A 60,948-nucleotide genomic window follows, 5' to 3' on the forward strand; every position below is an offset into this window, starting at 1 on the left:
TTTATTATTCCTGTAAGCTAATGAATCAAAGTCTGGTTTACAAATCCAAATTTCTTCGCAACTTTTTTTTTTCAATACATCCAAAATTGTTGATTAATACTAAATTTCATTTGTTTTTATACAATATAGCTTCGACCGAACCCATTAGAGGAGTAAATGATCTTTACCTATTCTGCATGCTATTTTAAGATTGGTCACTTCAGTTTGAAATATGAGACAAGCATCAAGCAATGGACAGATAATTGGTTGGTTGATCTGGCACTATTCAATGTATTGTTTAGTTTTGTCAATAATGATTTATATAAAACACATGTCTATAAAGAGTGTAAGGGTTACAAACAAATGTTACTAAAGTGTATAAAGTACTGGTAAATATTATTTTAATCCATGCTGGAGGCCATTCTGCAGTCTGTGAGAAATTGGCTTCTGTTCAAGAACCTCAAAGACTTTGATTTTTGGCACACTGCAGCAATTATTCACCTTACCAATAGACATTTGGAGGCATATCATATTTTCTTTTCTCGAGAACAATTACTCCTTTTAATCTTTGTACTTCATTGTCTTCAGAAGTTCAAGAAAGGAAGCCCCACTTATTGTAGAAGGAGGTATTGTCGGCTAATTAGCTCAAGACTCTGATCCATTTTATGTAATGTAGCACAATTATGTGACAGGGGACAGGCTGAGGGAATGGTATACAGCTTCCCATAGGTTTCCGCTGGCGATAAGAAAGATAAACATGTTGCCTGCTCCACAGAAGCGCTGTGCAGTTTCCTGGTGGCCATTTTAATGGAAGGAGATTTTGCCTGAGTCTTCAGTTTTCAGACAATGATCTGTGTGATGTGGGAAGTTGTGTGTACAAAGTGAGGAAGCCCCCCACACTGAGGTGTTGTATCCCCTCTGTTTCCTGAAGCTGGGGATTATCTAAAAGTGCATTCCACCCGTGCCAAACTTTGGTGGAGTTTGTATATGCTTTTACTCCTCATTCCAGATCAAGAGGAGTTGTTGTTTTCGCGAGACGTTCAGTTATCTGAGAGGATTGGGCTTGTTTTCCTTTTTTTTAGTTAATAAATGTCCTTGGTTTAAAAAAAAAAAACCCCCACTGAATGTGTGAATAAAGTGTGACTGGGTTTGTTGGTGTGCAAACTTTACAAAATTGGCACAATATTAGATCTCAGCAGTTACTAACAGAAATGCTGGAAGGAAAATGTTTAGAATATTCTGTCCCTGATTTTAATGGTGTTGTTGATGCATTTCAGAAAAAAAAATAGATAAACCTTTTTCACCTCAATCCTCAGCGCAAGAAAAAGCAATGCGTTGCAGCTCTATTATTTGCCCATCATATCCTCTGATGACCATTTCTCGGCTTACTTTTTTTTCCCCGTCTAACTAGATCAACGGTTGTCATTCAGAAGTGGAATGATATTTGGCCTTGGAAATGAATTAGCTCAGGGAGGGTCATTCAGGAGTAGAACTATGCAAGATGGTACATCGGGATAAGGATTCAAAAACAGAACCATACGAGAGTACAGGGTTCGAGAGAGCCAGAATTTTTTTTCGTTTTAATTCTGTCTGTCTTTTTAGTCTCCCTTTTCCTTCCTACAGAAATAGCAAATGCTTTATAAAAATCATCTGTTTGATTCTTCCTGAATTATTATTGCCCATGATATGCTGTAGGAATTAATCTCACGGTGCCTGTGATTCGTTAGAGCTGTCCGTTCCTATTTAATTCTCAATATTTTGCATGGCAGATTGCTGGAAGTGTGACTGGAAACATTCGCAGTGAGGTGAACTGGGGAGTGAATGAACAGGTCAAGTAACTGTCTACCTCCTTGATCAAATTGAGAGATTTTCAAATGCACCGTGCAAGTATTGAGAAATGCGTGTCAATCAGAGTTGGTGTCTAATTAGCTTCACCATGAAAAACAAAATTTAAAAAGTAAGATTGGTTGAGAGAAAATATAGCTAGAGAAAATAGAGGTAGTAAAAGTAATATTGAAAGGTATTAAATTTTAGATTTTTTAAAAATCCGACGGCATTTTCAATTTACGAAAATAGGCGTTATCTTTGTAATGGTTATTTTTAAAGGCAGGGAAGTTATTTGACAGTAACTAACAATGAACTCATCATTAAAATAATCTCTGGCAGCTACTGACAGGTTTAGTTAAATAAGCACAAACTTTTAAATGACTCTTGTGCCACTTGGGACCAGCTCTAACTTTCTGCAGAGAGCTTGGTTTATATCCATAACACAAGTTAGATGAAAGTTGTTTCCTGCGTTCGAATGGTGAGCAAAACACTGACAGGTCGTCCCGTGAGACTAGCGGCAGTGTTTGCACAATTCTGCAGGCAACTTTAAATAAGGTCCATGCTAATTACCCTACAGACTTGCTCTCCCTCCCTGAATGTGGGAGGAATCCGGAGCACCCGGAGAAGACCCACTTGGTTTACAGGGAGAACATACAAACTCTGTTCAGACAGCGCCCGAGGTCAGGATCGTACCCAGGTCTGTGGCACCGTCACGTAGCAACTCCACTGTGCCGACCTTCAGCTAACAAAATAATTCTTAGCTGCATAAAAATGTTAATTATATAATGCGCTTTATTCACTTTTACCTCTGGGTACAGCTTGGTCTCAACACTTCCACATAATTATTTCTCGAACCTCAATAACTAAGAACAGAAAGGGCTTTCTTCACACAGAGAGTGGTGAGTCTGTGGAATTCTCTGCCACAGAAGGTAGTTGAGGCCAGTTCATTGGCTATGTTTAAGAGGGAGTTAGATGTGGCCCTTATGGCTAAAGGGATCAGGGGGTATGGAGAGAAGACAGGTACATGTTACTGAGCTTGATGATCAGCCATGATCATATTGAATGGCGGTGCAGGCTCGAAGGGCCGAATGGCCTACTCCTGCGCCTATTTTCTATGTTTCTATGTTTCTATAGATATTCTGCTCTGGCCGCTATGCTTTGGTTGTGAAGTCAGACATTGACAATGACATTCGCCATTGGGTCAACTATGCTGCTAGCTGAATCTGTGCTACACCTTGGTCTCTGCTTTGAATTCAACAGTTCTGCGCAGACCTCTGCAGTGACGAGAAGCCCGTGCACTGGCACTGCAGTCCTTGCATTTAAACTAATGCCAGAAACAACAGTGCAAGTAACAGTGCAGTCCCTTTGAAACAGCGCACGTCAGGCAATCCCATTGAAGCAACCAAGACACAAGGAAGTAGACCTCTCGTTTGATTTGTTAGTTGGTTTAAATCCGTTTAATTGTTTCAAAATGTTGAACTTTTAATGTTATATTTAATGTTTTCCAGGTGTTTTTCCAATATTAAAGGCATTCGCGAAAATTGAAAATCAGTGGCAGCTTTGACTCAATGATTCTGGCTCGCCATGCTCTTCTCTGAATGGCAATTAATGAATTTTCTAATTTCAGATATCCCACATTCCTTGTTTTGTCCTTTCCCACACATTCACTTCCTCACCAAACTATGTTTACCTCCCCCATCATCCCATCTAATGCCTCCATCCTCTTACGCACCTCTCCCTCGGCTCATACTCCTACATACTGGTCATTTCTGCTCCTTCCTCGTTGTCCTGATGCAGTGCCTTGACCCGAAACATCAACTTACATATTTTGCCTCCGCAGGTACTGCTTCACCCACTACGTTCTTCCGGGGTTTAGTTTAGTTTAGTTTAGAGATACAGTGCGGAAACAGGCCCTTCAGCCCACCGAGTCTCCGCCAAACAGCGATCCTCGTACACTAGCATTATCCGACACATTTGGGACAATTCACAATTAGTGCCAAAGCCAATTAACCTACAAACCTGTCCGTCTTTGGAATGTGGGAGCTCCCGGAGAAATCCCACATGGTCACATTAGTTTCTGGCATTAGTTATTGAGGTTCGAGACAGCGCACATAGTGAGGATCGAAACGGGTCCCTGGCGCTGTAAGGCAGCAATTCTACTGCTGCACCACTGTGCCACTTTGTTCTGGTTTTGATGAGTGTGGCTAGCCGCCTATGGAAGCCCTGGGTTGCATCAGGCAGCACTTGGCCATGCCCATACACTCGGAGCTGGCATCCCAGGGGAAGACAGCATCAGGACTACTTTGTAGAGGCAAAAATATGCCCTGAATTATAATCGTAACCAAAACATGAACCTTATTTACAGTTGACAATAGAACTAACACAGATTCCATCACCATCTTCTGTCTTTAAAAAATATATAATTCTTTATCTTCCAGTACAATCACGAGCATGTCATATAATTTGTTTTCTGCAATATACCTTTACAGTGTTCTGCTCTTCATCGAATATGCTACATGTAGCCTCTAGTGTTTGCTTACATTTGTACTGTAAATGCCATGTAGAAGATATATGTGAGCACACCCAATGTGTCAGAGAAAGTCATATAAAAAATACATATGGGAGAACTGAGATTAAATATATATATATATAGCTGTGATGTATTTCTTTTTTCTTTACTATTAGATTTGAAAATGGATTAAATAAAGGTTTTTCCCATTGGCACTATAAAATTACCTGTGCGGAGCATTTGTTATATAATAATAGTAATAATAATTTAAAGTTGCTATTAATAATACTAATGGTTTGGTCTAATTGCTAACTGATACATGTTGTATCCAGTGTGTTGAGGTGGCTGAAGAGAACATACGATACGTTGTGAACTAATGACTGCAATTGATCATGACCGACCCTAAAACAAAATCAAATTTCACAAGGAATATCTGAGTAAGGAAGATTACCGCAAATATTAGCTGGAGGCACAGAGAATAATACTACTTGAAAACAATGGCTAAAATTTCAACGCTACTATCATCAGCAAAAATAATAGGCAATCTTTATCAAATAATTATAAAAGAATTGCAGTGAGATCTTACAAGTAGGGATGTGAACTAAAATCTTGCAGGGGCAACCTTAAATGTGGTAACTGAATTTATATCAAAAAAGTCAACCATATACATTAGATAATAAATGGCTTGATTGAGCTTGTGTTGAAAATGGGAAATGATGTGGCACAGACAAAATAACACGCCAAAATGATTAAATCAAGGAAGCAGACTCTAGTGCAAAGGCTACCTGCAACATCTGGAGAGGAGTGGAAGATTGAGGATGGAGTAATTGCTGTTCTGACTAGGAGAGAAATCTGATGAATTATTATGGAATAACTTCTTATGAAAACATGAATTTTCAATAAAGATTTGTAATTAAATACCTCCTTCAAATTATAAAATAATGTAGTATTATTAATCAAAATAAATGGTCAATTATAATATGCTCTTCAATTAATTATTTAAAAAATAAAATACGCTCTGACAAATAAATAATCTTTGGCAATGTGGCTGAACATGTTTTATGTACTGGGACGTATATTCTGGAGAGAGAACTGGGAATGTTTATTGTTGATTGGGGTTTTGTATGTAATGTTATTCTTGGGGCTGGAATGCTAAATAATGGGAATGGATGGGAAGTATATTTGGTAAATTGGGATTATGTGCTTGGAACACTTTAGCCTTTTATGAGCCGATCGTAATTGGAGGAGTTGCTCTAAATTAGCCCCAGGCAAACAAGCAGTTATCTGAGCAAAAGTGCACACGCCAAAGTGAAAACCTTGGTGTATTAAATAATCCAAATGAAAAGATAACGATACCTGAAAATTTGAGATTGAAGCAATAAAATTGATATTTAACGTGGATAAATAATGATTGAGAATGGAAGGATTAAATACACATTCAATAAAGATTGTTCAAAACTAACAAACATCTTTAAAATAATATTTAAATCCTGCTTTCACTTTTAAAATATTTCCATGATGTTTGTCCTCAGTCAATATCATAATCTTACTGAAGATAAAATAGAGGAAAAATAGGTCGTTCAGCACCTCAGTCCTGTTTAACTAATTAATAGAGGTTGTTCTGTTCTTTAGATTCTGTTCTGTGTCCAACTTCTTCTGCCCAACTGGACTCCACATTGCTTGTTTTGTATATTTTATCCAACAAAATCTATTTAACTCAGATTTTAAATAAGCAATCGAACGAGCATTCAAAAGTTTAGTTGGAGAGAATTCTACATCTCTAGCACCCATTGAAATTTTTTTTCTAATATTTCTGATAAATGACCCTGCTCTATTCAGCATGGGTTTTAGTTTAGTATAGTATAGACATACTGTGTGGAAACAGGCCCTTTGGCCCACCAAGTACGTGCCAACCAGCGATCACCCCGTACACTAACACTATCTTATACACCAGGGACAATTTACAATTTTTACTGAAGTCAATTAAACAACAAACCTGTGAGTCTTTGGAGTGTGGGAGGAAACCAGACTACCCAGAGAAAATCCACACATTCAAGGGAGAATGTACAAACTCCGTACAGGCAGCACCTGTAGTCAGGATTGAACCTGTGTCTCTGGCGCGGTAAGGCATCAACTTTACCGCTGCGCCACTGTGCTGCACGCTTTGTGTGTGAGAGATTGCCTCATGAATTTGGGTGAGTTTTTTGAAGAAGTAACCAAGAAAGTTGATAAGATCACAGCGGGAGGTTTAGTCTAGATGGACTCCAGCAAAGCCTTTGATAGGATTCAGCACAGTAGAATGTTCTGGAAGGTTAGATTGCCTGGGATCAAGGGGGATGTCACTAACGATACAGAATTGGCTTCATGATAGAAAGCAGAGGGTGGTGATGGAAGATTGTTTTTTTGGACTGGAGGCATGTGACTAATAGGATGCGTCAGGGATCAGTGCTGGGCCCATTGTTGTTTATCATCTATACTAACAATGTGCTTGTGAATATACAAGGCATGATAAGTTATTTTGCAGATGACTCAAAAATAACTGATATCATAGACACAAAAATGGTTATCACGAATTACAGTGTGATATTGATCAACTGGGGCAAGTAGGTTGGCTAATGGAGTTTAATTCAGATAATTGTGAGATGTTATATTTTGGGAAGTCATACCAGGGCAGGACATTCACAATGAACAGGAGGACCCTGAGGAGTGTTGTAAAGCAGAGGGATCTAAGAGTACAAGTACATAATTCTCAGAAAGCGGAGTTGCAGGTGGATAGGGTGGTGAAGAAGGCTTTTGATATTCAGGCCTTCAGCAATCATGGAATTGAGCATAGAAAGTGGGACATTATTTGCAGTTTTACAAGATTTTGGTGAGGTGGCACTTGGAGTATCCTGTTCTGTTTTGGTCACCCTGTTGTAGGAAAGATGCCATTAAGCTGGAACAAGTGCAGAGAAGACTAACAGGGATATCGCCAGTACTTGAGGGCTTGAGCTACAGTGAGAGGTTGGGTGGGCTCGGACTTTATTCCTTGCAGCGCAGGAAGCTGAGGGGCGATCTTATAGAGATGTATAAACTCATGAGGTGGATAGATAGGGTGAATACACCGACTTTTTCCCAGGGTAGCGAAATCAAGATGAGAGGGGAAAGATGTAATAGGAACTAGAGAGGTAACTTTGTCACACAGAGCCTGGCAGGTATATGGAATGAGCTGCCAAATGAAATAGTTGAGGTAGGTACAATTTCAACATTTCAAAGACATTTGGAAGGGTACATGGATAGGAAAAGTTTAGAGGGATATGGAGCAGGCTCAAGCAAATGGGACAGGCAGGGATGGAGCTTTTGTTCAGCATGGCCAAGGTGTGTCAAAGAGCCTGTTTCCATCATGTATGACTTTTCAACTATGGTTTTAGGCTACAGCCCTTCTGGCCCAATCTACTGGGTAAAAAATATACACCGATCAGCCAAAACATTATGACCTGATGAGCTAAAACATTATGACCACCTGCCTAATATGCTGTTGGTCCTCCGTGTGCAGCCCCATATGCAGCAGGGTGCGATGCATTGTGTATTGTGACACATTCCTCCCGTGACCACCATTAACATTTTCTGCGACTTGTGTCACAGTAGATCTTCTGTCGGTTCGGACCAGATGGGATAACCTTCCTTGCCCTCGTGCATCGATGAACATTGGGCGCCCAACACCCTGTCGCCAGTTTGTTGTTTGTCCCTCCTCGGACCACTGTCGGTAGGTACTCACTATTGCTGAGCAGAAGCACCTCACAAGCCTCGCCATTTCAGCGATGCTCTGACCCAGTCGTCTGGCCTTAACAATTTGGCCCTTGTCAAAGTCGCTCAGGTCTTTACTCCTGCCCATCTCTCCTGCATCCAACACATCAACTACAAGAACTGACTGTTCACTTGCTGCCTAATATATCCCACCCCTTGACAGGTGCCATTGTAACAAGATAATCAATGTTATTCACTTCGCCTGTTAGTGGTCATAATGTTTTGGCTGATCGGTGTATATTTATCAATTCCATCCTGAATCCAAAAAATTCAATCAAATCACAAGTGACTTTCTATTTTCCAGGGAATACAAGCACAGTAAATGTAATTACTCTTCATACAATAATTACTTCTTATACATCCTTGGCCTTTGGAACTTTATGGTGAATCAATGCTGTAAATGTTCCAAGAACAATATAACTTTATAAAAGTAAAGCAGGAGCCAAAAGTTTATGGTGGTAAGAAGTTAAAGGGGATTTGAGGAACATTTTTTCAACCAGAGTGTGGTTGGAATCAGGAATGCACTATATGTTGGAAATTAGTTAATTTGTCGTACAGTCATAGAATCATGCAGAAAGGAAACAGGCCCTTCGGCCCAACTTCCCCATGCCAACCAACATGCCCTTTCTATACGAGTCCCACCTGTCCGTGCCTAGCCCTTAGCATTCTAAACCTATCCTGTTCATGTACCTGTCCAAATGTCTCTTAAATGTTGATAGCACCTGACTCAACTACCTCCACTGGCAGCACATTCCATACACCCACCACCTTTTGTGTAAAATAGTTACCCCAGGTTCCAACGCCACTAAATGGTCGACACACACCCCAATCCAACAGCCGGAGACCACTTCACCTGTGGAAGCTGTGGGAACGTCTGCCCATCAAGGATAGGCCTAATTCTGCCAAAGCAGGAAAGGCAAACCCAGAGGAAACATTCCCCTCTCCACACAGGACAATGTCAAAGCCTCACCATTATCTCTTGCAGATGGACAATGCCGACAATAACAATGGGTGCAGCATTTCTGAGCTGTATGACTCTCTAACTTTATATGTTTTCTAAGGTGTAATGTCCGGGTCTTTATCGGATTTCCAGATGAGGTCAAGTCAGATTGACTTCAGGAAAATTCTCTTCGTATTATTCTAGTCCCGTAAATGTATTGAAAACTCTGGTAGTTTGACTCAAAGACTGTGGTAATTTATGAAAATTCCAAAACTCTGGGGACTTTAAGGCAAATGTCAGGTCACTGAACGTGATAAGATTTGACTTCTACCAGCACTTCGAGACTGGATGTTTTGGCTACAAATGCACCTCGTTGGATTCTTCAGTGCTCAGGGCTTCAAGGTTATGGTAAATCTAAAGGTTCCTAGATAAGAATATGGGAAAACATTCCATTAGCCTTATTTAACTAAATTTGAACATTGAATATAGAAAAATGGATAGGGATTAATTCTTATTAGATTTTGAGCTGTATTATGAACTGCCTTCCCTCTGCAATATGTAAATGTACTATTGATTAAGCCATTGGACCCTTCCATCCCAATCCACTTGGAAAAAGTATATATTTATCAGTTACATTCAGAATCCAAAAAAAATCAATCAAATCACCTGTTACCTTTCTACATTCCAGGGAATACAAGATTAGTTAATGTAATTACACCTCCTGATAATTACTCCTGCAGGCAATATATTCAGCTGCTTTTAAACAAAACATGATATATTGTACTACAATAGATAAAAGGAGATTTAAATAATAAAAGTGGAAATGGTGTTGTAACAAGATGTCAGAGCCAGATGAATTCTTAAATAAAGGCCTTGACATAATAATACATTAATTTCAGCAGATCTCTCATTGCGTACAGGGGCCATCAGGTAACATTGTGTAGGATGGAACTGCAGATGCAGGTTTAAACCAAAAACAGACACAAAAAGCTGGAGTAACTCAGCGGGACAGGCAGCATCTCTGGAGAGAAGGAATGGGTGAAGAGGGTCTCGACCCGAAACATCACCCATTCCGTCTCTCCAGAGATGCGGCCTGTCCCACTGAGTTACTCCAGCTTTTTGTGTCTATCGGGTAACATTGGCCTGAAAAATAGTTTGTTGCTCCCATAGAGTGCAAGCCTGTGGAATGAATTTCTACATATCGACACAGTTTTTTCTCAAAGTAGCGGGGTGCTAAAAATAGACTATTATTTGAAAAATGGAATGGAATTGGTGTTAAATCATCCTCAAAATATGATATGGAAGGCAAAACAGGGCCATCTGCAGTGTTAATTCATAATTTCAGTAACTAAATTACAACAACCCCATTAATAACTGACATGGAGTCTTTACCAGACTGAAATGTTTCAAGGAATTTTACAGAATTGATAAACAGTGTTTGACTTTAAGAGGCCTAAACATAATTTAAAAATGATCAAATGTTTAGTCACATGCATAGGTTTTAAGAAGTACCTTAAATAGAAGAGGGAAGAGTCAAGACCGTTTTCTTGTCATTTGTCCCAGATAGAACAATGAAATTCTTACTTGCAGCAGGGTTACAGAATATGTAAACATAGTACTCTGTAAACAATATAATCAACAACAAAAAAAGTTCCGTGAGAGGCAGAAGGTGTTAGGAAGGGATTTCAATGTTTAGATTCCAGAGATCTGAAGGCATAGTGAATGTATTAGTATCGATTGAGGAAACACAAGAAATTGGTGGATTAATGGTCATGTTTGGCAAAATAAATTGTTAAATTATATGTTTGGATCTTTGGATCTGTAATTAAACCCATGGAAGTGAAAATAGAACAACATAAAAACTATGTGAAGACCATCAGATACCCAATCAGTATGATCATAGAAACCACCAATAGACGGTTCAAAATGGCGCAGCAGACAACTTTCAGAAAACAACCTGGAATTTGCTTAGATAGTTAATTTATCAAATTTCACTGTACCTTAACTGGTACATGTGACAATAAACTGACCTTGAAACCTTGAACAAAATGAACAACAATTTGCTTTTATATGGCATATTTTAAAATTGAAAACAATTCACATGGGGCAAATTAGTAAAATAATTAAATAACAAAAAAAAACAAATTTGTATGTTGACTGATCATTATATCAAAAAGATAGATATTTATTGAAATTGAAAATAAAGATGTTTTGTAAGAACAATCTAGAGGAAGGATCTCAACCTGAACTTACAACTGTCCACTCCCCTCCACAGATGCTGTCTGACCCTCTGAGTTCCTCCAGAAGATTGTTTTGTGTTCTATATTCAAACATCTGCAGTCTCTGTGTGCGTTTGATAAAAGTGTGCAAGTATTGTCAAAGATAATGAAAACCATGAATGTGGTTATTATTTAACATGAATATATTGAAATAGTGGGGAGGGTTGGGGGGGGGGCACAAAAGCACAGATTAGTAATATTGAAGGCTGTAGGACAGAGGAGGTTGGAGAGATAGAGTGGAACATGATTGTTGAGGAATTTGAAGATGAAACAGTTTTAAGAAGAGGTTGAACAAACTGGGATCGTTTTCTCTGTGGCAACAGAGGTTGTGGGGGGAAACTGATAGAAGTTTATAAAAGTAGAAAGGCAGAGATGGGGTAGACAGTCAGGTCCTTTTATCCCAGGATAGATAAAAAAGGGCATAGCTTTAAGGTGGAATGGGGAAATTTAAAGGAGATGCAAAGACTTTTCTTTTACAAAGTCCTGGTAGAGAGGGCTGCTAGTAGAGTTGGTGCAATAGACGTGGTAGAAACATGTATGGGAAATCTAGAAAGACACATGTAAAATGAAGGGGATGAAAGGATATAGACCATGTGTAGACAATAGACAATAGACAATAGGTGTAGGAGGAGGTCATTCGGCCCTTCGAGCCAGCACCGCCATTCAATGTGATCATGGCTGATCATTCTCAATCAGTACCCCGTTCCTGCCTTCTCCCCATACCCCTTGACTCTGCTATCCTTAAGCGCTCTATCTAGCTCTCTCTTGAATGCATTCAGAGAATTAGCCTCCACTGCCTTCTGAGGCAGAGAATTCCACAGATTCACAACTCACTGACTGAAAAAGTTTTTCCTCATCTCAGTTCTAAATGGCCTACCCCTTATTCTTAAACTGTGGCCCCTTGTTCTGGACTCCCCCAACATTGGGAACATGTTTCCTGTGTCCAACCCCTTAATAATCATACGTTTCGATAAGATCCCCTCTCATCCTTCTAAATTCCAGGCTGATGAGATTAGTTTGATTTAGCATCAGTGTTGGCACAGATATTGTAGTCCAAGGGGCCTGTTCATGTGAGTCCATTTCTATGTTCTAAAGGGGCATTCATAAGCACTGTGAGTCAGTAAAAAGAGAGGTGCAGGAAGGAACTGTAGATGCTGGTTTACACCAAAGATAGGCACAAAATGCCGGAGTGACTCAACAGGGTAGGCAGCATTTCTGGATAGAAGGAATGGGTGATGTTTCGGGTTGAGACCCTACTTCAGACTGAGATTCAAGGGGGACGGAGACACAGAGAAAAGGAAGGGTGAGGTGTGAAAAGGAGACATCAAAAGAGATGCAGGTCAAGGAAAATATAGAATAGACCATTGTTAACTAGGAGAAGGCGACAACAAAGAAAACCGACATAAAAGATGTGCTGGTTAGTTGGGACAGGATGAATTGCAGGCCAAAGCTATCTGAGTACAAGGTGGAAAATTAATAAGTATAAAATTGTACATAGCAAGCCAAGAGATGGAAAAAGCATGGGTGCAGTCTACAGTAGCATTGAGACTGGAGCAGGAAAGGAGATACATAACATTGTGGGGAGCAGAAATAAGCAATGGACAGAATGTGTTTATAAAAATTAATCTCTGTAATAAATGGAACTACCAACAACCATCAGGCTCACAAACACCAATTAAACTACAAATTACAAACTGCCTTGCTTTCACTGGGAACTTTGCACTTTGTTTTGGGAATTGAGATTTAGGGAACTAATATTGGGATTTTTAAAAAATGTATTGAACTTTCTTTTGTTTATTGTGTTAGCTATGAGTACTTGTGTTTACGGAGCTGTTGTGCTGCTGCAAGTAAGTATTTCATTGTTCCGTTTTAGGTGCATTTGACAATTAAACACTTTCATACCATCTATTTCAGCATGTTGAGGTGGCTGCTGGAGGGAATGGAATCAATGCTCCTGGTCGTCGATCTTATCACGAGGTAGGTGCTAAACATGATTTCAGCTAAAACAAAATGTTCACTCCTCTGCAGCTTAACGTGTGACATGAATTCCAACGGCAAAGCTGGTCCGCACCGCACTTCTACGGCAGCTGAGAATTCGGACTTTGATCAGTTGAAGAGAGGAAGATAAGGGATCAAGAGAACAAACACTGCGTTGGAAGCTACAGATTCTACAGAAAGGAAAAGTGAAACGGCTTTGGATCTGTGCTGCAAATCGGAAAGGACGAACAGGCCTTGCTTGGATTGTATGGCAACAGATAACAGAGGGTGTGTTACAAAAGAAGCAGGAACCACCTGGGGGGAGAGACACTGTGAAGGGCAAAAAGATCTGAAGTCAGATTCTCCCCACCTTAGACGGTTCTGACAGCCAACAATTTCATCAGTGGTGTGAGTGCAGTTTTCAAAAAGGTCTGGAATAACGTGAGGATTAATGTAATGGGATAACTAATCTAATTAAACATTGTCCATCCGATATTAAATATCATTCTGAAGAAGGGTCCTGGCCCGAAGCATCATCTGTACCCTGTTGTCCAGAGATTATATGTGTAGGAAAGAACTGCGGATGCTGGTTTACACCGAAGATCTGAAGAAGAGTCTCGACCCGAAATGTCACCCATTTTTCCTCTCCAGAGATGCTGCTTGTCCCGCTGAGTTACTCCAGCATTTTACTGCATGTTTCCCTCCAGAGATGCTGCCTGATCCGCTGAGTCATTCCAAATTTTTGTGTCTTTCTTTGGTATAGACCAGCATCTGCAGTTCCTTGTTATTAAGTATCAGCCACGCATATTTTCTTTTTTCTTTTGTTCTAAAACCCTTCATTTCTCTCTTGGCGAAACTGCCACATTGTCCACTTTGGGAAAGCTGTTCAACATATTTATGAGCAACCCAAGAAATGGCAGTTCTGCGACTAAAAACAACCGGAATTCTGCCCTGTTGTCTGATCCGTCGTCATCGTAAATATGAAGCAGCTGCAAATATGATTTTTGAATATATTTAAATGCGTTGAAAACCATATAGCAGACGCTGATAATTGTACATAATTTAAAGTGGAACTGAGAGGGTGAAGGGCCTGGATCAGATTCACGTTACCTGAGGGTTTATGTTCAGCATTCAGTTATTGTTAGCAGGCATACTTGTTTTCATACCTCCTGCCTAGGGGTAGCCGATGTGTTTCATAGTTATGTAATGCATCAGTACATAGATGACATATTGTTTGCATAAATGACATTCTGTTCGTGGTTTGTATTCAAAGTGCTGGATTTTGTCCTGCAGATGAACTTGGATACTTTACTGACTCCTTCTCATCTATTTCAGACAGATGCCCTTTCTATGTTGCTTTCTTTTGTTTCAATTGAGGAACGGTTTCTGCTAATTTAAAACTGGTGTGAAATAGTTTTAACTCTTTGCCACCTCCTGCACCTATTGCAGCGACCAGTGTCAGTTGTTATATTATAAGAAAATAACTGCAGATGCTGGTACAAATCGAAAGTATTTATTCACAAAATGCTGGAGTAACTCAGGAGGTCAGGCAGCATCTCGGGAGAGAAGGAATGGGTGACGTTTTTACCTGACTTTCGGACTTTTATCTTTCCTTCTGCACCCTCAGTGTGTTTCAGGAACCACGAGAAATTAAGACATTGACTTTGAAAGCGGAGTTGCATTTGGTTGAATTTAAAGTCTTTATGGGAATAAGGTGTGTGGGGTAGAGGTCTATTTGCACCTTCCAGACTGAAACATATGGCAGGAATTTGTAAGCTGTCTCTAGTGGAAATGTTATTATGGGATCGTGTATTGAACTTAGTTGTTTAAAATAAGACGGAAATGTTGAACGTGTGATCAAATACAAAGCTGTTGCGAAGCATGTGGAAATCAAACGCCGTTGCCACTTCTGACCTGTAAGGAATGTTGGCTTATGAGGCAGATTTAAAAAAAAACTTATGCCAAGGGTTGAAATCAAAATCTAATTTGAGATTTTTTTAGGTCCAATCTTATTCATCAGCTTGGTCGGTTTCGAATCTGGGTTCTTAAAAACATTGTTCAAAACATACTGAACAACATGTGAGAACCGTTGCGAGTGAGTGGGCGGATATGAGGAGGGCTGTTTGCTTTGGTCTCTTGATTCCCCAGCGTGCGTGATTTAGAGAGCCGGATTCTCCGCTCATCAAAAGGAGACTCATCGCCCGAAATCCCCCAGATTATGTGGCTATCTCCCTCCTCAATGAACGTCAATCGCAAGTCATACCAGTGCAACCACTAAACGTACAAATTTACAACATTCACGGAATAAAACCCCACCAAATTAGCGTATTATTAATTAAGAATAAACAATAATGAGTTGTTTAGTAGACACAGGGAACTGCAGATGCTGCAATCTTGAGCAAATAGCACAAAGTGCTGGAGTAACTCAGCGGTTCCGACAGCATCTGTGGATGGGATGTTTCAGAAACACAAGAAACTGCAGATGCTGCAATCTTGAGCAAAAGGCAGAGTGCTGGAGTAACCCAGCCGGTCAGGCAGCATCTCTGGAGAAAAAGGATAGGCGACTTTTCAGGTTGGAGCCCTTCTTCGAAAGTTATTTTTAACGTTTTAAACGTTTTCATGTTTTGTTGAAGCACACAAATAACTGGTTTGGTTTTCCACTTCACTTCATTTATTTGTCGGTTTCACACACAGTTACTTGAAACAAATACGATGAGCCCAATTTCGACAAGGCTAATGTTTGTATTCTGTACCACATTTTGTTTTAAACCACAAAGGGCTAGAGGAACTCAACGGGTGAGGCAGCATCTGTGGAGTTAATGGACTGGGGACTTTTCCAGTCGGGACCCTTCTTTATTCCTTTTCCAGTACTGGGAGCATTTGGGTAACTATTCTATTCGGTTTCCATCCCATCGTCTCTGCATGCGTCTGCAAAGCGCTGTGCATTAAGTGACAGGAACTTTGTTCCACCTTCCCTCAGCTTAATCAGAAGGACATGTCGTGCATTATATTCCAATGTGCCGATTTGTAGAGGGATTTAAAATGAAATGTCATCGTCGGCAACGGAGAAAGTTGCTTCAACAAGCACTGCACAGAAGTCTGCAGAGAAACCAATCTTCGGTTAAAGGAGAAATTGGGAAATGTGACCTACATAGTTGAAAACAATCTTGCTAACGATTAACATTCGTTTAAAATTGGACTTCCACGTCAGTGCGACATATTCATTGTGGGGCATTACATTAACATTTGATGTGACAGAAAACCTCGCTATGTCTACCTCTACGACATTGTTTTTTTGTTTGACGTTTAACTATAAAATACAATGAAATAAACGTGCCCTGTATAACCTTTGTGCCACTTGCACGTGTTATGGTTTAATGTGTGTTACTGAGTGCTGTTGTCTCCTATAGTGTAATAATAAAACCATGACACCTTGTGTCCCAGCTATTCAGTGGCTTGTGAATAGAATCTTATACAAATAACGTCTGTTTACCAAGCAACACGACGGAGTATTATGTTAAAATAATATCGTGAAAGTTTAAACAATTCTCCTTTATAGCCACCTATTAAGTGTAGAGTTGGTATAAAAATACAATGATTAAAATGATGTTTAAAAACACAAACTCTCACTCGTAGTGTTTGTGACTGTTTGGGATCATTCCTCTGATCGGTGTTGTTGATGTACCCCGGGGTCACTTTGTCGAGAGCAGTAATTTCTAATCCAGAGGGAAAATGCTTAAGTTCTGCCATGGGAACTGGAGAAATTCATTTCAGTAAATTAATTAATTATAGACAAAAGAGTTATGATACACAAATGTGCTTTTGGAAAGAACTTATGGTCTTCAGTCCTGTGAGACATGTGTTATTCCGGACTAAAGGAAGGGGCTCCTGCACATATTGTCTATTGTCTATTGTCTATTGGCAGTTGACTCTTGACTACTGAACGGCAATTAGATAGCTTGTCCAAATGAAGGGCAATTAGATACAATTGGTAGGCCTACCTGCGATGCTCGCATTTTGTAGAAGAATTAAACATTGCATATTAATCTGTTGTAATAATAAGGAAGCAATTTACAAAGGTTTCTAACGATGTATTTACAACTGTGATTCTTAACTGTCTCTCCATTCATATGGCTGCAATTTGCGAAGGGATGTCTTACGTGTTGACAAGTACTTCATGTAGACATCTCACTCGACCAACACGGATAATTAAACCCTCGGTAATTTTTCCATTCAATTTTTTTTAAGTCACCTCCAATTTTAACAAGAACGGGTGGGAGGGAACACTGGTCCATAGCTAGGCAATAAGAAGGGTATCGACCCGAAACGTCACCTATTCCTTTTCTTCAGAGATGTTGCCTGACCCGCCGAGCTACTCCAACACGTTGTGCCTACGCCCGCTCTCAAAGTCGTGTTAGAACTACAATGACCTACAGCACGGTTTTATTTAAAGGTAGAATTTTGCCCAATAATCCGTCTGTCCCTTCTTACTCAGGTTGTGTTTTCTTCGGCCAAATGCATGTTGTTCCCAGCTCAAAGAACACGGACTGCCAATTTCTAAAGAAAACTAGTCAAGAGCGGGTTATTAACATGCAAACATTGGGGGTTAAATGATTTATCTGCATTCGGCACTGTGGGATCGTGGATTTTGAAGTAACACAAAACATCCACGTAAATTCTCTCGTGGTTTTAATGTGTGTTGAATGAAACGAAGCAATATTGGGACCGAATTTCCAACGGCATATCATGTTTGGACAAAGATCAGAATCTGTTCTTTCCAGCATTCACTTCATACACTGAATTTGAGCTGTGGGTGAGCTGATGGCTTCAAGTGATCATCTTGTTCTAATACGTGATGTTCGTGACCAAGGCAATGTTGTAAAATGTTCAATACTTGTAGGAATCACCTTCGGCGAAAACGAACGGCAAAGGAATGTAAAATGCGTCAATATGCTAAACCCCAGTGTTGTGAAGATGTAGTCATCCCAAAGTACTTCACAAAATACATTTCAGGAACTGAAAAATAATACTCACGAGCCATTGTAGAAATAATCAGCCCATGATTTGGTGATGTGTTGGGTTTCATTATGTCGGATTGCAGTTTGGGGTAACATTTTAGTGTATTTGTGTTCTCTCTTCTCTGCATCTGATATTTACCATGTTTCTTACATTATGTAACTTCCATGCTTGTAAAATAAATGGTAGAATTCAAAATATTATTGGCACCTTCTTGAAACCCTAGATTTTGATGTAACAGCATAATTTCCCAAATGAGGGTAGAATTACGTTTTATATAATCCCCCAACTGATTCCTAGAAGAAATTTGAGATTAAAGAGCATATTTTTGGTCACGGGTACTGTTGTAACGGGAAAGACTACATTAAATCATACGAGCATGGCGTCAGACGTTTTTGGATCGAGACTTTTCTTCAGACAGTCTGAGGAAGGATCCCCGCGAATCGTCGTGTGTTCATTCCCTCCACAGACGCTGCCTGACCCCAATGAGTTCCTCCAGCGTTTTGTGTTTACATTAAATCGCAAATCTCGCCAATCTATCTACCATGTACGTCTATCGGTCTGAGGAAGGGTCTCGACCTGAAACGTCACCCATTCCTTCTCTCCAGAGATGCTGCATGTCCCGCTGAGTTACTGCAGCGTTTTGTGTCTATCTTCGGTTTAAACCAGCATCTGCAGTTCCTTCCTACACATTTTGTCTACCACGTAAACTCAGTATAAATGTAGAAAGGAGAAACAAGGAAGTGCAGATGCTGGTCTACAAAACGAAAGACACAAAGTGCTGGAGTAACTCAGCGGGTCCGGCAGCATCTCTACAAAACATGGATGGATGTTCTACCGGGTCAGGACCCTTCAATGTATGGCTCAGAAAATCAGTGTGTGATCTTTATCCAAGCAGAATAAATAATTGAAATTGTATGCCAAATAAATAATTTCGAATCAATAACAACTCGGTTAGATTCAGCAAACACCATTATCATTAAGACTTTTCAGCGTTATTTCAAGACCCCTGCTATAACGTACTGTTTCAATACATGGAAAATGGTAGACATTTCTGATGTCTTTAAGGCTTGCTTTGTGAATCTATTATGTTACATCGTGTTAACTTGATCAGAAAATATTAAGAAATTAGATAGGCAGAAGGAATTGCAGATGCTGGTTTACAAAAGAAAATACAAAGTGCTGAAGGGTCAGGCAGCATCTCTGGAGGACATGGATAGGCGACGTTTCGAGTGGAGACCCTTCTTTAGACTCTGTGTAGTTAATTTCAACGACTGTCCTGTTGCAACTGTCCAGCACAGCATAAAAGCATGTGTAGGAAGGAACTGCAGATGTAAACCGAAGATAGACACACAAAGCTGGATTAACTCAGCGGATCAGGCAGCATCTCTGGAAAAAGGGAATAGATGACATTTCAAGAAGGGTCTCGATCCGAAACGTCACCTATTCCTTTTCTCCAGAGATGCTGGCTGACCCACTGAGGTACTCCAGAGTTTCGTGTCCAACTTCACAAAAAAATCATTTGAGTTGCAATGCATAGTATTTTTTTTAATCAACACTGGGCTTGCGGGAGCCTTATGTTTACCAAATGTGCCTGCAATACAACGATTCCCACAGGGAAGAATTATTAATGAATAGATCGTTTCAAATGTAGCGTATTACTTAAAATATTTGCGCATTTCGATTAATAAATACACCAATTTTGCAACGCCTAAATTATGGGTAATATAGGTAACTATGAACACTGCAGGGTAACGGCCTAGTCTACGATAAGGAGTTATGTCACAATTATTGGCTTCATTTGGAGGGCTAAGTTTCTGAAGTAGACCGATGCCTACAAGAAGGATCTCTACCCAAAACGTCACCCATTCCTTCTCTCCAGAGATGCTGCATGTCCCGCTGAGTTGTTCCTCCAGCTTTTTGTGTCTATCTACAGTTTTGTATATCTGTGCACTTTCCACGGTATATTATTTGACCTTAATCTGCTAATGATTTTATTCCGGAAAAAAACCGAAAATTAAAACGTTTTTCACGCCACGTAACCAATGTGGAATATCTCAGTTACATTATTCCTTGCGATAAATGGGCTAGTGTTAAGTTAAACTTTTAACTTGTCAAAATAAGGTGTGTAATAAGAGGGAAACTTTAAAAGCAGATGTTTATTTCTTTTTAGGGAATCTCTCCCACCATACATCAATGGCACGGATATAGTTGTGTGTTAGTAAATTTTACAAGAATGCATATACGATTATTGAATCGAAAACATCCTGGTCAGGAAGTAAACGAGAACTTACATTATTGCGGCATGATGTTAACATGTTTAAAAGATAACCCGGGGCAATTATGTAAATCTTTCGTTATAATCCTTTCACAATGTTATTTGATTCGCACCATCGCACAATAGATACACTGGGTTCGATTTTATTGTCATCGATTCGGATTAAAACGCATCCCCCTCTACCACTGCCGCCATTTGGCTAAAGTGCAATTACAATTTCTTGTTAATTTGCTTTCCTGATAATTGCAAATGTTTTGGCTAATACGCTCGCTAATTGTAACACTTAAAAACCAACAGCCTACCAAGTCGTATTCGAGGCCACGATAGCAATAAAGATCATTTGTTGCACTTTGATAACATGTACCATATTTTTTTTAAACATAAGCGGAGTATATGTTAACTTGCATTTGTCGCGTTTTCCATCCTTTACAATTCCTTCAGCGTATATTGAAAGAATAAAGACACCGAAAAATAATGTGAAAATCCAAGAAATAGACACAAAATGCTGGAGCAACTCAGCGAGACAGGCAGCATCTCTGGGGAGAAGGAATGGGTGACGTTTCGGGTCGAGACCCTGTCGAGCTGAGTTACTCCAGCATTTTGTGTCTATCTTCGGTATAAACATGCATCTTCTGTTCCTCCCCACACAAAAGACAATGGGGTGTTCTTTTCTTTTGTTATAAGCATTGAATATATACGAATGACTAACTGCCCCAGCAGTCACATCTGTAAAGTATGTTAGTTAATGTAATGCTACATCACGACGCAGTTTACCTTTGGTTGTGTTTTTCATTCCTTCACAGGAAGGGAAGCAGCATTAATCTAAAGATATAATCGACAACAGACCAGCAATCTGCTATTCACAATGGGAAACTGAACCAGTGGATAGACTCAGGACACAGAATGGAATGCAACTAGAATATTTCAGTGGTACACCTTTATGGTACAGTAACTACCCCAGCTCCAACAATATATGTATACCTATTATTTAGCTTTAGTATTCGCTATTTATTCTGGCTTTTAAATAGTTACCCTTCAGATCTGTTTAGGTCAACATCAAACGCTCCACAAACCATAATAGACAGGAGGTCCAACAGAAATATTTAGCGGAACAATTTAATTTCCTGCATTTAGTTCAAATGAGCTAGTGATCTACAGTGCAGAATGTAGCTGAATACATATATAATTTGCATCCACGAAAGAAATTGATATAATTTCATCGTTCTACACAAAAAAACACCAACACATCTCAGTTATTCAAAACATGGTGCATTTCCCCTCTCCCTCTCCCACTCCCTCTCTCCCTCTTTCTGCCCCAACCCTGCTCCGCCCCCATTTTATTCTATATCTCTCGCCCTCTTACTGTCCCAGTCAACCAGAGGTAAGAGATATGAACGTATACTGTTCCTTCCTGACAATTCAGTAGAATAACTAATCAAACATTTCATTCACATGTCAAACAACAGCTATTTCAAACATCAACGAGAACTGATTTAAACGCTGCGATTATTCTTATCTGAGCCAGTTTATAGACTAACATAATATATTGACTTGCAAACTAACATAATATATTGACTTGCATAGATAACTTTCTACAGACAACCCCGTCTTTTCAATGTTAGCTCCAAATTCCTCACTGTTAATTGATGGACTGCTTGTACGTAACATTATATCGTACATCGTGAAATTATGACTCGTCGTTTAATTTTTTTAAATATGACCGTATATACTTACTGGTAGCATCCCAAAGCAATATCTAACACTTCCCTCTCTGGCTGGGATATTTGTGAAAGTAACAAACGCGTTCAAAAGTAAAAGCATTCCATTAGTTTAAAAGAAAATCTCCACACCCATCCTGTTAGTTTCCTCATTCAGATCTCTTCATCACTATAATCACATTCAGAAGAGATAGATTTAATCTGCATCATGGAGCCAACCCTCATAAGTGCAAAAAAAATGCAGGTGTGCCATTGATCGCATTAAACGTGGACATGCCAAGATAGTAAACCAGATTGAGATTCCAAAGCAGAAGTGAAGTTAAATTGCGGCGACTCACCGCTTTGGGTTGTTGAGACAGACCAGCGACCTAGTCGCAATGCGAATGACTTGTGTGTATTAATGTTCTCCTCCAGTACTAAACAGTTACACCATTCCCAGTGGATTAATCGTTCGCATTCTGGAGAGCTATGCTATTTATCTTCTGTTCTTCTATTCCATTCTGATTGGCTTGCTTTGCCCGGGAATAGAAAATGCACTCTTATCATATCTATTTTTGCGTCTTTTTTCGGGTATTGACTTTTAGCCATTTGCGACAATTTAGTGAAAAATGAATAGGTGACTTCAGGCATTTACTCAACCCATATATCAAGGGCTCGCCATCATATACAATGAAACACAGTTCATCTTTTTTAATGTTCCTTTATTCCCATTATAACTACTTCGCTCTGACTGATGACTGTAAACCGCAGGAGATAGACAGGAAATGCTGGAGTAACTCAGCGGGACAGGCAGCATCTCCGGATAGAAGGAATGGGTGACGTTTCGGGTCGAGACCCTTCTTCGGGTTGAGACTTCTGTCCCGCTGAGTTACTCCAGCGTCGTGTGTCTATCTTCGGTGTAAAACAGCATCTGTAGTTCATTCCAGCACATTGTAAACCACATAATATTCAAGACGAATATTAAAGGAAATATTAATGCATTGAACGTGAAAACTGGTGCCTTCACATCAGGACATAAAATAAGCTTTCGTGTGTACATAATTACCACAATATCGTAGTGTTTCAATTACCGTTGGATAAGCAATCTGAGAGAATTCTACAAACTTGACCCATTCCCTAGGCATGGATGGATCTTGATAAAACATTGAACGTCCTCATCTGAAAATAGACACAAAAAGCTGGAGTAACTCGGCGGGTCAGGCAGCATCTCTGGCGAGAAGGAATGGGGCTCGTTTCGGAGCGAGACCCTTCTTCATCTGAAATTTTGACGTCGCGTTGGAAGTTATTCGGGGAAAGGGTGGAGGTCTTTATGGGGTTTTTTAGCGTAAGAATAAAACAGTAAAGAGACAAATCCCATGTTTTCATTTCCTTGGGCTGCCATTGTCTAAGATGAATTATACGTTCAAGCTTAACCTCCCCTGTCGCCAAACAGGACTAATTCTTGTTCAGTCAAAGTCCAGAAGGTATTTTAAGCTATTTACTGAAAACAATAGCCTGCCACTACTTTTCCTTATTGCCATATTTTAATTTTTCAATTTTCAATCATATTGAATAAATGTAGTCGTTTGAAAGCACAGTGCCCTTCTGAAACCTGAACCAGTATCCATATTCATGGAGAAACAAGGAACTGCAGATGCTGGTTTACAAAAAGTCTAAAGAGGCGTCCCGACCCTAAACACCACTGAAGAAGGGTCTCGACCTGAAGAGTCACCCATTCCTTCTCTCCAGAGATGCCGCCTGTTCCGCTGAGTTACTCCAGCTTCTTGTGTCTATCTTCGGTATAAACCAGCATCTACAATTATTTCCTACATCTATCCATGTTCTCCAGAGATGCTATCTTATTGAAACATATAAGATAATTAGGGGATTGGACACATTAGAGGCAGGAAACATGTTCCCAATGTTGGGGGAGTCCAGAACAAGGGGCCACAGTTTAAGAATAAGGGGTAGGCCATTTAGAACGGAGATGAGGAAGAACTTTTTCAGTCAGAGAGTGGTGAAGGTGTGGAATTCTCTGCCTCAGAAGGCAGTGGAGGCCAGTTCGTTGGATGCTTTCAAGAGAGAGCTGGATAGAGCTCTTAAGGATAGCGGAGTGAGGGGGTATGGGGAGAAGGCAGGAACGGGGTACTGATTGAGAGTGATCAGCCATGATCGCATTGAATGGCGGTGCTGGCTCGAAGGGCTGAATGGCCTACTCCTGCACCTATTGTCTATTGTCTATTGTCTATTGTCACTTTAGCACATCATTTCCCTTCCTGCCCCACATTAATCGACGCTGTATTTTAGGACGTTACCCTGCCTACAGGTTCTTTCCTCACGAAACAATTTATTGGTCGAAGTAAACCTTAACTCTCGAGACCCTTCTTCAGTCTCGACCCGAAGATTCACATATTCCTTCTCTCCAGAGATGCTGCCTGTCCTGCCGAGTTACTCCAGCATTTTGTGTGTATCTGCGGTGTAAACCAGCATCTGCAGTTCCGTCCTACACTTCTAGATTATTATAATCGATGTTTCATATAAACTATGTTGGAAGGTACTGCAGATACACAGAAGATAGATGTAAAATGCTGTTATCACAGGCAGCAGATTCTGAAGAAGGGTCTCGACCCATTCCTTCTCTCTGGTGATGCTGCCTGGCCCGCTGAGTTACTCCAGCATTTTTGCCTTCTTTCACGTAAACTGCACTGACATATTCGTGCTAGATCCATTTGTTGAAACGATTGGCTGCCAAGGACCTTGTACAAACTGGTCAGTTTGTTCAGTGCATTAGTATTTCGTCGCGTGTTTCTTTTTTAACATGATAAAATGTTTGTGTTTTTACGCCAAGGGTGGTCGTTCTTGCATTATTCTTTTGTACGCATATTTCGCGTGAAGGAATTTAGTGTGAGCAATATCTCCACCAAAAAAATGTAGGTTGTTTTATCCCAGCTAAACCACTGGTAGGATAGCAGCTTCGGAACATTTAGCCTGGCACAGGGAACAAACTTGGAATGCTAAATCCATAACTGATCCCTGGTGAGAAAGGATATTTTCACGGGTGTTAATTAATGTGCTAATGCACGCCCGGTCGAGCTCAGATCCTTGTCCTGGTCTGTTTGGAACAACCCCATTCTCGTAATTTGGAATGCTGGAGGAACTCAACGGTTCAGGCAGCACCGGTGGAGAAATAGAATAGGTGACGTTTCGGGTCGAGGCCCTTCTTCAGACTTCTGAAACGTGTAGATCCAAAACACCACCTATGCCTTTTCTCCAGAGATACTGCCTGACCCGCTGAGATTATCTAGTATTTGGTGACTATCTTCGGTGCAAACCAGCATCTGCAGTTCCTACCGGCACACTTAATTTAATAGATGTAATTAATCGGATCCTTATTGAGTTGCTAAAAATGTTGGAACCTCGCATCTCATCACTGGGACCTCTGCGGCCTTACTAACTATTAAGAGGCAGTTCTCAATGCGGAATAAACCTTGCTCTTCAAGGATTGAGGGAAATTTATATATTAATAGATGTGATTCCGTCAAGTTGTGTTGTATTTTAAAGATATGTTCAATTTAGGACCAGACAGATTTCTGGAATCCCATTGAATGAGTTAGGGGAATTTATTCACAACATGCTGGAGTAACTCAGCATGTCAGGCAGCATCTCGGGAGAGAAGGAATGAGTTAGGGGAATTTAAATCATAAATGGAACAGAAAGAACATCCTCTTTGTAAACCAGCATCTGTAGTTCCCTTCCTAGCATTCAATGCAACCCCGTCATCTATTTTCAAATGCATGCATTAAGATTACTGACGGATGGATTTTGTTTACTCGCGCTCTCTGTCATTTTTTAGTACAGGGGGTGTAAAATTAACCCGAAGATGGACACGAAAAGCTGGAGTAACTCAGCGGGTCAGACAGCATCTCGGGAGAGAAGGAATAGGTGACGTCGAGACCCTTCTTCGGACTGAGAGTCGGGGGAAAGGGAAACGAGAGATTTAGACGGTGATGTAGAGAGACAGTGAACAGATGATTGAGAGATTTGCAAAAAAAAGTAACGATGATAAAGGCCATTGTTGGCTGTGTGTTCGGTGAAAACGTGACCCTTTGGGTTAGTGGATGCGGGCAGTTTGAGCACTTCATCCTTAGGACAGGGGCATGCGAGAAACAGATATTTCTCTCAGCGTGACCCCGTAGGATTCACGTGGCTGCTGTGGTAATTTGATCCGAACAGGAATTCAGCGGGCGAATTATCTTCTCCAACTGAACAACAGTGATCTTTCACCAAGAGTCACTTCAGAGGATACATGTCCTGCAGTCCCCAGTTTAATCCCACTGAAAATTATATGGGGGAGTTCATCAGCACTTTTTGGTGGGTCCATTAATCTTGCGGAATCAATTTATTTATTTATTTATGGGGAGAAGGCAGGAGAATTGGGGGGGGGGGGGGGTGGGGGGGGGGGGAGAGGGAACGATAGTTCACCCATGGTTAAATGGCGGAGTAGTCTTGGTGGTCGAATGGTATATAATTCTGCTCCTAGAACATCTCAATTTATGTAATTTGCTTCGTTGAAATCAAGTTGCCATATTTTTTATTAAATTTCAACAATGCACTTGAAAGACGTTAATTCATGCATAGTATTAAGGATGACTTATTTCTTGCGAGATATGGAGGTCGAATTGCTCCGGGATAAATGAAGGTTGGCCAAATTAACAATGAGGCGGGAAAAAAAATCTATCCCCTTTCAACCTACCAACAATTCCGTCGATGAACAAGATCCAAAACAACCTCGAAGTTGGTGTCAGGCTGGTAGCGAATATTTCACTCCAGCATTCGGGGTGAACTTGCCAACTCCAGCCCCGTGTTTCTTTGCAACTTGCACCCGTCCCCAATACTTTAAGCGTCTTTTAGTCGCTTGGCACGTTGCAAGGAAACTATTCGATGCATTTGTATCAATGTCCGGTACCTGTGCATTGCCTTGTCTGCAAATACCTCATTTCGCTCAGGGATTACTCATTACTGCAAGGGGTTGTGAGTCTTACAACTTACAACACTGTCAATTCTTGTGGTGTTGAACGATTGATCGCAGCTGTCTTTAAGCAGCGGGAACAATCATAAGGTACAATTCCGATTTCTACCGAGGCAGCCCCCATCTCTCTCCCCCCCCCCCCCTCCCCCCACCCCCCACTCTCCGAACCCCGTCTCCACCCCGCTACCGGCAGAGCTGCGTGGTCGGGCGCGCAGACTTTGCGCAGCGCTGTTTTTCACAAGTAAGATGCGATTCCTTACAAAGGCTCATCTGAGTTTAGCCGGGGAAGACGCCGCGCACCCAGCGTGTGTGTGTGTGTGTGTAAAAAAAAAGAGAGAAATACCTCGGATAGCAGAATTTCCACCATTCCATGATCGCTTCCTTTAAAAGAGAGGTGAGAGGCTGGAAGAAGGAGGGGGGAGGGGGGGTTGTGGGGGTTTGGGGAGGGGAGGGGAGAGAAAAATGCCACCATTTCGGAGCGAAATCTGCGGAATCTTCTCGAGGGAATCTGAACGAGGTGATGACAAACACAACAATGCTGGTACACCTGCAGTCTGTGCAGGCGCGGAAATACCTCATGCACAGGCCGACATGGGTGGTCGACACAGCGGACTCCCAACCCCCACCCACTAACCCCCAGTAAAAAATAAATCCCTGCACTTCGAGGAGGAGAGGGGAGGAAAGGGGGTAAACGCCTGGGGGGGCGATACAAGTGATGGATCCCACAGACAATGACAATTATCCCTTTTAATCTGCTGTTTGACCAAGGAGTGAGTGGATGTAGTCAGTCAATCAGTTACCGTGCTAAGGCTTATTACAGGAGAGGACCCAGGTCATGTTCAGAGTGTCGGCTGAACTGCTTTACATCAAATACACAAACTGGATTTGCTGGTTTTGTTCATGGATCACTGCTCACTAATTGGTAGAACAGACAGCGAAAATAAAAAGGCAAACGAAATGTACAACTGAACCTTGGAGTTTCACAACTTTTGTTTTTAATTGTCTTAACTACGGTGGAGCTCAATATAAAATGTGGAACAATTCAAATGAGAGGGTTGGCCCGCACTTACCCATGTGAAGCACGGGCTTGTTATATAATCATGCAATTTTTTCCTACTTCATAATTTCCCTGATATTTAATGCTACTCTCGGGTACACCAAAGGACATGACGATTTGCCATTGGGAGCACTGAAATGCGCACAGATGTGAATTTGTGTGTCTAGCTTCGATGTGAATTACATGGTTTCCCCCCTCCCCATTTCACACGGAACGTTGACGGCAGTTTCGAGAGCAGAATAGACACTGCAAAAAGATTGCTTTTCCCAAAGCATTTCAATATTCTACACGTTGGATGTTCAAAAGCGCATTTGCCTTCGCATGAAGCGCATTCCCAGCGCAAGCGAAGTCTTGATGGGGGGGGGGGGGGGGGGGGGAGAGAGGGTGACGCAAGCGGAAATGTGATCAGGTTCACTAACGAGAGGAGTGCATAGGCTGAGAGATTCGCGAATAGGACGACGCATTTCTCTCCGGGCAAGGGGACGAAAAGGGCACGGCTTAAAGCGATAGGAACCTCACAGATTGGGCTGTGCATTCACAGCAACATATCCGCATTTATTACGTTTGCGATGCAAAACAGAAACCGGCTGCGAACTTGAACAAGGCTTTGGGAGGCGGGCAGAGCCGAGGACTCCAAGCCGGGAGGAATTTGCGCTGCAATTCTCAACGCCGGGGTTGCATTCATTTAAGGAACCTGCAGCCGCGGTTGCGAAAACCAGTGGTGGGGGGGGGAAGAGAGAGAAAGACTTTCATATCACGATGGCAGCCTACCAGCACGCTGAGGAAGACACCATGGTTCTAATGCCTGACAACACCTCCTCCACGGCTAGCTCCAAAGACCGAGTCAAGATCGAGTCGTCCCCGGACAAGGCGGCGGATAAACCCGATCCGACTCAGAAACCGCCTTACTCCTATGTGGCCCTCATTGCCATGGCTATCCGAGAGAGCACCGAGAAGCGGCTCACTCTCTCTGGCATCTACCAGTACATCATCACCAAGTTCCCATTCTACGAGAAGAACAAGAAGGGCTGGCAAAACAGCATCCGTCACAACCTGAGCCTCAACGAGTGTTTCATCAAAGTGCCCAGGGAAGGCGGCGGGGAGAGGAAGGGCAATTACTGGACTCTAGACCCGGCTTGTGAAGATATGTTTGAAAAGGGCAACTATAGAAGAAGGAGGAGGATGAAGCGTCCATTCCGACCTCCTCCCACCCATTTCCAACACAGCAAGTCGGCGTTATTCGCCAGTGACAGCTACGGCTACATCGGTCCTCCCAAATACTTGCAATCGACTTTCATGAACAATTCCTGGCCGCTTGGGCAACCGACTGCGCCAATGTCTTATGCCTCCTGCCAAATGGCCAGTGGCAACGTCGGCTCCGTCAATGTGAAGGGACTATCGGGGCACACGTCCTACAACCCTTACTCCCGAGTGCAGAGCATGGGCCTGCCCAGTATGGTGAACTCCTATAACGGCATGAGCCACCACCACCACCCCCATTCCCAACAACTCAGCCCGGCCCCTCCGCCTTCTTCCAGCAATGGAACCGGTCTACAATTCCCTTGTGCCAGGCAGCCGACTGATCTCTCCATGATGCACTGTTCGTATTGGGACCACGACAGCAAACACAGCGCACTGCACTCAAGGATAGACATTTAAGAGAGAACACAAAACCCCGGGCAAGATATTGTTACCTAATTGATTTGCCCCAAACCCATCCACCTCTCTTTAAATTGTGCCAAATATTTACAGAGATGATCCCCACCAGGTAGTGTGTTTTGAACTTTTATCTTTCAAACACAAGAAAAATCGGGATACCCAACTGGGTAGTGATCTGTCTTGTGCGTACTTTAATTATTTGTTACTTTAAGAACATTTGTAGATTTGTTAACTTTTAAAATATGCCTGACCAAAAGTTGTCCAAGACTAATGTTATGTTTCCTGGTGAAGGTCTTTCATTTTCTTGTCATCAGGGACATTTTGAAAATGTGATACGCATTGAAATCGAATTTTAAACTTGCCGTAATTGTTCCATTTAGAACTGTTACCACAATTTTAAGCAAGTTTATAAGCCTGTGTTTAAAAAAAAGAATGTTAAAGCTCTTGTAACTAACTGATCTGCGTGCTAGAGGCTCCACTCGCTCTACAGTTTGGGACCAATTCAAATGTATAGCACTTTTCCTACATGTACTCTCTCGATTTGTAACCTCTAATAAACTCCCCCTGTTTTGCACGATCGCTGTTTAAATGTGGTTATTTTTCCGAAATCTTTTCCACCTGATTTCACGCCTTCCCACTGTGGTTTATCATTGTAAAGTGGTTTCCCTATAATCGTACTACTCGCCCCCTCACCCTTTCCTCTCGCTATTTTGCTACTTGTCATAGAGATTAGTTAAACCTGCAAAAACTCAGTTTAAAATGTTAAAGCTCTTGCGTGATTTGATTTAAACAAACACCGTGAATCGGTTTGGATTCAAATGTTAGACTTCTTTTTCCGTGTATACTCACAAACAAATCTAACGTTAGCTGCATTTTGTTACACCAAAACGCATTTAAACTGTGTTGCTATAATCTCAGAATGCATTGAACGTCAAGCCTGCATGCATTAAAATACCCAAACAAATATATAATCTAAGTTGCATCTCTCCCTAATTCAAGAATTGAAGGAGGATTTTACGCCGGCGAGTAAGACTGGGGTTTTATTTTGAAAGGGCCTGGACGGTTAAGGATAGTTACCGTGGGCACCCGAGTTGTTTTTACTACTTTTTAACCTATTCTCTTACAGTTGTGAGTGTTAAGGGGTGACTATTCACAACGGTCATTTAGTATTCCTTTAAAAATAAAGATAACGTTGCTTGTGTATTTTTACAGGTTAGTTAGGTAACATGCATGTTTGTGTGCAAGCAATCGTTCGGTGGTTTCTAACGTTAAATTGGTCGTGTATTATATTTTTGTTTCAAGTAAAATTGGGTGGTGTTGAAAGTACAATTCTTTGGCATTATTGACCAAAACAAATGGGGTCCCGCTGTAGCAAATATATGCAGTAAGGAACTTTTTTTGTTTCAAGGCGTCCAGTTGATTATTTAGCACGAGTTGTGTTGTAAATTGCGTTTGGAGGTTGATGCACAAATATGCTTGGAGGGCTTTCCCATTTTTGATCTCGGCTGTTTCGTGGATGTCTACTCCTCCAAGTATCAGCCATCTGCTAGCCGCCTTGTTCTGTTTGTGCGTTATCTGCCGCTGGTGCAGACAGACACCTTCCTCAGATGCGCAGGATGTCGCCAAGTTCACAATTAATTGCTCCTCAGAATTAATCCTTTAGCACGCCATCGGTCTTCCTGGTTGCTTCTTGTTGACTAACTTTGCATGACAATGTGGCACGATACAGGTTTATATTTGGACGCCTAGCGTGATATTGGACATATTGCTAAATTAATATCTGAAGTATCCCAAAGCAGAGTCGAAGTATTTTGCAATGTTTTCAGGCCTCGCTGTGGTATTCCATGTCAGTGAATGTATACTCTGTGGCTGATAGATTGCTCACCATTTATGATAGAAACATTCCCTGCGTCTAAAGTTCATAAAATATGCATGTATACAAATCAATATTTGCAATCGGAAATCAAAAAACAATTAAGTATTAATTAAAATGGCACAACAAACTGTACTATTGTCGACATCTTTAAATGTCAACTGGTTTTTAAAATGTTCTGCAATTGCTCAGCAAGATAGGTTGGTGTGCAGCTGACCGCCGTAATTGTGTGGAGATAGGGAGGGAAAATATTTCGTTTAAGAAAGAAAATCTGCATTAATCCTCGGTGGTTAGACAGAAATGCATTTCCAATTAGCATAGATACTGTTATGGAGAAAGGGGCGTTTGGTATTATAACTTTGTGTTGCGTAATATTATGACATTCGACAGATTATTTTAAAACTATATTTTCATTTTAATGATTACACAGTCCGTTGTGTTGCTTCCCAGTAAATGCATTGAAGGAATGCAAAAAATCAAACTGCAGCGTATCAGTATAAAGAAAGGCGTGATCGCAAATAATCGCCTTCGTTACTCACATGAATTTTACATAGAGCAACAGAAATCTTTTTTTTTAATGCCGGAGATTAATATAGTTCAGTTTACACAAAGTACAAAACCAAATGGGAAATTGAAGTTAAGGGTTTGAAGAGATGGTAGGGCAATGGATAAGAATCTTCCAGCTTCTTCTTAATGAAGGAGTCATAAAGAGATTAGAGACAATTCGCGTGGAACTTCTATGCTACCCCATGCAATATGAGACTATTAAGACAACTTTATTTTTCTCATTTTGTGACAAGGTTGTGGTTCCTTGCTGCACCAGGCATTGGTTTGTGAATAATCATTTAATATTTAATGAAGAAGATGTGAATTGATTATTAAATTCCGAGTTTAATTTCTATTTACCATGGACACATAAAAGGAAATAATACAGTTACTAGCCCGCATGTTAGTCTATTACCAACAAAAGAAAATTCAAGATGGACAGCATTGTTTTGCTCGATTAGGTAAAACCCAACCCAACTTTGTCACATAATTCCAAATATTTTAATGATTCATCAACACATTTCCACAATAGACAGGAAAATTATGGTGGCATTTGACTTAATTTTGTGCAGAGATTATTGTGAGATTAATTTCACGTTATTACATTCTGAACTTTGATTTTTGTGGGGTGTTTAAAAAAAAATCAAATGCTTGGGGCCGAATCGATCCTTTATTGACATAGCTAACTAACATCTATATATACAAATCAAATAGAACGTATCTCCCGCAAGTCTGAAGAAGGGTCTCGACCCGAAACGTCACCCACTCCTTCTCTCCAAAGATGCTGTCTGTCCCGCTGAGTTACTCCAGCGTTTTGTGTCTATCTCCCCCTTAGCTAACAATCTTACTTCATTATTCCTGTCGCCACAGTTTATGTAAATGTATCTCGCGGTGAATTCTTGGCCTCTTTTTGCAATTGGCCGCACTTATTTTGTTGTTCCCATTTAAAACCTCTGTCAGTTTTCTTGGTCAGTTCCAAAAGAAATCAGGCTAGCATTTGACAGAACCTTGTCTGCTATATTTAATACCTCGTACACATTTTAGTGTTAGAGTAATCCGAACTTCATACATGAAGAGGGAACTAAACTGTTACACTGAATCGGTGCACATGTGCTGTGTGATACATCGGCAAAGAACCAATGGCAATCAAATTCACCTACTATTGCAAATGAATGGGTTTATTCCCTTGGAAACTCGGCGTTTAGGCTGGATGGTTGTTAACAAAAATTAAAATGACTTTGGGGTATTACCAAAACAGCATAACGGACACACTCTCTCTCTCGCTCTCTCTCTCTATACCTTGGCAATATAACGATGTATCTTATGCCAATAACGTTTTTGTTTTTGTTTTTTTAATTGAATATATATATATATAAATAGAGAGAGAGAGAGGGGGAGAGGGAGAGGGGGAGGGGAGAGAGAGAGAGAGAGAGAGAGAGAGAGAGAGAGAGAGAGAGAGAGAGAGAGAGAGAGAGAGAGAGAGAGAGAGAGAGAGAGAGAGAGAGAGAGAGAGAGAGAGAGAGAGAGAGAGAGAGAGCGAGAGAGAGAGAGATACTAATATATATAGTTTAATTCAAAGTTGACGGCTGTTGAACTGTCAACAAGATCAATATTCAGTATCAGCTATATATATATTCTAGTGAAGTTCAACAACCGTCAACTTTGATTTAAACTTATAAACCACTTAACACACTGAACTCCTCCGTAGTTGTCGTTGTCAGCATTCGGAATATAAACGGTGGGCTGCATTCTTGACAACTCAAGGACGCTTTATTTATAATTGCTTAAATATGTGGGTTAGATAACAACAATCGATTGACTCATAGCCCATTTCTTGAAGATAAAAAGGGAGTTTCATTTACGCGCAGTGGAAGTTTGAGGTGTGATCATCTCGGCGTCGAGCTGTTTAAAATCGTATGTTTAATTTCAAGGACGACTGCGATTGGGGTGCAGAGAAAGACATTTATCCGTCTAGGGAACCTTGTTAATGAGCTGGGAAAAAAAGTGGAGAGATCATGTCGAGTGTCTGATCTAGTACATACGAAGACACATCAAGTGTAATCGTTTCCGATGGCAGTAAAGAATGCCCAGCTCCCTGTTCCTGAGAGAGCCGGAGAAGGCGTGATGGAAACCGCAACTTTTTTTGTTTGACGGATGCACTCATCTGTCAGCTCGGCCATTGTTCGAACCTGGGTTAAAAATAACCCGCGCATAGCAAGTCAGTATAGTGCTTCTCTCGTTTCCCTCTCCCCGGACTCTCAGGCTGAAGAAGGGTCTCGACATGAAACGTCGCCCATTCTTTCTCTCCAGAGATGATGCCTGTCCCGCTGAGTTACTCCAGCATTTTGTGGTCTATCTTCGGTGTAGTGCTTTACCCGGGGCCGAAAGTGAAACCCGCAATCTAAGTTGGGTCTCGACCCGAAACGTCACCCATTCCTTCTCTCCAGAGATGCTGCCTGACCCCCTGAGTTACTCCAGCACATTGTGTCTATCTTCAGTGTAAACCAGTTTCTGCAGTTCCACACCCCGCAATCTTTAACACCTGCGTAGAGAGAAGACCTTTAAAACCGAAATTCAAGAGAGAGCTAGATAGAGCTCTTAAGGATAGCGGAGTCAGGGGGTATGGGGAGAAGGCAGGGACGGGGTACTGATTGAGAATGATCAGCCATGATCACATTGAATGGTGGTGCTGGCTCGAAGGGCCGAATGGCCTACTATTATCTATTGTCTGACCCCGTTAATAAATTGTTGAGAACCGCACATGTCCTGATTTAATTATGGCTCGCTGCTACATTTTGGGGATCTTTTGTGTTAAGAAGCCGATATGACTGTTGCCAGCTGGTTTGTATTTGTCTCCGTGCCAGCATGACGCTCTGCTTTCAGGTGGCGAGATTTTGCACATTCACCTAAACAAACGGGTCGAATCAGCGCAAATTACAGCCGCTAATTGGTCCAACCTTTCCAATCCTCTTAAACCAGCGGTTTGTTTTTATTAGTTAATGAGGGCTCTAGCCTTTATTGAAACAGAGAAATAGCGATCAGCGAGCCAGATTTTAAAAAAACTATGTAAAAGAAAATATGGCTTGCGCCGCTGTTTAACCGATCTTGCAGCAGCCCCGGTCATTTTAGTCGGTTTCGTGGCTCTTACATTGCCCCTCTTTGTACTTTCATCTGTATCTCCTTTCTCCCTTCCTCGCTCCCTCCCTTCCGTTTGAGAAACTGAAAGAAGTCAATTCCACAGCAGCAGCACAAAGTCTTGATTTTTTTTGGTGTTAACTCTGCAGTTAGAAGTAATGACATTATCTGTGGCCCCTTATACACCGCGAGACATATCTTCATTGTAAAGTCAACTTTCAGAATTATCATACTATTCCGTCGGCCCAGGCGAAAATGACTGCATGTAAAAATGGTCGCTTGCAAGCGTTATAATATTTTCAACGTTCCCTCAAATAGGTTCAGAAATATGTGTACATTATTCCTTAACAGCGATCTAATTATTTCGGGTGCTCCGGTTAATGGGACATACCTAGTAGAGACCGGGCGGCAATCAGTCATAACTTGCTGCTAAAAAAAGTGGACTAAAATAAATGAATGTGGCCTGGAAAACACTGAACATGGTCACAACGCGCAGCATATTGGAGCGCCCGGCGCTGTGCTGAATTTAAACGAAAATCACCAAACAATATTGGATATCAGCAAGGCAATCGTTCTTAAATTAGTTACTGGGTAAATTTTAAATACATAATTTCGCCTACTTGTGCATTTTTCCCCACTCCATTACAGCGTCGGGGGTAGCAGCGTCGAGTGAAACTAATATTCGCAGGTATATTTGGTGTTCATGTATATTCGCAGGTATATTTGGTCCATGTGTAACAAGTAAATCCGTCCCAAAAGTTTAGATTTCGCACTTAGACAGCAGATAGATTGGATAAAATGATTATGTTGCCCTCGCGAATTCTTTGTTTAAATAACATTACAATTAATGACACCCCTTTTTTTTGGTTTGTCTTGTTTTAAATTACACCTTTCAACGACTGCTGGATTTTAGCTGTGGGCGGCTATTGACTGTGGGCAAGGCCGCACTACACACTTCGTTCATCGACCCACATGAACGCGGGTGAAAAAAAAAGTGTGCGTGAGAAGGGGGGGAGGAAAGGTGGAGGAGGGGAAGAGGGGTGGGAGGGATGTAGGGGGAGAAGGGTGGGGGAGGGAGGCTAAGGGGTGGGGGGGGGGGTGCTGGGGAGTGGAGAGGAGAAGGGCGGAGGAGAGGAGAAGGGGAGAGAGGAGAGAAGGGGAGCAGAAAGGGATGGGGAGAGGACAAGGGATGGGGAGAGAAGGGGCGGGAAAGGAAGGGGGGAGAGGGGAGAAGGGTGGGATGAGAAGGGAGAAATGGGAGAGAGGAGAGGGAAAGTGGTGGTGGAAAAAAGGAGAAGGGGAGAGGAGATGAGATGGGGTGGGACGAGGATAAGGATGAGGGGGAGAAAAAGGATAAGGGGAGAGGAGAAGAGAAAGGTAGGAGAGAGACTCTAATTCACGATGATATTTTAGAAGCGGGGCCCATTTTCTTCTGCAGGCAAATATAAAGTTGAAGCGTCACATCTTATTAAAGTCAAGCAAGATCTTTTACTATTTCATTTCGGCAAATATGTGTAAATAGAATTTAAAACTATTCTCCAACTTGTTTAAAGTCATTTAAAGAGACATTCCCGTCGTTAACATGCAGCTCGATGCAAAGGCTGATCCTTGTTTACATGGCGAATTGTGAACGCTTTGACGCGTGACAATTTAAGAATCTTTACTCGCTCATATCCTTTCCTTGAGTCGGTAATTTGCAGGATGCTGTTGTTCCCCCGCGCCCAAAGAACCATCTCCCTGAAGACTTTGGTCTAATCAGCGAATTACTGCAATAATTAATAACTCGCCACGGGTAAACTTTAGAAAGCTTTTGGAGAGCGCTCCGCCCTAACAATAATTGCGTTGGTGAAAGACAGTTTACCTTTAATTAGTCCCCCATGGTATCAAGACTTGGCAGGTATCATTGTAACTGCCGTTTGCTACTTCGTATTCATTTTCTCGGCACAAAGAAAATGTATGATTTGCCTACGATCGTTCGTACTTAAAATAAAATAACGTTTTTTCTACATTTTAAACCGGCTGATGTGAAAAGATATCAGTGCAACAGTTGAGAGATGGATTTAAGGGATGCAGCGGAGAAAATACTTAATAAATCATACGCCCTGGTTTAAATTAAACACTACTAGGTAACAGGCAGCATCTCTGGAGAAAAGGAATGGGTGACTTCTTCAGTCTGAAGAAGGGTCTCGACCCGAAACGTCACCCATTCCTTCTCTCCAGAGAGATGCTGTCTGTCCCGCTGAGTTACTCCAGCTTTTTGCGTCTGTCTTCGGTTTCAACCAGCATCTGCAGTTCGTTCTTATACACTACTAGGTAACGTTCAGTTCTGTTGTCACGTGTACCGAGGTACAGTCAAAAGCTTTTGTTGCGTGCTAACCAGTCAGCAGAACGACAAGACATGATTACAATCGATCCATTTATAGTGTATAAGGGATAAGGGAATAACATTTAGTGATCATAGTTAAAGTAAGAAATGTCGCTGTTGGAATAGAGATTTAAGAGTGTGGAGCGATTGTAATACGAGTTTGTAGATCTGCTTCATATGGCTAGCACGCCAATAGTCGCTATAATGCATTGATTCCAAAGTTGCCATAACATTTTTTTTAAATAACTTTCAAAAATGGGAATTGATCTCCACTGTACCCGCTTACCAGAACATGACGGTCTTAAAATCGATTAGTCTTTTGCCACGAGTCTTCTGCTCGCTGATAACACCTAATGCTCACTCGCATCTCCCGCCTCTGGTCCCAGCCGCCGCTTGTTATCACGTGTAAATCCACCTTAGAGAGATAGAAATCGGAGTCTTTTGCCAGATATTTTCCGACCAACACGGGATGTTTTTTTTCTATAAAGTAAATAAGTACAGTTTTTTGTTTCCCTCGGTCTCACGTTGCTTATTTTACAAATAATCTCGAACAAAGATAAGCGCCTTTCCATTCCAAGCACAATGCTAGTTTACGTTTGTCAGGAGGCCTTTATGCCGAAGAGTTTTGGTGTTTTGCACATGAGCGGTTTGAATACAAATAAGTACACTATTTTACTGAATTTTAATGTCATTCCCATAAAGCTCTCCAGATTTAAATTACGATATTAATACCTGAGGAGTATAACTACATAACAATATTCTATCTTATCTCATCATTCATCTTCTTGGTGGATTGTATTGTCTTTTTAGCGAAATGAATTGTATGAATCACAAACATGTGCGTTCAATTATATTTTGTATTTGTTTGTATTTGACACGCTATTCAATTGAACAAGTGCAATATTTTTTGATATTACCTGTTTTAAAGTGTTTATGTATATTTTGAAACAGCACCTCAATGCCAACTATTAAAAAACAAAAGCTGGGTGATCAGTTCGGTGGTATTTTGATTAATGGTCCGACGAGAAAGGTTGAAGTCAGTTTAATTAGCACCAGGAGACCAAGGTTACTCATGCAAAATGGCCTCCATTTCTGGGTTGTGCGATTTTTAAAAATATCTATTGATCACTCAGTCAATGTCTAAAATTAACTTGTTACAATAATGCGTGTTTAATAAACCAATCGCTTTATGTATGCAGCCTGTGTATATGTCAGCAAAGGGTCCTTAAATAAGCATTATTATTTCACACACTAATTTTAGAACATTTCCTTTAACTTTTAGCGACTATTTAATTTCAGGAAAGGTCATTGCGACTAATTTTTTTTTAAAGCAGGAAGCCAATCCTTTGCGGTGTGTTTATTTATTCAGCCCAATAGTTGAATCTAGCTACCATCTTAAGGAGGTCAGTTGAGGCATTTAAAATAAAATCAGTAGCCGCTTTGCAACATTTGCTGAGCCACAGGTATAAGATTAAAGTAATAAGACCACTAGTTTCCAAGACAGGACAACTGGTTGCGGGAGCATCTTCTAAGACTTTAGTGAATCAGGATGTTCACGATGTAGGCATTTAACAGGATTGGATATATAATTGTTTTAATGCACACAACAGCTTCATTTCAACTACATGTGCCTCTCAATTCAAGTGCTGAATCGAGGCGATTAAAGAGGCGTATTGTATCCTTGATGAATTCGGAATTGTTTCTTAAACTTCAGCAGAATAATCATATAATAATGTTCCACCATATCTCACAGTGTCTGTGGCTGAACATATACAATGGCTGTATTCACAAAGTGCTGGAGTAACTCAGCAGGTCAGGCAGCATCTCGGGAGAGAAGGAATGGGTGACGTTTCGGGTCGAGACCCTTCTGAAGAATAAATCGATTTGTGCCAGCATCTGCAGTTATTTTCTTATATACAATGGCTGATTTGAAAACAGCAATAGTTCGATTATGTATTGGAAACTTGGCTCAGGTGGAGTGTGAGGCATGGAATTAGAGTTGCATTTTGCCATTTGCAACACCTCTCTGGCATAGAACGAAAACCTCGACTTGATAAAGATAAAGAGAAACATACAGCGAAGAGGAATGTACAAATACCAATTTTCTTGATACAAGGAACTGCGTGTGCTGGTTTACAAAAAATAAAAGACACAGAATGATGGAGTAAATCAGCAGTTCAGATAGCATATTTGGAGAACACGGTTAGGTAATGTTTAGGGTCGGGAAAAAGGGCACCGATCCGAAATGTCGCCTATCCATGTTCTCCAGAGATGCTGCCTCGCCCGCTGAGTAACTCCAGCAGATTTCCTTGATAATCGACATATTTTTTTCATGATTCAAGAGATTTGAAGATTCAAGATATCTTTATTTGTCATCCAAAAAACAAGTTTTTGGGACGAAATTTAGTCACCCACAGTCCAACAATAAAAGCAATAAAATAAGCAAATTACACAACCCCAACCAACACACACAAAAAAGAAACATCCTTTCATATTGATCTGTAATATCACCAACACTAGTTTTAGAACTAATCAGGCGTGCTGAACAGCTCTTAAAAATCGTTAAATGCTGTGCTGAATTTAATCTTAGTTGTATTCGCAAAATGACACTGTATATTTGAAAAGCCTTGAAATTTGGCTTCCCGAGAGTTAGATATCGCGGGTTTGCCCCTTTATTACCCTGTGGACGGGTACGTTTTTAGCTCTCCTGGGGGTCATTTTGTCAGTCAGGTTCTCAACTTATACTGACGTTCCTGCGTCAATTCTGATTTAGCTCGGATAATAAATTTATTTCAACGTTGGTAGCGAATATATATCTTGAAAAATCATAATTTTGAATTACAATCGATTTTACTTCTGACAATTACCTATCCACATCAGTTATAAAAAGAGGACTTGCAATCGATTATGCTGCAAATGTTGATCATTATTTCAGATTCAGTCCTACAATAATTATGTTTTCTTTCATCTCACAAATAGGCAGTTGTTATCGTCTGGTCTTCTATAAATCCTCAACAGAACCGGGTGTTTTACAGAAATGCCCTATTGCTCTGCAGTCTTCAGATTGTAGATGTATTTTGCTCTCTCACCAGCTTTCCACGGTTTAATACGGGCATTCACTGTGTCCATTGCAGTCGTGATGGATAATTTACCTTGCAATTCACCTCTAACCCCGCATCTTTTTTAAATAAAACCTAGTGACATTACTAATATTTAAAGCAAGACGAATTCACTTTACTTCTGTCTTGTAACTAAATTCTAATCGATTGGGACTGATAGAAATTAAACTTGCCAGCTTGAACTTTGGTTTATTTCTAAATTATCACCTATGGTGTTTTTTTTTGGAATAAATGTTGCATTCATTTATGAAAAAGTATTTCTTGCAGCAACATGGTGATGTTCTGCTGTTTGTGGGTGTAGTTCGCACATGTCTCACACGAGAGGTTACTTGGAGGGCAACTCGTTTGCATTAAACCATCCGTGTGGACTTTGGAAAAAGTTGGTGCAACATCGCCCCCTTTGGGATATTGGTCGCATTGCCCACAGCTCGACCTTGCTTCATTATAATCACTCCCCTCCATCTCCGAGCCAGTCCTGTTTCGAAACTACTTGTTGCAATAACGACCAACTTTTTAAAAAAAGGAACCAGTGACTCATTGCTACGTTTTTAAAATTTTTATTCTTTAAATCTATTCTTCAAATATATCGCAAGGGCTATGAATTGTGAGTAGAAATGGTTCTCCTGACATAATGGATCTAGGAGTAATACATTTGGCCATTAGCAGAAGCAAATGTTACGCTGGACGGACAAGAGTCTTTTACCCAAAGTAGGGGATTCAAGAACCAAAGGACATACGTTTAAGGTGAGAGGGGAAAGATTTAATAGGTACCTGAGGGGTATCTTTTTCACATGTTGGATGGCGGGTTTGTGGAACGAGCTGCCAGGGGATTTAATTGAGGAAGATGGGTCTCGACCCGAAACATCACCTATTCCTTTTCTCCAGTGATGCTGCCTGACCCGATGAGTTACTCCAGCTTTTTGTGTCTATCTTCGGTTTAAACCAGCGTCTGCAGTTCCTGCCCACACAGGTAGCCAAGGCAGTTACTATGGTTGAATTACCCGGATTTTCAAACCATTAAAACCAAGCAAAAAGCCCACTTATTACACGTGGCGAGGTAGGTCTGATTTTTTAAAAGATGGTAAAGACACGTCATTTGGTTTTTAACAGTATGTCATAGTTCACACTTCAAAGTGCCGTTCGAAGAATTGGAAGTTTAAGGGCGATTTCATCTGATTAAAATATTCCCAGTTGTCAGATTCATTTGAATCTAAACATAGAGGAAAATGGTGTTTTTTCAACGTCATTTCAAATATAAGATGCGAACAGGAGCTCAAAGCAAAGCAAGAGAATCTAATCGCTCTCGGAATTATGTAATCGGTATTTTCCGGCCGCTGCCTACGGCATCCAATACTAATGTACTCGATATCATCTTCAACACCGAGGTCAGATGAAAAATGTCTCAGTGACATCAGATAGAAGTGATAGTTGCTGTAATGTTAAAGTAAAACATGCTCCCTGTTTTGATCACTTGATCACGGCGTCATAGTAATTTAAGAAACTTTACAATTGTTTACAAGGATTTGTTGCTAAACATAATCAAATATTCAAAATGGGACTCGTTTGACTGGAAATATATAACATTGTTGATATGTGAAGTGGAGAATAAACGACTCGATATTTTGAACGATCCAGACAGTGATTAGAACATAAATGAGGACAGACAGAAGGGTCGAGTCTGAAGAAGGGTCTCGACCCGAAACGTCACCCACTCCTTCTATCCAGAGATGCTGCCTGCCCCGCTGAGTTACTCCAGCATTTCGTGTCTTCGGTGTAAACCAGCATCTGCGGTTCCTTCCTACACATAGAAGAGCACGGCATAAGAACAGGCCCTTCGGCCCATAATGCCTGTGCCGAACATAATGCCAAGACTATCACTTATTGACCTACATATAATCCATATCCCTCCATTCACTGCATATTCACATGCCTATCCAAAAGTCTCTTAAAACCCTCAAACGCCATCACCACCACCACCAACCCCCCCCCCCCCCCCCCCAGCAACCCGTTCAAGGCACTCACCGCCCTCTGTGTAAAAAAAAACTTGTCCGCACATCTCCTTTAAACTTTGCCACTTTCACAAAGCTATGCCCTCTGGTATTTGAATTTTCAAATTTTTCTTAGTGTGCCTACTCTGATAGTTTTCATTTCATTAGCCTTACTCTATGCAGCTCCTCACATTCCCTCAGATTTATAAACAGTTTTAAAATCCAAATAACACACTTCCAACCTCGGGACTTCCACATCAGGAGCACCCTGCCCAACCTCCCCGGCCAAGTAGGTATGCAGGGGCCAGCGATGTTTATTTTCAAATCTATTTAAACAGGAAAATATGCGTTGGTTTTATTCTCAGAAATCCGGCGATTGTGTTGATGGCAAAAATCGATATTTTTGGTTCTTAAACTAAAGACGTTAATTCCACTCAATTATTGGAAACTCTTCCGTTTGTTATCGACACACACACACACACACACACACACACACACACACACACACACACACACGACACACACACACACACACACACACACACACACACACACACACGACACACACACACACACAGCTCTGGAAGACGAACCCGCTGTTTTCATTAGAAATTGATTCAGGGTGTTTTGAAATCAAGTATGTTGTATAAACTGATGATATCTCACGGTCCGACGAAGGTGATGGTATATTTTCAAAGTCCCACTCTCTTAAACGCGAACGGCTTTGTTTTTTTTAAGACAGAAAATAGCTATTTGCATTCATACTTGTCGCTTTCTTACTTATCTCAAAGGAAATAAATGTCAACAATATCAAAACTGAAGTTTAGTTGTTTTTCTATCTAAAAAACAAATATAAACGGAATTTAAGAATGATTTGAATCACACTGAAGTTAAGAATTAAGAACAACCGGCCTTACATTGTTCTTCTGAACATTCGTGCTTATGGGCACAATAAATAGAAATTTTATTAAAAAGTCAAATATCCAATCGCTGATTTCATTTAGATGAAACAAACTTTGTTTTCTTTTAAAAACATGTTTTAATTTCCCTAGATTTTGTTTTAGTTAAGGTAAAATAGCACTATATATTCTTGAAAGACACAAAATACTGGAGCAACTCAGCAGGACGGGCAGAGTCTGTGTGAGATGCTGCCGAACCCGCTGAGTTACTCCAGCATTTTGTGTCTCTCTTCAGTGTAAACCAGCATCTGCAGTTCCTTCCAACACTATATATCCTTGATCGACACGTATGGAAAAAAAAACATAAACTGGTTGTTAATTTAATCTTTGCATGCTCCCAAGTTTTGGAGACGTTTTATCACGAATATTTGCAAATAATATTTTCCATTTGGGCACAAGGTTTCAAATGTAATTGACGAAAAGTACCTGAGGAGAGATGAGGGTGTTTTATTAAAGCAGGGAATAGCTGTGATCTGAAATGCAAGATAGACACAAAATGCTGGATTGGGGTACTGCGGCAGAATTGATACTTCTACCAAAGAGCCGATACCGTCCTTCTGTTCGACACGAGGGGCTGTCGATTCTGATTTACACAAAAAGACACAAAGTGCTGGAGCAACTCAGCGGGCGAGGCAGCATCTCTGGAGAACGTTAATGTTTCGGGTCGGGACCCTTCTTTGGACTGATTGTAGGGAAGTTTGTTTGGGGGGGGGGGGGAGATGGTGGTGACCTGGGAGAGAGGAGAGGCAGAACAAAACGTGGAAGCTCATCCTTCTGCTGTGTGCCGGCGTGCAGATAGTTTAGCAACATTTTGCATCGACGTTTGCACCTCAAGTACCGCCATGGGACATGTTTTTGAATTGGTACGAACATCAACAATTTAAATCCAAGATAGACACAAAATGCTGGAGTAACTCAGTGGGACAGGCAGCATCTCTGGAGAGAAGGAATGGGTGACGTTTCGGGTCGAGACCCTTCTTCAGACCCGAAACGTCACCTATTCCTTCACTCCAGAGATGCTGCCTGTCCCGCTGAGTTACTCCAGCATTTTGTGTCTATCTTCGGTTCAAACCAGCATCTGCAGTTCCTTCCTAACAATATAAGTCCATTGATTTTGAAGTATTTTGTAATGCTGCCCTTATGAATAGCACCTCGAAGTGTATTTGGACCTTGTCTGCAGGAAGGAACTGCAGATGCTGGGTTAAACGGAAGAGAGACACAAAATGCTGAAGTAAGCTTGTATACACTGGAATTTGGAAGGATGAGAGGGGATCTTATTGAAACATATAAGATTATTAAGGGATTGGACACGCTAGAGGCAGGAAACATGTTCCCAATGCTGGGGGAGTCCAGAACCAGGGGCCACAGTTTAAGAATAAGGGGTAGGCCATTTAGAACGGAGACGAGGAAAAATCTTTTCACTGAGAGTTGTAAATCAGTAGAATTCTCTGCCACAGAAGGCAGTGAAGGCCAATTCTCTGGATGCTTTCAAGAGAGAGTTAGATAGAGCTCTTAATGATAGCGGAGTCAGGGGGGTATGGGGAGAGGGCAGGAACGGGGTACTGATTGTGGATGATCAGCCATGATCACATTGAATGGCGGTGCTGGCTCGAAGGGCCGAATGGCCTCCTCCTGCACCTGTTGTCTATTGTCCATTGTAACTCAGCGGGACAGGCATCATCTCTGGAGAGAAGGAATGGGTGACGTTTCGGGTCGAGACCTTTCTTTAGACAGGACTTTGTCTGGGGTTTTTTTCCAGTCCAACGTTTATCTGTGCTTTCAATCGCTGAGCAACGGGATTTAAATCTTGTTATTTTCATTTTTGACGCTGGGGCGCCAGGGGGCATCACACCAACAAATTTGGAGCAACCTCGTCTAAATGATCTTCACCGTTCGCTCTAGTCAGTGGCTGGAGTCGAGCTCGCCGCTGAAGTTCCTCTCAACTGAAGGGGAATCAACGCTCGAAACAAACGCTGTGTTTGGTTTGGCCCGGCCCGCCCGCCCATGTATGTTCACAACGTTGAACGGTAGCCCGATTGCCAGGTACCTGAAAACTTTCAGATGGGCCAAAAAGGAACGACCGCGTCAAATTGGATTTTCTTTCATTTAAAGGACACCTCTTGGCACCTTGTATTAAATCCAAAACTGACCTCACTTCGCACTCAGCGTACGCAGGAAGGAACTGCAGCTGCTAGTTTGCACCGAAGATAGTCACAAAATGCTGGAGTAACTCAGCGGGCCAGGGACACAGCGTTGCAGGTTGCAAGTCAAGTCCAAGAGTAGTCCTCGTGTATTGTATGGTTAGAAGTGTTGTGATATTGCAGGGACTACTTTGTTGTATCACAAGGACTACTTTGTTTGCCTGTGTAGCAATGTCGATATAAGAGAATGAGTTGATTAGGTGGCCACTCTGGTTCCAGGTGGCCATGGAATAAACAGCCTGGATTTAAGCTCCAGCATTATAACCTTTTAAACACGTGTACTTGTGGTCCGTCCAGAGTCTCAACAAAGGTACAACAGATACCGGACCACGAAGTACAACAAGAAGCTGGTACAGAATTAATCCATCTTACGTGGGACTAATGCAGTCCCCACTTTATGTTTCTGTAATATAAACATATGACGTATTGCCACCACCAAATTTGGACTGTGCCAATCTTTCTTTCATTGATTTTAAGGTTGTCGTCATTGCTGAGATGGTTGGCAGGTGTGATACCATCCCTACTTTCATACGACGATTATCTTGCTGGGGCAATTGGGGAGCAGTCGAGGGTTCAATACAAGGACGAGGATCCAATACAATACATTAAACGAGTCGGGAACCCCTCTCCCGACCCCTAAAAAGAGAACCAATTTGTCACAGACCCGTGCAGACACGAAAACAAGCCCAACTCCATTGTAAAGTTAGATTTTTAAATGATCCTACTGCTTTATGGCTGTGTTTGTTCAGGCCAAGACATTGTTCAAAACAACCAATCTGAAGAAGTGTAACATCGTCGAAATTCATGTTTTCCTGGAATGCTGCATAACAAAGTTACTCTGCCACTTTGGCTCTTTTCTGTTCAACACCATTTATTTCAAGACTTTTAATAGTGAATTAAAATTCCCAAATTGCCGGAGTCACGTACAAACGCATTCTCTGGTTTAAATCTCCCAAAGGTAAGTAATCTAGCCCCAGTAATTTATTACTGAGAAAAACACACACTGAAGATATCAGAATGAAGTACTAATGTGTTTGATGTCAGGAATTACACATTTATTGAGGCCCTATTATTTATATTTTGATAGAAGATTACAAAGCCTAACTCAAAAATAAGGTACAACCTTATTCAAAATTAAATATTTAAACTTGTGTAGGAAAGAACTGCAGATGCGAGTTTAAACCGAGGGTAGGCACGAAATGCTGGAGTAACTCAGGCAGCATCTTTGGAGAGAAGGAATGGGTGATGTTTCAGGTCGAGACCCTTCTTCAGACTAAGCATTATATTAAACATGGCATTTAAATACGTTTAGTTAACTATAGTAATGGAGGCATTTTGTTGTCTGAGGTTAGATAGTTACACCACACCTCCAGTAAGGTCATATGAAAGGAGCAAAATTAGGCCATTCAGCCCATTAAGTCTACTCCGTCATTCAATCATGGCTGCTCTATCACTCCCTCCAAACCCCATTCTCCTGCCTTCTCCCCATTACCCCTGACACCTGTACTAATCAGTAATACCCATATTATCTGTAACTTTCCGCTTGATGTAGTTTACCAATAAGTCATTTAGGATTTCAAATGCTGCTTTGACTTTGGTTCATCAATTACAGTGATGCTGACAAGCAAAATATATTCATCCATGGGCATTGGATAAATTTTGAAGGGATTCCAATTGATACAGTAACTGGATGACATGTACATGGATTTCTAGGGAGTGAATAGATTGTGATACATTGTAGTAAGTGAGTAGATTTAGTTCATCTAAGGAAGCCAAAAAGAGTAAAATACCAGTTAAGCAATGTTAATTGCTCAATGAACCATGTATTCATGGATACCATTACTGCAAAGTTCCTGTTCAAATGTGGCCAGAGAAATCTTATCTAGTTCTTTCTTTCATTGCATTTACTGTAACCCACATAACCTAACAGAGGACAGAGACTATCCCATTTTTTGAGAAACAGTTAGACAGGTACATGGATAGGACAGGTTTGGAAGTATATGGACCAAGCACAGGCAAGTGGGACTAGTGTAGCTGGGACATTGGTGGCCGGTGTGGGCAAGTTAGGCTGAAGGGCCTGTTTCCACACTGTATCACTCTATGATTCTATGACACATTTGCCAGGTGGCCTTTCGTACATGGAGAGCCTCGCTAACCTTGTCTCTTCAGTCTTTCTCGTGCTATGACACAGAACCTTCCTCCTCCCCGATGAGATAGAGTAGCTTAAAGTAAATGGAAATCACAAAGTTCAATCAACTAAACTTAGGGAAATCATGCTATTGTCCTTGAGAGACTGCTTAAGCAGGCATCAGAAAACATTCTAACCATTAGCAATTTAAATGGTAAGAGAGATCAAGGAAGTTGTGCTTTTAATAACAAACTATTTTGTAAGCTGTTCAGGAGTTTGCAGAGCAGTGACATATTGTACAGCTCACAGATTGAATACTTCTCTACTTTTTGAGTGCCGTGGGCCAGGGACCATAGGTTATGAATTTAGAAGTTAAAAGTATTGGAAAATGTCAAGCATAAACCTCATACCTGAATTGTGCAGCACATTCCAGGTTAAATTGATGATTGCTGAGCTTCATGACAGAACCGTACTGTGCTGAAGGTGCATCTGCAGTCAGAGCCTGTATCCCAGGGTAGATCATCTCTAATTTCAGGTGAGAACTTTAAGGAGAATGTCCACTTTACTTACGTCAGCGAGCAGTAAAGCAGAGCTTGTTGTAATCCATAACATAGAACATAGGTAAGATAGACACAAAATGCTGGAGTAACTTAGCGGGTCAGACAACATCTCTGGAGAAAAATTATTGGTGACCTTTCGGGTCAAGACGCTTCTTCGGCAGTCTGAAGAAGGGTCTCGACCCATAATGCCACCTATTCCTTTTGTGCAGAGATGCTGCCTGACTCACTGAGTTACTCCAGCATTTTGTGGCTATCTTCGGTGTAAACCAGCATCTGCAGTTCCTTTCTACATACGATGTCAAGCTAAACTGTTCTCATCTGCCTGTACATGGTACATGTCCCTCTATTCCCCTGCACTTCCACATGCCTATCTAAAAGCCTCATAAACACCACTATGGTATCAGCCTCCACCACCACCCCTGGCAATGCATTCCAGGCCTCCACAATTCTCAGTGTAATGTAGGAGAATTTATATATCATTGCACCAAGTACACTTTATCACCGTATCCAAAGAAAAAGCGGAATATCTAAGAATTGTCAACATATTTGGCAAGAGACTGTTCTAACTTCAACAGTTGTAATCAATTGGGATTTAAATACAACAATAAAGTGAGACAAGTTTGGCCATAGTTCAGAAAGATAAAAGCTAACAGCAGACTTCCTGCCAATTGAACAAGTTAAAAGAAGGATTAGCAGATGGGTCATTTAATAGGAGGTTGTTGGAATGGTACCAGTGATGAAGAACTTCGGTGGATATGCTAGAGAAACTGGGGATAGATACAAAATGCTGGTGTAACTCAGGGGTCCCATTGAATTACTCCAGCATTTTGTGTCTATCTTCGGGGTAAACCAGCATATGTAGTTCCTCATTATATCAGTCTGAAGAAGGGTCTCGACCTGAAACGTCGCCCATTCCTTCTCTCCAGAGATGCTGCCTGTCCCACTGAGTTACTCCAGCATTTTGTGTCTATCTTCGGGGTAAACCAGCATATGTAGTTCCTCATTATATCAGTCTGAAGAAGGGTCTCGACCTGAAACGTCGCCCATTCCTTCTCTCCAGAGATGCTGCCTGTCCCACTGAGTTACTCCAGCATTTTGTGTCTTCCTTATGTAGTTCCTTCCTACTTTAGAGAAACCAGGAAATGTTTTTGTTAGAATAGAGAACATTCAGGACAAATGTAGCAAAAGAGATTACAATTATGTGTTTTAATATATTGGAGAAACTGATGACCGAGGTACAGTGAAAAGCTTTTGTTGTGTGCTAAACAGTCAGCAGAAAGACAATACATGATTATAATCAATGCATTTACAATATATAGATACATGATAAGGGAATAACATTTAGTGCAAGGTAAAGCCAGCAAAGTCCGATCAAGAATAGTCTGAGGGTCAGCAAAGAGGTAGATAGTAGTTCAGTACTACTCTCTGGTTGTGGTTGGATGATTCAGTTGCCTGATAATATCTGGGAAGAAACTGTCCCTGAATCTGGTGGTGTGCGTTTTCATACTTCTATACCTATTGCCTGATGGGAGAGGCAAGAATTCAGATTTACGATATTTGGCAAATGAAAGTGCAAATGCAAAATGAAAATGTTTCTGTTGAGTCAGCATGAAATCGGGCCCTTTTGCCCTCCAAGTCCAAATCCAAGTCCATGCTGACCATCAAGCACCCATTTATCCTCCTCACCATATTGTCACAACTTCTCCTCAGATTCTATCTATCCCTCGCCTAAATACGTAGGGCATTTTTCAGTGGCAACTAGCTCACCATCGGACGTGGAAGGCAACTGCAACATCCGGATGAAATCTATAGGTCACAGGTAGAACCTACACGTTCCACAAAAACAGCAGAGGTCAGGACTGAGCCTGGGTTGCAGAAATGTGAGCCATTCATTTGCTTTCAATGGGAGGAACAACCAAATGTTCTGTATAATTTGTGGCCAATTTGCTATTATCTAGAACAGCACAATTCTACTAGAGAATTACATGAACCAGTGAATCAGAATTCAATCCCTCATGTTAACTAAACTGGTATATCATCATGCAGATAAATCAATATCAAATTTATATTGATAAACAGGTTTCTGAAATAGCTGTGTGTGATAATCAATGCCATCTTATACTTTACAAGGCATTGCCCTGATAAGTAGCATATACTATGGGGCAATATAAATATCTGCACAATGTATTTGGATTATTATATTCATTTTTTTGCAGCTATGTATGTTTAAAAAGACTAATAAAGGGCCTGTCCCACTTAGGCGATCTTTTTGGCGACTGCCGGCGACTGTCAAAGTCGTAGCAGATCGCCAAACTTGTCTTTTACCCGACGACAATGACCACGACAATGCCGAGACAGGTCGAGATTACAGCGTCTTCTGAAATATTGCGAAAATTGCCACGCTATCAATGCTTCTCCGGCATCCTAATTTTCGCTGAAATCAGTGACAAGTCGGTAAGTACTTGAGAGTTTTGAACAATAACATCTTAAATACTTAAAAACCAAGCTTCACTGTAACAAGGAATAAACCGATTTACTTCCAGTTTACTAATAGCTGTATTAAAAAATATATTTTTTAAAGTGGTTCAGTGGATTTTTTTGAAAAGTGTGTGGGCATTCTTTGAAAATGTAAGGGAGATGCATATCTGGTTTCTGTGTTGAATATCTGGGTTGGGAGCCCACTTTAAATGTAATGGCTGATGGCCATAAACATCGCGAAAATTCCCACGCTTACCTGACCGTCAAACTGTCGCCTCCAATCTACCTGTCAAATTAAAAAGTGCAAAACTATTAAAGTCACCATCAAATTATGACTGTCTGTAGGAGTGATTACCCAAAAGATTTTTTTTAAATGCTTTTATTTAAAGTTGTCTTTTATTCCATAAATATTGAGAAATAAAATGTAACATTATATTAATGGCTTATGGATCATGTGCAGGTAGATGAGACCAGTTTAACTTGGCTCCATGTACGGCACAAACATTGTGGGCCGAAGGGCCAATTCCTCTATGTACAATACTATGTACAGTCAGCGGGTAGTCCATAGAGCTCAGAGGCCCATCGGAACACAGCTACCAGCCTTAGAAGGCATCTACAACACACAATGTCTCAGAAAAGCCACCAGCATCCACAAAGACTCTTCACACCCCTGCAACAGTCTGTTCGAACTTCTACCATCGGGCAGACGATACAAGGCCTTCTACGCCCGCACCTCCAGACTCAGGAACAGCTTCATCCCCAGGGCCATAGCTGCTGTGAACCGGTCCAGCTGAGCCGGATGGTCACATCGCACAGTGAACCGGCACAGATCTACTTGCACTTTATTCTGTTTTAAAACAGTTCTAATTTGTTTCATTGGGTTGTTTAAATTAATACTGATTAGCTAATTAATTTATTGCATTGTATGGAAGGCGCATTCCCAATCTCGTTGTACCCCTGTACAATGGCAATAAAGATATATTGTATTGTATTGTGTTGTATTGTATTGTATTGTATCAATCAGTACTCACTTCCACGATTTGCATTTTCATATCACCCCTGATGCATATCCCAAAACACTGAACAAAAATGCTTAAAATTAGACACTCAGTCAAAAAAGTGTCTGTCAGGACAGATGATCAAAACGTTTTATGAAGGACATAAATTAAAGCAACTTGTGAATGGAGGAGAGAGACAGAGATTTGTAGCAGAGAATGTGTGAGTTGAGCCAAGAAGGTGAAAACACAGCTGCAGGAGGTGAATGGTTATGTTAAAGATTTATAGACAAGAGACAGTTGCAGAGTTAGAGACAGATAGCCTCACATTCTTCTCCCTAAGCCTACAAAAACAAACAAATAAATCACTCTATATACTGATTCTACTGACTTTAGGCTTTACTTAAGACATTAGAGATACAGCACGGAAAAAGGCCCTTCGGCCCACCAAGTAAATGCTGACCAGTAATCCCCCCATACACTAACACTATCCTACACACCAGGGCCAATTTATAATTTACAATTTTACCAAAGCCAATTAAGCTACAAACCTGTACGTCTTTAGAGTGTGGGAAGAAACTGGAGCACCCGGAGAAAACTCATGCAGTCACAGGGAAGAACTAACAGACTCCTGACAGACAGAGCTCGTGGTCAGGATCGTTCCCGGGTCTCTGGTGTTGTAAGGCAGCAGCTCTACCACTATGCCACTGTAGTACCCGCTGCAACCACCTAAACATGTGAATTCGAAATGTTGCAAATTAAAAATAAAAGAGCAAATCACCATTCATATGCTGATCACTTGCGACAACGACCCCAAACCAGTCCAAACCAGTCGTTACCTGAAATTTAAAGCCTCCTTGCCAACCGCACATAAAGCAGCTTTAGTTGTTTTAAAACCTTCAGTTTTAGAGGAGGAACTCGACCAAGTGGGCCCAAACCTCTCCTGCATTGGTGCAGTACCGTCTCCTCCCACCCCATCCCTTCCCCTCCCCCCTCCTCCTCCCCTCCCCCTCCCCCTCCCCCTCCCCTCCCCCTCCCCCCATCCCTCCTTCTCTCCCCCCTCCGTCCCCCTCCCCTTCCCCTCCCCCCTTTTCCCCTCCCCCTTCCCCTCCCCCCCACTCCACCCCCCTCAACCCCCCTTATCCTCCTTCCTCCCCCCTCCCTCCCTCCACCCCCTCCCTCCCTAGGAGATAGATTTAAACTTTAAAATGTGAATAACTTTAAAAATATAACACCAATTTCAATGAAACTTCTCCCATTAGCACCAAAGGGACGACGGTGAGTAAGGTGGGCCTAAAATTGTCGTGCAATCGTGTACCGTTTTGGCTGTAGATCAGGAACAAACAAACAAACAAATGAGAGTTTTAGTATATAGATAACTATTAAGAAGTTCTTTTGTGATGTTGCTCTGGAGAAAAAGGTGGCACTATCACCAGAGGAGGAGCTGCCAGAAACAATATTGGTAACATTGAACAAGAATAAGAAGCCGAAACTAAGAGTTGGCAGCCTGCCTTGGGCTACTGGTTCAAATTGCATATGTGGGTACTGCACTATCTATGCAAGCAGGGGAGTGGTGGAACCATAGTTTAGTAAGCATAGGGGAAATATCGTTATTTAGGTTGTCTTAAGTGCAAAGCCAGAGCAGTTCTGGAAGCAGGGGACTACTGGAAGGACAAGTACATGAATAACTGGATTTAGGGGTTGAAACTGCACAACTGGCATGATTAACACTAGTATTCAGTTTCACTTGGTTTAGAGATAAAGCATGGAAACAGGCCCTTCGGCCCACCGAGTTTGAGCCGACCAGTGATCACTCCGTACACTAACATGATCCTACACCCTAAGGACAATTTACGATTTTCGCTGAAGCCAATTAATGTACAATTCTGTACGTCTTTGGAGTGTGGGAGGAAACCGGAGAAAACCCATGCGGTCATAGGGAGAACATACAAAGACAGCACCTGTAGTCAGGGCCGTCTTAACGCATGGGCCTGATTAGCACTTGCCCGGGGGCCCACGAGCATAGGGGCCCCATGCTGATCTGTGTATGTTAAGTGACTTGCAATAAATAAATACTACTTTAAAAATGTAGGTTCAATGTGCTTTGCTTTTCCATCACTAAGTGCTTCTCACAGCGATCTGTAAGTGCTTTTCGCAACAATGTAGCACCCTAAGTCCATCGCTAAGTGCTTTTCGGTAAGTGCTTTTCGCCGGCACGACAGGGGGGGGGGGGCTGGTAGGGAAAGGGGGGTGGGGGAGAGTAACGGTAGGGGCCCCAGTACACTGCTTTGCCCGGGGGCCCATAATGCTGTAAAAACGGCCCTGCCTGTAGTCAGGTTCGAACCCGGGTCTCTGGTGCTGTAAGGCAGCAACTCTACCGCTGTGCCACTCTGTCACCACTATGTGCTATATAATAATAATAATAATAATAATAAGCATTTATTTTATATAGCGCCTTATCAGGTGCTCAAAGCGCTTTACAAAAACAATCAACATAAAAACAAACAGACAAACTATCCTAACGGAAAAGCGGCGAATAAACAACGCCAGCGTCCTCTCACGTCAGGGTCCGGCAGTAGACAACAAAAAGCACAGGACACACAGATACAATTTTTACACAAACAGCCATCACAGTGATTGCTCTAGGCACACCCTCACTGTGATGGAAGGCAAAGAAAAGTCTTATCTCCTCCTCATTCTTCTCCCGTGGTGCCACGAGGTGATCGAGGCTCCCAACTTTTTGAAGCCCCCACCGGGCGATGGAAAGTCCCAGGGCCGAGCCGAGCAGGCCGATGAAAGTCCTGAGCCCCCACTGGGCGATGGAAAGTCCCAGGGCCGAGCCGAGCCGAGCAGGCCGATGAAAGTCCTGAGCCCCCACCGGGCGATGGAAAGTGCCGCGGCCAGACCACGCAGGGCGATGAAGGGCCTGCGAGCGGGTCGATCGTACCTCGCGCTTCGGGCGGTCGAAGCTGCTACGGCTGGAGCTCCCAAAAACCGGTCGCCAGCCAGGGACCTGCGAACTCCCGATGTTGCGGTCTGCAGGGCCCACGGCTGAAGCCTCCGAGATGGTAAGTCCAGGCCCTGCGACCGGAGTCTTCAAGGTCGATCCCAGCTGGAGGCCGCCGACTCCACGATGTTAGGCCGTAGCGCGAACGGAGATACGACACGGTAAAGGTCGCATCTCCGTTGAGGAAGAGATTAGAAAAAAGGTTTCCCCCAAACCCCCCACCACCCCCCCACATACACAGAGTTAAAAATAGAACAAAACGTACATTAAACGATGACAATAGACAAAAAACAAAAAAAAGACAGGGAGACTGCCGGTGAGCCGCAGCTGCAGAACACAGCCACGCCCCTTATGTAGTAGACAATAGACAATAGGTGCAGGAGTAGGCCATTTGGCCCCTCGAGCCAGCACCACCATTCCATGTGATCATGGCTGATCATTCTCAATCAGTACCTCGTTCCTGCCTTCTCCCCATACCCCCTGACTCCGCTATCCTTAAGAGCTCTATCTAGCTCTCTCTCTCTTGAATGCATTCAGAGAATTGGCCCCCACTGCCTTCTGAGGCAGAGAATTCCATAGATTTACAATTCTCTGACTGAAAAAGTTTTTTCTCATCTCCGTTCTAAATGGCCTACCCCTTATTCTTAAACTGTTGTCCCTGGTTGTGGACTCCCCCAACATTGGGAACATGTTTCCTGCCTCTAACGTGTCCAACCCCTTAATAATCTTATATGTTTTGATAAGATCCCCTCTCATCCTTCTAAATTCCAGTGTATAAAAGCCTAGTCGTTCCAGTCTTTCAACATATGACAGTCCCGCCATTCCGGGAATTAACCTAGTAAAGCTACGCTGCACGCCCTCAACAGCAAGAATATCCTTCCTCAAATTTGGAGACCAAAACTGCACACAGTACTCCAGGTACGGTCTCACGAGGGCCCTGTACAACTGCAGAAGGACCTCTTTGCTCCTATACTCAAGTCCTCTTGTTATGAAGGCCAACATTCCATTGGCTTTCTTCACTGCCTGCTGTACCTGCATGCTTCCTTTCAGTGACTGACGCACTCGGACAGTATATGCATACTATACTCTTTATGAGTAACACTAGTATACTAACAGTATATTGTACCTTTAATGTATCAAATCATCCCAGGCAGCATAGTCAAATAACATTTAAAACTAATTTATGGTAAGAATAAAAAAAGACACAAAGTGCTGGAATAACTCAAGGGGGCACAATCAGTCTGAAGAGGGGTCCCGATCTTTAACATCACCTATCGATGTTCTCCATCGAGGCTGTCTGACATGTCGAGTTACTCCATCACTCTGTGTCGATTTTTTGTAAACTAGCATCTACATTTCCTTGTCATTTTAACCCCCTTTCCCATTCCCATACTACCTTTCCCTCCTGGGTCTCCTCCAGTGTCAGAGGGAGGCCACACGCAAAGTGGAAGGACAGCACCTCATATTTTGCTTGGGTAGCTTACTGCCCAGTGGTATGGACGTAGAATTCTTTAATTTTAGGTAACTTATACAATACGCTGCTCTAGGTGTCAACTTATTTACATCGACGAAACCAAGCTCAGGCTCGGCGATCGCTTCGCTGAACACCTGCGCTCGGTCCGCAGTAACCAAACTGATCTCCCGGTGGCCGAGCACTTCAACTCCCCCTCCCATTCCCAGTCTGACCTTTCTGTCATGGGCCTCCTCTAGTGCCATAGTGAGGCCCACCGGAAATTGGAGGAACAGTACCTCATATTTCGCCTGGGCAGTTTGCAGCCCAGTGGTATGAACATCGACTTCTCCAACTTTAGATAGTTCCTCTGTCCCTCCCGTCCCCTCCTCCTTCCCAGATCTCCCTCTATCTTCCTGTCTCCACCTATATCCTTCCTTTGTCCCGCCCCCCTGAAGAAGGGTCTCGACCCGAAACGTCACCCATTCCTTCTCTCCCGAGATGGTGCCTGACCGGCTGAGTTACTCCAGCATTTTGTGCATAAATACCTTCGATTTGTACCAGCATCTACAGTTATCTTCTTATTATACAAACCTTCCCCTCCATTCGCCTTCCTCCATTAAACGTTGGTTAACCAGTTCCACAGTTCGCAACGATGTGTCCCTCTTGGGATCACACAGTCCTTCGCCAACAATTGGCCCGTCGGGGAATCATCCATCCTGAGGTCATCTGTTGCCGTCCCTGATTTGTCCTGTTCTTCTCCCCCACCCTGCAGTCCGTCTGAAGAAGGGTCCCTACACGAAACATCATCTATCCGTTTTCTCCAAAGCTGCTGCCTGACCCACTGCGTTACTCCAGCATTTTGTGTCTATCTACAGTCCCCTGCCTACATGTAAGAATACGTCATTCTACATGACCGAAGGTTTTAATGTTACAACAGATTTTAAGGAACACCTTAATGGAGGAAAGAAAGGGGTGAGGTAGAGAGGCTTAGTGAGCCTACAACATGACAACTGAAGGCAAAAACCAGTAACAGTGGAGTGATCCGATTTAGACATGATCGCTGCCCACACTTGAGTGTAGAGTTTGTTTCGTTCATTGTCACGTGTATCGCGGTACAGTAAAAAGCTTCTGTTATGTGCTAACCAGTCGCGGAAAGACAATACATGACTACAATTGAGCCATCCACAGTGTATAGATACATCACAAAGGGAATAACGTGAATAACATCTAGTGCAAAGGTAAAGTCCGATCAAAAATAGTCCGAGGGTCTTCAATGAGGTAGATGGTAGCTCAGGACTGCTCTTTAGTTTTTGGTAGGATGGTTCAGCTGCCTGATAACAGCTGGGAAGAAACTGTCCCTGAATCGGGAGGTGTGCGTTTTCGAATTTCTATACCTTTGGCCCGATGGAAGACAGGAGACAAAGGAATGGCCGGTGGGCGACTCGTCCTTGATTATGTTGGCGGCCTCACCGAGGCAGCGTGAGATGTAAACGGAGTCAATGGGAGGGAGGTTGCTTTGTGTGATGGCCTGGGCTGCATGCACAATTCCCTGCAATTTCTTGCAGGAATATCACAGACGATTGTAGGTCTGCTGGTGGCTACAGGAGACTAGGGAGGCCCTAACCATGAAGGAATTGGAAAGATAAAAGTTTAAACTGATAACTTTACAGATTACTTTTAGGACCGATATGGATCTGGAGCTGATTCATGTTAGGTCGTGGGGAGCAAAGATTACCGCTGTCTGTATGAGAGTGGCCGGTCAAAGGAGTTCATTGCGACCGGTCTACGAGGTAGCAAAAATGTGAATGAGAGTTTGAGCACCAGATGAATTGAGGCATGTGTGGTGAAGCACATTTGTTATTAATATCACATCGCACACTTTCAAAGCATTAATTTTTAGCATTTACCAGAAATGATCTGTAAATTGGAGACAGCTGAACAACCAAGTTTCAGTAACCATCTTGCAACTAAACTTGATCTTATTGAGGCTAAGACAAAAGTAAGAATACATGTGTGCAAAAGGTACTCAAACAATAGGGGCGTGCAAAGGGAATTCACAATGATTAAGAGGCTAAAATGACTGAGAACACAATATTGTAAAACATAACTGTTACGGCAGATTTGTTTCCTATGAGCAGATAGTAAAACGAAGAACTTAAATACATTCGAAATATCTTTTTTTAAAGGTCGCCTGATGTAGGCTGCAATATTTGACTCTGGTGTACACGTTTACTTGCAAAGATGCACCTTTGAGTGGCTGGTTGACCAGCCACCTTGTCAGAGAGCGCATTGGTGTACACATTAACCCCATCCTATTTAACAAATACCTGGGTGAGCACTTGAAGAGTTGTAATTTGCAGGACCATAGGCCAGAAACTGGGAGGCTGGGAATTCATGTTAACTTCAACTCCATTTATGGCCAGCATAGACGCATTGTCATAAATTTCTCTGATTCTACCAAAAGCCTGCCTTACCTAGAATTGAAATTAGATGGAAGTGGATAGATCATGTGGAGCTCCCCAACTTCCAGGTTAAACTCAGTGGGACAGGCAGCATATCTGAAGAGAAGGAATGGGTGACATTTTGTGTCTATTTTCGATTAACATAGACATAGACATAGAACATAGAAAATAGGTGCAGGAGTAGGCCATTCGGCCCTTCGAGCCTGCACCGCCATTCAATATGATCATGGCTGATCATCTAACTCAGTATCCCATACCTGCCTTCTCTCCATACCCCCTGATCCCTTTAGCCACAAGGACCACATCTAACTCCCTCTTAAATATAGCCAATGAACTGGCCTCAACTATCTTCTGTGGCAGAGAATTCCACAGATTCACCACTCTCTGTGTGAAAAAAAACGTTCTCATCTCGGTCCTAAAAGACTTCCCCCTTATCCTTAAACTGTGACCCCTTGTTCTGGACTTCCCAACATCGGGAACAATCTTCCTGCATCTAGCCTGCCCAACCCCTTAAGAATTTTGTAAGTTTCTGTAAGATCCCCCCTCAATCTGCAGTTCCTTCCTACAAACTTCTAGTTTGGTTGAGCTTAGTTTAGTTTGGTTTAGTTTATCATTGCCACATGTACCAAGGTAGAGTGTAAAGCTTTTGTTTGCGGCTAATCATTCAGAGTAAAGGCTGTACATGAGTACAATCAAGCAGTCCAGAGATAATGGATAAAGGGTACAACATTCAGTGCAAGATATTCCGCTATTGCCCTCTCTTACCTTAGCAATGCAGCGTAGATATTCAGCAGTATCAGTCACACTTATCAATGCTTCTCAAAGGGATCATCTTCAAGGTTGATTGCAAATTTAGACACAAGGTACTACAGATGCTAGGTTACAAAAGAAAAAACACAAAGTGTAGGAGGGGATGTAGCTCAGTGGTAGAGCGCATGCTTCGCATGTATGAGGTCCCGGGTTCAATCCCCGGCATCTCCACTGGTTTTGTGGAGCAATAGACGCTGGAGTAACACAGCGAGTCAGGCAGTGTCTCTGGAGAATATGAATTGCTAATGTTTCGGGATGAAACTGAAGATGGTCTTGAATTGTCGCCAATACATGTCTTCCCGAGGGTGCTGCCTGACCCGCTGAGGTTACTCCAGCACTTTGTGTCTTTTTTAATTGCAAATTTCCCCAAATTCTCCTGTATTTTTTGCTGGGGTTTGATGCTTTCCAGGGTGCCTTCCAGTAAGTATATGATAGATGTTGGCTTTTGACATAAAATAGTCTGCATACATCAATTGTACCCAGTCATCTAAATTTATATGGAGAAAAGAGAGAAGAATTCTCAGCACAGTTGTTTTGAGACTTCAGAGAACACCTCTCCTCCTTGCAAGAGGAAATGTGCAACATCCCTGTTCTTCAGTAAGTACGTCCTCACTGAAATCTATCCCAACTTGAACTTCACAGTCAGACATGTTGCTGCTCACTGTCAAGGGGACCATTGCAGCAACAATTTCATAAGTTCATAAGTGATAGGAACAGAATTTGGCCATTCGGCCCATCAAGTCTACTCCACCATTCAATCATGATTGATCTATCTTTCTCTCCTAACCCCATTCTCCTGCCTTCTCCCCATAACCCCAGACACCCATACTAATCAA

The 60,948-nt window shown here is 41.8% G+C and overlaps 1 protein-coding gene and 1 non-coding gene across 2 annotated transcripts; both read left to right on the forward strand.

Annotated features, from left to right (window-relative positions):
* The first annotated feature begins 29,024 nt into the window (after positions 1 to 29,024).
* On the forward strand, positions 29,025 to 30,555 carry foxl2a (forkhead box L2a). The gene has a single exon (XM_078410032.1). It carries the CDS (start codon positions 29,134 to 29,136, stop codon positions 30,031 to 30,033), a length of 900 nt encoding a protein of 299 aa, XP_078266158.1. The 5' UTR covers positions 29,025 to 29,133; the 3' UTR covers positions 30,034 to 30,555.
* Positions 30,556 to 60,211: 29,656 nt separating this feature from the next.
* On the forward strand, positions 60,212 to 60,283 carry trnaa-cgc (transfer RNA alanine (anticodon CGC)). Its single transcript has one exon. It is a non-coding gene; the product is annotated as a tRNA-Ala (tRNA).
* The last annotated feature ends 665 nt before the right edge of the window (positions 60,284 to 60,948 follow it).

The sequence above is a fragment of the Rhinoraja longicauda genome, chromosome 13 (assembly GCF_053455715.1).
Source record: "Rhinoraja longicauda isolate Sanriku21f chromosome 13, sRhiLon1.1, whole genome shotgun sequence".
NCBI classification, from domain to species: domain Eukaryota; kingdom Metazoa; phylum Chordata; class Chondrichthyes; order Rajiformes; family Arhynchobatidae; genus Rhinoraja; species Rhinoraja longicauda.

What these genes read in the sequence shown, in the direction of transcription:
- foxl2a (XM_078410032.1), top strand. Translation starts at nt 29,134, where the DNA reads ATGGCAGCCTACCAGCACGCTGAGGAAGACACCATGGTTCTAATGCCT.